This window comes from Chironomus tepperi, unplaced genomic scaffold (assembly GCF_022539635.2).
Source record: "Chironomus tepperi strain 1889 unplaced genomic scaffold, CSIRO-AGI_Ctep_v1 contig_257, whole genome shotgun sequence".
In the NCBI taxonomy this organism is placed as follows: domain Eukaryota; kingdom Metazoa; phylum Arthropoda; class Insecta; order Diptera; family Chironomidae; genus Chironomus; species Chironomus tepperi.
In genome coordinates, this window is record NW_027226379.1 from 1088914 (window position 1) to 1159805 (window position 70892).

A 70892-nucleotide genomic window follows, 5' to 3' on the forward strand; every position below is an offset into this window, starting at 1 on the left:
ACAGATTGCACTAAACTAATAAACTATTTGAATTTTTACGAAGGTCAATCAAACTCCGGACTTATTTAAAGACATATCACCATAATGAAGCATTTCAAACATTTCTTATCAGCTCTTTTAGAAATTACATAATTCTGCGGTCTTAATAGTATTTTTCGTGGTTAATCACATTTTATATAAAAGCAATTTCTTCGTGCATTTCCTCATTTATTCATTAATTGTTTTACATTCTGATTGATTCGAATTCAATTTGATTCAATAGTTCAATTTACTCCAGTAAAATCAGGAATTTATCAGAAATAATTGAAAGGAACCCAATTTAAAAAGACATAAATCTCATAAAAAATGGAACAAAATTCATCAAACCTTCAAAGCTACTGGAAAAAATACATAAATCTCAACACAGCAAGTTCAAATCTGCAAACTACACTAAATCACAACCAGCAAGATTCAAGTCACACTCATTACAGAACAGACGCATCAACTCAGACAAATGACAACGACATCGGATCCTGTGCTGGTGGACTAAATGAAGATGCTGCAACAAAACTTAAAGAGGAACTAGACAGAGCAAGAGACCAAAATTCCCAGAGTTTTAGTACAAAATCGAGATGTTTGGTTGCTTGAATGAAGGATAATAACTGGTTTTGTGATGTTCTGTCGGAAACTGAAGGCCTGTGTTTCTAAAATTGAGCAGTGGTGTGCAGCCTGTATACCGCGGTCCACTACTGTCTGAAATTTACAGTTTATTACGCTGTAATGCAAAAATTATTCAAGACCTGAGATATGTCGTGATTCAAAAAAGGTTGTTAAAAAGAATATAGGAAATGCAGGCTTGCAGTTTTCTGCTGAACCCTAGCCGAACCCCAATAGTTTGTGAATATTTAATGTGATTATGGCTAAACAGTATATTAGAATAAATAATTTAGTGCAAATAAAATTGTTAAATCACTTACATTTTATCACTAAAATCGACATACAGCTTGTCACGCAATATTGTTTCATGCAATTACAAATTCATCTACAGCTCAAATGTTCATAGTTCACATTAGTAAGCTAAATTACTACTTTCAACAAAGCCAAGTGTAAATCAACTCCAAACTCAGTGCCAGGAATGTAATATCATCTAAACCCTACAAGTCATGGCCCTAAAACCTTTCAAAATATTTTGCTCGGAGTCCTCCATCCACGGAATCCCTTACTTCAGCCTCGATGGAATTCATATAACTGAGAAAATTTTTTGGGCAATTGCAACGATAATTTCATGCATTTGTTGCTTAATATTGGTTGGAAAAATTGGTGTGATGGTTAAAGAGGACATAACTGTGACTTATACATCAGATACGTCAATTTTCGTCACTGAGGTAAGTTTCTAGAATTCTGAAAGGTTAGGTGCATTAGGTGGATAGAGGTTGTGTAGCACAGCAAACAGGAGAAATGGATAGCCTGAGCGAAATATTGTGGGAGTAAAAATTGGTCGACATATACCTGTCCGCTGTCTTCGGGGCAATTTGAGTTGGACCGTTAGTATGGAGACGTTGCGGTGCTGTTACGAGTATAGCATTCAGCTACAATTTGTGTGTGCTGTTCAAAAATTGGTGTGACTCAGCCCTGAATCCGACTAGACTTTCCCTGGGATCGAGCCCGGGTCATAAGAGTCAGTAGGCCAACTCTTACCACAACGCAACTGCTGCTTTTGCCTAAATTGACTCGAACCCCTTACCAAGACTCGTACTTAAGCTTCTGATGACAAATCCTAATTAATTTCCACAGATTCCATTCCCATCAGTGACTATATGCTTTGAACTTTTGAGCTATGGAAACTACACATACTCAAAGTATCATGTTATTAAGGAACAACTGGAAAATGGAGAAATAACAGTCGAGGATATATCAGAGCAAGAGTAAGTCCATTTTTAAATAAATCTCCCAATAAATCCTCAAATTCATATCAATCTACAGCCTCAAGACCCTTCAAGCTATCAGCATTATCATATCCGATGACTTTCTCCTTCAATACAATGCCACACGAATCCCAACAGATGACATAATCGACTACATTGATGAAGTTACATTACCAATCCGAAAATTAATTTTAACAAGCACATTCAGTGATGCTTTTGCGACTATTTTTGCTAAAGTCATTGGACCTAGTGGAATTTGCTATAATTTTAATATGATTGATTCACAAAAGATTTATAAAAATTTGGATAAAGCACCAAAGATATTCAGTTATTCGCACGATATCTTGTATTTGACTGAAGTTGGAAGATATGGAAGTACTCCAGTACTGCCAAATAGATTAAATCGAACAAATCCTTTAAATCTCACAAACAATGATTCCGATTTTAAAATAAGAATCGCACCAAGAGATAAAAGCATGAAGTATGAACTAACCGAGATCCTGAATTCGTATGATAACTATTTACATGCATCACCACATATTTACATCAATAGTCCATTCGAGATGTACAGCAAGGATGCAAACTCATATTTTACAAATCAGGCCAATAAAATTGCTTATTTTGTGGAACTAAAGCAGACAATGATTCATGAGACATTGACGGAATATACAGCTGATGTGTAAGTTTAAAGTATTACTGAGCAGCACGAGATATTCTCTAGAGCAGCCGTCACGTTGTAGTGTTGATACTAGTTGCGTGCTGCTCATAATTCGCAGCTTTAAATTGTCTTTCTTAGCCAAAGGTCAGACACTCCAAAAGTACAGTACTGTGCTTACCAGGGTAATTACTGTACCTGTTGAATTTATATGAAGTACTGGACTTTCTGTACTTGTATGGACTTACTGTTCTTGTATGAAAAGTACAGTAAGTACAGTACTGTACATTAGAGTATCTGACTTGTATCTGAGGATCTTGGTCTTAGCCTTAAATCGCCATTGTCATTTCTTGGGATAGAGTCTACCTTAATTAGATTTTACATCAACCTACCCCACCCCACCTCAATCCCCTTTTTCTCACCTGCTACATCCTTTTCTTATTTAATGATATTTCCAGCCGTGGATGCTACTTCAACGCAGATGGTATTGAACGTGCAGAAGATGAACGATACTTAAAGTACTTTAAAATCTATACTAAAGGAAACTGCAAGCAGGAATGCCTTATCAATAAAACTTTAGAAGTTTGTGGATGCGTTCAGTTCTTCATGATTAGTGAGTTGTTCTAGTTCAGTGTTGTCCAAACATTTTTATGCCACGACCAAGCCACACAATTTTGTGGTACTCCACGACCGACACCATACTCAGCATGTGCTTAGGCACAGTTTGGACAACACTGTTCTGGTCACTTTGTCATACAAGCATATGCTCAATAATCATCTTACGGTACCAATGAGCATGGTCACTAGGTACCGGAAGATGCTCACTGAGCATATGATTGTATATTAGGGTCATTCTAATTCTAAACTATATTATATCCATTTTTCAGATGAGGAATCGACAAAAATTTGTGGTCTTCATGACATGGCATGTTACAAAGAAGTTGAAACTAATTTAGATGGATCTGATGAATGTAAATGCTATCCTGGATGTGGTGAAATTGAGTACAATGTTCAGCGTGTTCAGGGTGGATACATGTGAGTTAGCTTTGTCAAACTGTATGCTGCGACACACTTGTGTGTTTTTGAAATTTCGGTCATAGCTTACCGTGCCGTGACACAAAACTTTTTGGACAGCACTGTTAAAGTCCATGGCCATTTTGTATCAAAAGGTCAGACACTATCAGCAAAATCGCAAAATTTTAGATAGCATCGATACACATGCTGTATTTTCTATGTCCTTGGTATCATTAGTCACGTGAACATTCATGGCTACACTTCTAATTATGATTATATCAAATTCCTTTACAGAAAACCAATTCCAGTTCCAATGGAAGATTCATACCTGGAAATGAGTAAAAATGACAAATTTGATTCATTTACAATTGTCAAGTTTCGCTCAATAAACTACTTTCCATACATGCTGAAGCGTCAATTTACTGAAATTGATTTTATTGCTTACACCGGCGGTGCATTTGGACTGTTCTTAGGCATATCCATTATGTCATTTTTTGAAATATTTTATTACTTTACAATTAGACTCATATTCTCATATATGAGGGATAGAAGGAAGGATAGGAAGGTCAGAGCTGAATTGTCAAAGGTTCTGGAAAAGGCAAAGTCCAATTTGAGCTATGTGAAGTTTTATTTCAACATTTCGACTGTTCATGGAATGGCACAGATTATAATGGAAAATCGGAATTTTGTTGAAAGGTATGGTGATGTATTTTGGGTACTGAAAGTGAGGTGTATCCAAGGGTCAGACAGCCCAATGTCTTATAAGTACACTAGGTACAGTACTGTACTTTTGGAGCGTCTGACCCTTGGGTGTTCTTAAGGCAGAGTTCAGTAGAAACTAGACAAGACTAGAGTCATACAAGCCTTGGACCTTAGCTGTCGCTATTTCTATGGCTTTTTTCAAGAGTGTCCGAGTGTCCTTTGCATTACAAGAGTGTCCGAGTGTCAAAGCATCGTCACTAGGACACTGCTTGATAGTCGCTGTTTACAACCAATCACAAAAACGCCAGTCAAGATGTCTAAACGGCACTGATGTGACTGTTTATGCCTGAATCAGTGCTTACAGCTCCACGACATTCGGGGGTCGCTACTCCAATAGATTGAATCATATTGTACTAATAACCCATTTCCTATTTCCCATTCAGATTGATTTGGACACTTTGCCTTGGATTTTCACTCCTCTACTGTGGATTAACATCCTACGAGATGTACGAAAAGTTTGAACAAGCCACAATTGCAATCACATATGATTCAGACGAAAGATCAGTTGAGAATGTAAGTCATCTTATGTTGTAGCATTTCTATGATCTAATCTATGGAATTTTAGATCCCATTTCCAGCTGTATTCATTACACCTGAAATCTTTATGCCAGAAATTATTGTCAGAATGGCATGGAATATGCAAGGAATGAGATTACCACCAGAGACTCAATTTATTCATTTGAAAAATTTTGGAATGTTGAATAGGTAAGTGACCTGATTGGGTTTTGGACAATCAATGGGATAGAGTGAGGTAAAGGCAGCACTAATCCTGCTCAATTTCTTACAGATACGTCATACCAGCACTAATGTGCAACTACAGATATGCATTAAATACAATATCACAAACTAAATCAACAGGAATTGAAGATCATGTTAAAATAATGAAAGACTATTCCCACGGTTCATGGTTTGACGAGCAGTCTGCTGTATGGAATGACAAATATAGACCAGAATTTGTGGAATTTTTAGGCATTAATGGCATTGGATTTGCATTCAATATGTTGCGGCCTGAAAAAATGTATCGTGAGAAGTAAGTTGTATCGGCACTAAGTGTGATCGATGGATATCCTAATACTGATCACTTCCTTATATTCAGCATCACGGATCACTTTGCTAAACCAAAAATAATCAGCTTCAATTCAAGTGAATCAGTTAAACATTTAGAATTAATCAAATATACAGCATATCCAATGAAAGCACATGGACGATCAAATCTAGAAGTAATACTAAAGAAGCATAAGTACATCCCATACAAAAGTGTCTGTCAAGTGCTCTTCTTCAACATCCATTCACCATTTGAATTTCCTGGAAATTATGAAGACGAAAGATCAACAAAATTTTATTATGGACAGGATCTTGATGTTTACATAACACCGGATGTGATCAAGTCTGATGACGATTTGAGGACATTTCCAGCGGACAAACGGAACTGCTTCTTTGAGGATGAAAAGAAGTTGGAAATGTTTGCAGTTTATACACGAAAGAACTGCGAAATGGAATGTCTTGCAAAGCATTATTTAGAACGTGAGGAACTCCAATGCGTTCCTTACTACATTCTACGTAATGCATCGACGCCACTCTGCAAGGTTGAAAAGGTCAACAGTGTTAAGCTTTTAATAAAGTATTTTGAACAAAATATTACAAGAGAATATCAAAATTCAAGCACAAAAGTAAAGGAATGCGGATGTCTAGACTTATGCAATGATGTTCAGTACAATGTAGAGACAATCGAAAGACGAACGGAAGGTATAGTCAAGGACTATGACAACTCCACCATGACAATCAGATTCATGTACAAATATGACAAATACTTGCCGCTAGTCCGTCGCATTTCCTTCACATTTGATGAGTTTTTGTGTCAAGCAGGTGGACTACTTGGACTTTATGCTGGAATATCAGCGCTGTCTGTTGTTGAGCTGCTGTATTTTATGACAATCAGACCTATTTTTAATTTGTATAGGCTGATTGTTGGAAGATTTTGGAAGCACTAAGGTTTGAATATTGATTTTTTGATCGGCACATACTGAAATGATGCTGTCATGGCGACGAGGTGGCAGGAAACTTATACCCAGAGTTATCAGGAATCAATGTGGAGTACGGACTCCAGTGGAGGCGCCTCTGAAAAAAACGTTGCGTCCGACTCCACAAAGCCCTTCCAACTCTGCTTAAAACCAATTTGCCAAGTTGGTGCCACTTGGTTCTAAATATCCTGCCGTCTTGTCGCCATGACAAACAAGGCTTTAGCTGATCGAGTTTAATGTTAATGGTCGACTGGCTTGCTCAGATTCGAGATCTTAACAACTAAGTATCGTACAGAGAGCTTGATCCTTTATTTACTTCAGTACATATGAAGCATTGACTGATATTCTCAACAATTTGCTGATTCTAATGACGATTGGTTTGATAGCTTAAAACCATGGCAAAATGGTTTAATTAATGATTTTTTAATTTTCAATACAAAAACACGTGTTTTTTTGCAATTGTAAGCCCCTTGAAATATTTGAATTCTTTTTAACCGTTAATTTTTAAAAATAATTTGACCGTTATTTTTTCATAAAATTTTGAACTCAATATCTGGTATTTTCTAAGGTTTGTGGTATTGTGCAGCAAAATATATCAATAAAACATTATCAAAACAATAGCTTGGTTAATTTATTTTCATGTATTGTCTCAAATTAATCAATCTTCATCTGCGGCACCAAACCACATCATAATTAAGTCAAAGATTCCTTTGAATTGCTCGTAAAATACCTTCCCTACATTAATTATACCTAGAATTCCGTCTTCACTTTTAAATTTATTAAGTTCCCTTCCAATATCCTGTGCTGATTCACCTTTCAACTTGTTGTATTCCTGCTCGTAAAAGTCTTTGTCCCTTTGAAGCTTTTGAAGTCGTTCATTTGTTCTGATTTCTTGCTGGGCAGCCTGATTACGAAGATCTTGAGCTTCTCGAATTCTTGCCTTTAATTGTTCAACTTCCCTTCTGGCTGCCTGATTGTCACTTTTAATTGAAGCTAAAGCTCTTTGAGCTTCTTCTAGTTCTGCAGCTGCTTCTCTTGCCTGTTTCTTTGCTTCTTCATCCTGTTCTTGAGCGTCTTCAATCAGCTTTTCTTGTTGTAGCCTGACTGACTTTTGTGCTTGAAGCTTACGAAGTTGGGACAGTGTCACAGCCTTCCATTGCTTAAAATTTTCATCGATCTTTTTCGTCAGTTCCTTTTTATGATTAAATCCATCCGATATTGATCCAAACTTTTTCTCGGAATTAAAATATTTCAGTGCCTTGTCTTTAGCTGTGGCATGAAGCTTGTTGATGTCAAGTTCACTTGTAATTTCACCATCAAAGGAACTGACTGACTCAACGTACAAATCAACACTTTTTGCCATTAAAATTGAGAACTGTTTATCCATTGTTGACTCATAGATTGACAGTGCTTTAGGCATGCTGTCGTTCTTAAAGTTTTCGACATAAGTATTGATAAAGACAAGAAGTTCGTCTGGCTTGATTGCCTTTCCATTGATCAACTTTGGCTTTAATTCCTTAAACAAGTGATTAAACAGTTCCGTCATCATTGTCACGTAATCTTCATCAATGGATATCCATCGTCCATCATAACGTTTATCGACAGCAACTGTCTTACCTGGATATGGCATCAAGAAGCAATTGATGTTTTTAAATGATGACTTTATGTATCTACGAACTGATTGAAGCTCTTTTGACTGATAATCTTGAATTTCCAAGAAACGATTAAGATAAGCATTTCCGCCTCTAAGTCCATACTTGAACTCGTCGACTCCATTCCAATCACGGATAAGAACTAACAGATCTTGGAATGGCGTCTTATCAGAATCCATGACACTTGATCCAAATCGAGCATATTCAGTTGCAAATTGAAGATATTGAAGCTGATCTTCCTGAAGGATATTGAAAATATTCAGGATCTGAATGGATGAGATCAATGTACTGAGTGAGAAGATTTTGGAATTTTCAGCAGTTGTTGTGTCTGTGTCGAATAATCCTTGAGTATCCATGATGTAAATTGCATACTTTTCATTACGTGGACCATCATGAAGGAACACATCACCCCATAAGATCAATCCTTTTGTGACTCTTGCTACACCTGATTTCCATTCAAATCCAGTTAGCGGTTCCTCAGGCTCACCCATCCAGTCATCTCCTTCATTGATTAGTTCAGTGTTGGTAAGGCTAGGATACTGGATATAAGAGATTATTAAGTTAAAATAGAAAAGGATTCATGCCTTAACTACTCACATGAGCATAGAGATACCTCAGCAAATAGTTCAGTAAGAACGACTTTCCCTTCCTGAATGCACCAACAATTGAGAACACAACAACTTGACGGTCCTTAAGTTTTGGATTAAGGAACAAATTTTTAACGACATCCGCATTTAGTGTGATTGTTGAGTCATTTCCAGTTGATAGTTGTAGAAGTTGGACTGGTGCTTGTTTTTGGGCTGTGGATTAGATTTATATGATTATGTATTAGTCAAGACAGTAAGGAATTGGAAATGGGCAAGCGATAGAGCCAGCTTCAGGTGCTGACTGAGGGAGACCATGGATCACACTTGATCTGTATGGCCAGTGAAGTAGGTAAGTAAGTATATATTAGCCAGGGAGGTGGAACTTGTTCGTAATTGTGAATGAATATAGGTATACTTACTTACTTACTTACTTCACTGGTCGTACAGTTCAGTTGTGATCCATGATCTCCAACAGGAGTCAACTGAAATTGGTTGGAATGTAGGTATACAAGGAATATAGTGGGTGTTCATCCTTGATATTAGCTCCTGTCTATTTTAATTCTCATAATACTTTTTCAAAAAACCCAGGAACTGATAAGATTGCAACAAATAATTCAACTTACCGATAGAGTTCCCAGAAAAGCTGATTACAAAAATTAATAAAAATATATTCAATGAAATTCTCATCTTACTTTACTCTTTGAATATATCAAGCAGAATGAATTTGATGCTCTATATGGCATAGATTATAAAGAACTTTATTCGATGAGAGACTTAGAATTAATTTTTAATCTGTGACTTTATAGCTAATCTGAAATATTTTTTGCGTTGATTTCGAGCTGTTCTTTTAGGTCAAGAAGCTCTTTAACACTTTGATGCAGATCTGTTCAAACTGTGTTTCTCGGCCCCTAATAGTCATAAATACACACTTTGGTACCTAAAAGCCATCATTTTGCCTTTTAGCCGGCACACTGGTCATTTTGGATATACCATGAACTTCATGCCGTATGCGTGACTTACCATCAAGGTGTGACATCCTACAAAACAGTTTATCCAACCCAAAATAAACAACATAAAGACACTCAGTTCATCTATATCAAGCTCTCTTTGTGTGACTCACATCATGGTGATTCCCAATTGTATGTGGATTTTGCTCTCTCAGCCAATTACTCTCACTTACTCTCATCTGTTCTTTATAAGTAAGACACAATTCAGTCTCAGACTTTATTTCAAAGAGAAGATCCATTGAGTATAGATCAAGTTATTGTCAAGATGAGAAGTGTTGTTGCTTTATTTATAGCGATTTGCACAATCGCATTATCAGGTCAAACATTAGGTAAGTTTAATTGAACCGTGGCTTTATGGATTGACATTTTGAACTTTGAGATGTGCTTTATGTACACGAATACATCCTGATGACTCGGCTATGACTAATTTCCGAGATTCAAATCGAGGTAGTCTTGGGATATTTCTCGAGAGTCCTTACTATGTATATTATCATTAAGGCAGTCAACCTGATAACATTCTAATTTTTTTTTCAGCACAACAGCGATCACCCGTACAGCTTTTACACTTATCAGCTGCAAATAACTCAAAAATCCAGTTTAATGAAAATACAGTACGTGATTTGTTCTTTAATCCAAAACTTAAGGACCGTCAAGTTGTTGTGTTCTCAATTGTTGGTGCTTTCAGGAAGGGAAAGTCATTCTTGTTGAACTATATGCTGAGGTATCTGTATGCTCATGTGAGTAGCTAGGACATGGAAGTGTTCTACTTCAATTTATTAATCTCTTATATCCAGTATCCTAGCCTTACCAACACTGAATTAATCAACGAAGGAGATGACTGGATGGGTGAGCCAGAGGAACCGCTAACTGGATTTGAATGGAAGTCAGGTGTAGCAAGAGTCACAAAAGGATTGATCTTATGGGGTGATGTGTTCCTTCATGATGGTCCACGAAATGAGAAGTATGCAATTTATATCATGGATACTCAAGGATTATTCGACACAGACACAACAACTGCTGAAAATTCCAAAATCTTCTCACTCAGTACATTGATCTCATCCATTCAGATCCTGAATATTTTCAATATCCTTCAGGAAGATCAGCTTCAATATCTTCAATTTGCAACTGAATATGCTCGATATGGATCGAGTGATTCCGACAAATCGCCATTCCAAGATCTGTTAATTTTAATCCGTGACTGGAATGGAGTTGATGAGTACAGATATGGACTTAGAGGTGGAAATGCTTATCTTAATACTTTCTTGGAAATTCATGATTATCAAGCAAAAGAGCTCCAATCAGTCCGACGGTACTTAAAGTCATCATTTGAGAAGATAAATTGCTTCTTGATGCCATATCCAGGCAAGACAGTTGCTGTCGACAAACGTTATGATGGACGATGGATATCCATTGATGATGATTTTGTGACGATGATGAACGAGCTGTTTAATCATTTGTTTAAGAAATTAAAGCCAAAGTTGATCAATGGAAAGACAATCAAGCCAGACGAGCTTCTTGTATTCATCAACAGCTATGTCGAAAGTTTCAAGAACGACAGCTTTCCATCAGCAGTCTCAATTTATGACTCAACATTAGATCAGCAATTCAGAATTTTAATGGCAAAAAGTGTTGATCTCTATGTGGAAGCAGTCAGTTCCCATGACTCTGAAATTGATAGCGAGGAAGACATCAATAAGCTTCACTTGGCAGCCAAAGATAAAGCATTAAAACATTTTAATTCTGAAAAGAAATTTGGAACTTACTCCGAAGGAATGAACTTCAAAAAGGAACTAGTCAAGACAATTGAAGAAAGTTACAAGCAATGGAAGGCAGTCGCAGTCGTTCAACTTCGAAAAATCAATGCACAAAAGGCAAAGACACAAGATCAAGTCCGACTGCTCCAAAGTGCAGAATTAATGGACAAAAATGCCAAACAGCGATTAGAGGAAGCAGCTGCAAAGATGAATGAAGCAAAAGCAGCACTAGATCAAGCAAAAACGGACACAGCGGAAGCAAGACGCGAGGCTGAGGAACTAAAGCGAAAATATGAGGATGCACAAAAGGAACGAGCAGAAGCTATTGAGAAAGAGAACCAAACTCGAGAATGGCTGAGGAAAATGTCACAGGACAAGGAATTTTATGAGCAGGAATACAATAAGCTTAAACAGCAAGCAGCATCGACTGTCGGTGGACAGCTGTCAAATACAAGCAGTGAAAATGGATTTGAGAGTAAGTTTAGTGAAGCTTAAAGCTTAATTGAATATTTTTTGACATTTTTCATCCTCAAATTTAGGAGTTTTGGGTCAAATTACTGGATTCTTCGCTAAAGCTGCTCCAATCATCGCGACAATCAGTAGCTGGTTTGGTTGATAAGAGAGAAATGAGGGAAATTCTAGTGAAAATTGATAATACTTTTGTGAGTCTGTGATTCTCGTGACCTTAAACGAATGTTTATAAATATGATCGGGTATCACTGGGAATTCCTAACTTTAAAACTTTTTTTTTGTGATTTTTTTTATTTCATTGTGCAAGACTTGATTTGTAAATAAACTTAATTAAATGTATTCTATAATGAGAAGTTTTAATAAATAATTAACTGCGTAATTAGGGATATTAATGCAATGGAGAGCAACGTGTGTGCCACGGTACGCTAGTGTCATGAATTGTATGACGTGGTCGGTTTTCGTTGTCGCTTGTCAACAAGGTATGCCGTGAAAAATTAAAGAATGTCGACTGCTACATAAATGCAACAACTCAATTTTGTTCATATCTTTCTAATCGATCCACATCCTATGTCCATGTAGCTAAACTCTAGCTCAAAGTAGATTTCAGCCAATTTTTTTATTTTTTTATACTTCTTGAACCCAGGTACCACTCAGTCATGTTATTTTAGTAAAATATTACAACTTTTTAGTCAAAAACACTCGGTGACCGAATGGTTTAGTTCTTCGGTTGCTAATTATTGCAATATCCGACCCTTCTCACATGGGTTCGAAACTCGGTAGAAGAAATTTTCAACGGGTTCATTTCTATTCATTTCAAACAGCACAAGTCAAGTAATCAATTCAAAATCCGACACCAGAAGAGCATACCCCGGTTGGCGTGACTCTGACATAGTGCCGGATTCGGTTTAAATGGTAGCCCCATGCCAAAGTTAAGCCACCATGATGTCGATGTTCGGATTTGTTCACGGATTTATGCTATTTGGCCATGAGTGATCGAAACAGTGAGGCTGTGGACTGAAGACTCCAGGCAGTGATGCCAACAATATATAGGAGCAATTATCCCACTATAAATCGAAAGTTAACTGAGAGGAGATGGCTGGCATACTCTCAATCCCTATCACAGCTCTGAATCTCAATCATCTGAATGTTCAAATACTTTATTTACAGCTTCTTAGCCTTATATCACAGCCTTATAATAAACATCAACAAAAATCAACTCAATTACAGTTAATCTCAAAAACTTTATTCTCTTCTCTCCGCGGTTTCTCTCTTGATCCTCAGCTGATTCATTGTTTTCTTCTCAAAATTAATATTCTCAGCCTTTCTCATGCCTCAAATTATTCTGGTTGCGATCATTTTTATTGAAGCTGTTCAAGAACATGGAAGTACGAAAAGTTTTAATAATTTTTTGTTCGACACTTCTTTTTGCGTCATGCAAAGGTCAGTAATTACAGTGAGTCATTTATTTACTTACAAGCAATAAGTTTGCGTGACTTTGCAGGTGCCGATGTATTTGGGGAGCAAGTTCAGCTATTGAATTTTGAGAATCAGAACAAGACAGTGACATTGGCTGAGGGAGCACTTGAAAGACTCTTTTTGGATCCACAGGTGTCTGATCGTGAAGTTGTTATTGTGTCTATAGCTGGAGCATTAAGGAAGGGCAAGTCATTTCTACTCAACTACATGCTGCGATATCTCTACGCAAATGTAATAACTTGACTTAAATTTAGAAAGCCACAATTCCCGCAAAACAAAAACAATCTTTATCATTTATTTGCAGTATAGGTCTATAGAGACGCCCGATAAGGTTATCAATGAAACTGAAGCAAATGACTGGCTTGGCGATCCTAATGAGCCGTTGAAAGGATTTGGATGGAAATCAAGCACACAACGTGAGACAACTGGAATTCTGTTCTGGTCTGACATATTCCTGCATGAAACTTCAAATGGTGATAAAATTGCAATTTATTTGGTGGATACACAAGGGCTGTTTGATCACTATAGCTCACCGACTGATAATATTAGGATCTTCTCATTGAGTGCATTGATGTCGTCGGTGCAGATTATGAATATGTTTAATAATTTACAGGAGAGTGATTTGGATTTTCTGCAGGTGAGTTGGTTGGGGTTGGATTATTACTGGGGCATTTTAAAGGTGGGCCTTAAACCAAGCTTGCTATCTGCTTGATAATTTGAGTTGATAGTGAAAATCTTTACTAATTTGACTCAGAAAAGCGGAATTTTGTTCAAAAAGAAGAAGCGATTTGACCTCAAATCAACTCCTTCTCATTGGATGTGCTCCTACTGGGGGGAAGGGGTCTATCATCAGTACCCTTCCCTTATTTAGACAGAGAGGCATTAGATAACAATTTAGCAACAATTTTCACATAGAAAACATCCCAAAATTGACAAAACATCTACAAATCTTAATAGTCAAGGTTCAAATCCCAAAAATCATTAAATTAAGATATTTTTACTTAATGGTTCCATTTTTTTTAGTTCGCAACAGAAGTAGCCCTATTCACAGCAGTCGATGACGAGACAATCAAGCCATTCCAGAAGCTCCTTTACGTCATTCGAGATTGGAGCACACCAGATGAGTACGATTATGGATACGAAGGTGGAAATCAGTTTATCAAGTCATTCTTAAAAATTCGAGACTTCCACACAGAAGATCTAAAAAAAGTTCGACAGTATATCCAAAAGTCTTTTGAAAGCATTGAAGGATTTTTGATGCCACATCCAGGAAAGATTGTTGCCAGAAATTCATCATATGATGGACGATGGGGATTGATTGATGAAGATTTTGTGGATGTTATGAAGGAATTGGTTCCACTTGTATTGGCACCTAAAAATTTAGTTGTAAAGACAGTTAATGGAGTGACTGTAAAGGCATACGAACTAGCTGTGCATATCAAGCAGTACATTGACCTGTTCAAGTCAGAGTCCTTGCCAGAAGCTAAAACAATCTACGACTCGACACTCGACAGTCAGTTCAATATTTTGATGAGCAAGTCTGTCGAAATTTACCTTGAATCCATCCAGCTGTTCCAAAACAACATCACAGCTGAGCATGAAATTGAGGCACTCCACAATCTGTCCATAGCCATCTCATTGAGGTATTTTGATGACGAGAAGAAGTTCGGAAATGATCAAGAAATTTTAAAGTTTAGACAGGAACTGATCGGTAAGCTTGAAAAGGCTTACAAAGAATGGAAACCAATCACATTGGAAATGCTGGACAATATAAAGGAGGAACAAGAAGAAGCAAATAAGCAAAGAATATTGGCACAAAAGTCAAAGTCATCTGGTGATGAATTAAAGAAAAAGGCAGACAAACTTGAAGCTGAACACAAATTGATTCTGAAGAAATTGGAAGCAGCACGTTATGACTCAGTTGAATCACGTCGGGAAGCTGAACAGATCAAGAGAAGATTAGCACAAACTGAAAGGGAACGAAATGAAGCACTCGAAAAGGCTAGACAAGAAAGGCAAAGGTACGATGAATTATTCCACAGAATTAATGCCTTGGAACAGCAATTGGCAATGGAACGAGCAAGTGCTCAACAAAGAGTTCAATATAGTGTCCAAAAAATCAGAAAAAGTGATGGAATTTTGCAATATTTTCAAGGAGTTGTGCTTAGTTTTAACAGCTTCATACAAAGAACAGCTAGTAACTTTAAACGCTTTTTTGGATTTGGTCAATGCTGAGATGCTAGGTATTTGTAGAATCTATAATGATGCATACTTAATGGCATCCACTTTAAATGCTTTGTGACGTAAACCTTTTCATTGACATGAATAAAATTTTATACTTTTTGATTCAAAATGCTGTCTTAATTTGATCAATTAGAGGTTAAAGCTTCATATTCCGTAATTGAAGGTTATGTAGTCTCGGAATCAATTCTAGATCCCAGAATTTAAAACTGTACTTGAGCTACAAGCGCATCTGAATGACACGATGCTGTAAATTTCAATATTTACAATATAAATGGACCAAAATCAGCAACTATGGTGTCATCCAGGTATTATCACGTCTCGCTGTCAATGTGGCAAGGTAGCAGTGTCCTAGCGATAACACTTGGTTGTCCAATTTAGTTAACAATCAAGCTATATAAATGCTTATTTCATTAAATGATCCCGAGCAGTACAATGTGGCTAACTGCCATTTTCACTGTAGCTCTGGGTCGAAGCCAGCTTTGTGTCCTACTGTTATTGGTACCATAGCAAGTACGCTATGCCATTCAGGAATCAAGCCTTACTTCAGAAAGCTTTTTAACAATACTAAATGTAGTTCTAGAGTCTAGACAATCAGTACAATTGTAAGCTTAACCACAAGTACGACAGTAAATTGTGCTTCCCTCTGCCATAACCGCATCTAGGTGATTTTTTGACTAAATTCTTTTTTCGTCATAACCGCTGTGCTTTCAAACTACTAAATATTATTATTCAAACTTCAAAAGTCATATATAAAGCATAGCTGCACTGCAAACTTTATCAGTAACTATTTGAACTTAGTAAAATTTAGACAAAATAATTGAAAATGTCTGGTGAGCCACTGAATATTGTGCGATTTGTAAACTCAAAAGTTGAGTACGACAAAGGTGCTTTGGAAGGACTTTTGCTGCATCCTGATGTGAAGGATCGAAAGATTATTTTCATTTCCATTGTCGGTGCTTTCAGACGTGGAAAAAGTTTCTTTCTTGGCTATTGCCTTAGATATTTATATGCTCATGTAAGTTTACCTCCATTTAGTTCCAAATTTGTCCATTAATTCAACTTCACTTCCAGTACAAATCAATCAAGAATCCACACAACTTGATCAACAATGACAATTGGATTGGAGCTGCTGACACTCCACTGCAAGGATTCACATGGCGATCAGGAACACAAAGAGACACAACTGGAATTATTTTCTGGTCCGATGTCTTTCTTGTTGACCTTCCAAATGGACAAAAAGCTGCGATGATTATTGCTGATTCTCAAGGATTATTTGACACTGAGACATCGACTGCTGACAATTCCAAGATCTTCTCACTTGTCACTTTGATGACTTCAATGGAAATACTCAACTTGCAAGGAATCATTCAGGAAGATCACTTACAATATTTGCAGTTTGCTACTGAATATGCCAAATTCACAACAAATCAATCAGGACAAGATCAAAAGCCATTCCAAAGTTTCATGTTTCTCATCAGAGACTGGAATAATCCTGACGAATATCCATTTGGATTTGAAGGTGGACGGAAGTATCTCGATGAAGTTCTTGTTGTTAAGCCACAACATCCAGCTGAGTTGAAATCAGTTCGAGAATACATTAAAACATCATTTGATAAACTGGCTTGTTCCTTGTTGCCATATCCAGGAAAAACTGTTGCTCGAGATTCAAATTACGATGGTCGATGGGCTGGAATGGATGAAGATTTTTTGAGTGAATTAAAGCTGTTGATTCCAAAGCTTTTGTCAGTCGAGAATTTGACAACAAAGAAAATCAATGGAATTGACATGACTGGAATTTTAGCAAATGAGTACTTCCAACAATTTTTGAATATTTTCCAATCAAGCTCAGTTGTTCAACCGCAGTCAATTTATGAAACCACAATTGATAAATTTATGACGTCACTTGTCAATCGTTGCTTTGATGTTTACAAGAATTTCGTCAACAACTCAGTCAATGGAATTGCCAATGAGGATCAGATCAACAATGTCTTTAATACATCAAAAGGTGCTGCAATGTCAACATTTGATAATGAGAAGAAGATGGGAAGTCCGGCACATGCTGCAAAATATCGAGACATTCTCAACACAAGAATTGACAATGATTCTGTTGGATGGAAAGGAACTGCAATGGCAAAAATCCTTAAAATCCGAGAAGATCAAAGAAGAGCTGAGGAAGCTGCAAGAGAAGCTGAAAGGCTTCGAAGAGAACGAGAGGAACAGGAAAGATTAGCAAGAGAACGACAAGAACAACTCGCAAGAGAAGAAGCAGCACGAGTTGCCGAAGCTGCAAGACAAGCTGAGATCTTAAGACAACAACAGCTTGCAATTCAAGCTGAACAGGAACGACAAAGACTGGCTGAGGAACAACGACAAAGAGAGATTGCAGAACAACAGAGAATTGAAGCTGAAAGAGCTGCTGAGGCTGAAAGGAACCGACCTAAAAAAAGAAGGAAGAAGTGTTCAGTAATGTAAGTTGGAATGGATTGAATATGTTGACGAATAAAGGAACTAGATTTAATTTAGAGCATCAAACTGTGTCTTTTATTTAGGTCTTCAACAGCTTAATACCTTACCATACTTACATGCTGAACTAAGGCTCTATAACCCAATGATTACCTTTCTTAGTTCCTCCACGATTCCTAAATTTATGCATTTGTTGTCTCCGAATTTCTCGTTGTCTTTCTTCCTCAGCTAGTCGTTGCCTTTCCTGTTCTGCTTCAATCGCAAGTTGTTGCTGTCTCAAGAATTCGGCATGTTGTGCAGCAGCAGCTACTCGTGCTGCTTCTTCTCTTGCGAGTTGTTCTTGTCGTTCTCTTGCTAATCTTTCCTGTTCCTCTCGTTCTCTTCGTAGCCTTTCAGCTTCTCGTGCAGCTTCCTCAGCTCTTCTTTGATCTTCACGAATTTTAAGGATCTTTGCCATTGCAGTTCCTTTCCATCCAACAGAATCATTGTCAATTCTTGTGTTAAGAATGTCTCGATATTTTGCAGCATGTGCTGGACTTCCCATTTTCTTTTCATTATCAAATGTTGACATTGCAGCACCTTTTGATGTATTAAAGACATTGTTGATCTGATCCTCATTGGCAATTCCATTGACTGAGTTGTTGACGAAATTCTTGTAAACATCAAAGCAACGATTGACAAGTGACGTCATAAATTTATCAATTGTGGTTTCATAAATTGACTGCGGTTGAACAACTGAGCTTGATTGGAAAATATTCAAAAATTGTTGGAAATACTCATTTGCTAAAGTTCCAGTCATGTCGATTCCATTGATTTTCTTTGTTGTTAGATTCTCAACTGACAAAAGCTTTGGAATCAACAGCTTTAATTCACTCAAAAAGTCTTCATCCATTCCAGCCCATCGACCATCGTAATTTGAGTCTCGAGCTACAGTTTTTCCTGGATATGGCAACAAGGAACAAGTCAGTTTATCAAATGATGATTTAATGTATTCTCGAACAGATTTCAACTCTGCTGGGTGTTGTGGCTTAACAACAAGAACTTCATCGAGATATTTTCGTCCACCTTCAAATCCAAATGGATATTCGTCAGGATTATTCCAGTCTCTGATGAGAAACATGAAACTTTGGAATGGCTTTTGATCTTGTCCTGACTGATTTGTTGTGAATTTGGCATATTCCGTGGCAAACTGCAAATATTGTAAGTGATCTTCCTGAATAATTCCTTGCAAGTTAAGGATTTCCATTGAAGTCATCAAAGTGACAAGTGAGAAGATCTTGGAATTGTCAGCAGTCGATGTTTCAGTGTCAAATAATCCTTGAGAATCAGCAATAATCATCGCAGCTTTTTGTCCATTTGGAAGGTCAACAAGAAAGACATCGGACCAGAAAATGATTCCAGTTGTATCTCTTTGTGTTCCTGAACGCCATGTGAATCCTTGAAGTGGAGTGTCAGCAGCTCCAATCCAATTATCATTGTTGATTAAGTTGTGTGGATTCTTGATTGATTTGTACTGGAAGTAAAGTTGGATTCATGAACAAGTTTGGAACTTTAGGTAGGTAAACTTACATGAGCATATAAATATCTAAGGCAATAGCCAAGAAAGAAACTTTTTCCACGTCTGAAAGCACCGACAATGGATATGAAAATAATCTTTCGATCCTTCACATCAGGATGCAGCAAAAGTCCTTCCAAAGCACCTTTATCGTACTCAACTTTTGAGTTTAGAAACTGTATAATATTGAGTGGCTCACTAGGCATTTTCAGTCAGTAATTGATTGATAATGTAAATTGAATTATAATTGAGCTTTATATAGCTAGCATATTAATCACATCATGAATATGAAATTTAATTCCATTTTAGTTAACCAAAATTAAAAGTCAATTTGAGGTTCTGTAGTTAATGTGGTTTGATATACTTTATTTTATTATGACTACTTTTGACCTTCGAAGACAGCTTTAAACTTTATTGATTTAATTATAGTGTGCCACGCAAAGCTTGAAGTCGACTCGAATATTATATGGAGTCAAGTCGACTTGAGTCAACTGATTCATACAAAATCCGAGTCAACCTCGAACTCTGGTGCCGCGACACACAGTTTGAACAGCACTTTAGTTGAAAATAACGAAATTGCAGTCAATTATGAATTTACTATTATTTATTGCTGTGCAGCCCTTCCCAAAATTTATTGTAACTTATGAACCAAAACTAGAATTTCGAAGACCAAGACCAAGTCCAAGAAGTCATAATAAGCAGTGTACTTATCCTAATTCTATTATTTCTTATTCATCATGTTTCTTTGTTGTATTTCCATAAATTCCTTGTTGATTGCCAGCTTTTTTAGTTGTCCTTTTCGTCTGCTTCCTCTTTTTCTTTGGTTTCTTAGATTTCTTTTTCTTCTTTGTTGTCCTTGATGATTTCTTCGTGGTAAGTCCGTTTCCTTTGGTTGTCGATGTTCCATTTGTTGCAGATCCGAGAGTAGTTAGTGGATTCTTTGTAGTTGTTGTTGTGCTGAATATTGATGAATTTGTCATTGATTTTGTGGTTGATGTCATATTTGCAGACAATAAGCTTTTCGTAGTGGTTGTTGGAACTGTTGAAGTTACAGAAGATGCAGCTACGGTTGTTGGAAGACTAGCACCAATTCCTGGCTGTAATGGCATTACAAATCCTAACTTAACTGTAGTTAAAGGCGTAATTGTTGAATTTTGTAAAGCAATAGTTGGCAGACTAGTGTTAGTTCCTGGAATTTTCGTTGTGGACGGTGTAGTTGTTGTTGTGGTTAAGACTGTCGATGGAGAAACTGTTGTATTTGATGATATCGAAACAATTCCCATAGGAAATCCAATTCTTCCAAGTAAGGAACCCACATTTGAAGCCATAGAAGTTGTGGATGTAACACTTGCAGTAGATGTTGTTGGAACTGATGTTATATTTGGTGATATCGTGATGGATACCATGGGAAATCCAATTCGTCCAAGAAGTGAGCCTACATTTGAAGCTATAGTTGTTGAGGTTGATACACTTGTCGTTGATGCTGTTGTATTTGGTGTTCCAGTTATAATGGAAATCGGTGGAAGTGCAACTCTTCCAAGGAATGAACCAACATAAGGATTCAACGTTGATGCATTTGGTGCGATTGTCGTGTTGCTTATTACTGTATTTCCTATTGAAATCAGAGGCAAATCCCTCAAAAGAGGACTTAAATTAGAAGCCGAAGAAATTGTAGTATTGGATATTGAGTTGGTAACGTTGGACAGTCCTGCTGGTTTTGCTGTTGTTGTTGTTGTACTTTGTAAAATTTGTGTCGAATTGATTGAATTTAAGGCTGACGAAGGAAACCCTAAGGATGAAATGTTCATTTAAATCTCATAATCGGTCGAATATGCTGAGTTACCAGATGATACAATTGGAGCAACTAAACCTCCAAGCTTAGAAGTCAGTCCCTGGGTTGTTGTAGTCATCAGACTCAATGGTGTTGTTGTATCAATCATTGCTCCTGAAACTATTGGATCAACATTAGTCGAAGTTGTTGTTGTACATGATTTCATCACATTATTTATTAATCCTAACTGTAAAGCACCAGCAGGACTGAGTTTAGTTTCCTTAGGATTTGACTTATGTGACAAAGTCGTATTGTCAGGACTGCCAGTGGGTAGCATCCTACCTGTTATAATTGGTAAGCCTGCTATATTATTTCCATAACTTAATTTTGGATTTGTTGTGTTGCTGAGTCCAGATGTAGTCGTTTTAATTGTGGACGTAGTTGGTGGTGGAGGAACTCCTCTTGCTAATTGATTTACATTTCCTGGTGTATATTCAGTTGGTGTACTTGGTGGTCCAAGAAAAAATAAAATCGGATTAATGCCTGGACGAGGAACTCCTCTTAAATATGATGCTGGAATTAATGATGCTTCTGTTGTTGTTGTTGTCGTTGTCGTTGTCGTCTTCTTTTTCTTTTTGCACTTAACTGTCGAGGATTTAATTTTTGAGTCATGGATATGACAAAATTTAACTTCTAATTAAAATTTCTTACTTCTTTTACCGGCAGCATTTGTTGGACATTTTTCTGTGGAAGTAAATTGGAAGTTAGTAAAGTGTGAATTTAAAATTGTGCATTTAATCGCACTAAGGTTCTGTTGCTTAGTAATGCTTAGTAAAGTGTTTCAAGAGTGGACGGGTTATTATTTGACTAGTTATGAAATCCGGCTATCTTTCTGATGTGGCTAGAATCCGGCCTCTACGCTGACTCGTATCCGACTTCATTCCTGGCTAGTATCCGACCTCGATTCTGGCTCGTTTCCGACCTTAACTCTGGGTCGTATCCGACCATAACTCTGGCTCGTATACAATCTCAAATCTGACTCTTATCCGACCTCATCTCTGGCTCGTATCCGATCTCATCTTTGGGTCGTATCCGACCTCAACTCTGGCTCGTATCCGAATTCAACTCTGGCTCGTATATGACCTCGACTCTTACTTGTATCCGACCTTGATTCTGGCTCGTATCCGACCTCTATTCTGGCTCGTACCTGACTTCCACGCTGGCTTGCATCCGACCTCGATTCTGGCTCGTATCCGACTTTGATTCGATTTTGATTCTGGCTCGTATCCGACCTTGATTCTGGCTCGTATCCGACCTTGATTCTGGCTCGTATCCGACCTTGATTCTGGCTCGTATCCGACCTTGATTCTGGCTCGTATCCGATCTTGATTCTGGCTCGTATCCGGCCTCGATTCTGTCTGGTATACAGCCTCAACCATGGCTCATATCTGGGCTCGAATCTAATCACGACTCCGGGACATACCCGAATTTCACTTATCCCATCGACACGCAAGAGTCACTTTCACCTAAGTTATAACTTTACATACGACTAGTCAAATAGAAACCTGTCCACTCCGAATTAGAAGCCACTTAATCAATCTTAAGGAATCTGATGTCCATTACTTACTGATAAGTTTCTTTTTGGTCGTTGCAACAGTCGTAGTTTCTCCATAATAATCATAATTAGCTTGTCGCTTCACCAGCGTCCTTACATCATCCTCGTCGTAGTCAAATCCTTTAGAATAATCCAAAATATATACTACAAATAGTAGTAATGTGATGATTAACTTCATACTTTAACAAAAAGATACTATTTAAAAGTCAATGAATGTGGGAATGATTAATTTATAGTAAATTTACAAGCGGAAGTGCTACATTAATTTGGAAGTATTAAATAAAGTCATTATTCTTACATTAATTTTCAGTTTATTCAAAATTGTTGGAAAAACCAAAATTTTAAATCAGTTTAGGTTGAAAATAAGCTGTTTAAGTGCTAATCTAATAGTTAACTTTAAGTTCTCTTCAAGCTGAGTTAAAGCTAAGACTGGAACTACATTAAGATTAACAGTCAAATTTTTCAAAATTAAACTCCAAAATCTAACCTCAAAATTAAAAATTTTTACTTCCAAAAATCCATTTCATTCACCTGAACTTCCACCCAATTCCTACACACAACGATCCATTAGCTTCGTTCCTCCATCCCATCACACAGAGAAGCAAAACTAAAAGATTTTAATTTTTTGATAAATTTTTTGGAAAACTAAAATTGAAAACATTCATCGTTGGGGGTGTCTCTTTTAGTTTATGTATTTAGTCAACCTGTATCATGTCTTACTTTATGGTGACAGATTTTAAATTGCACTTTTCAAATAAACAAGTAAGATAAGTGTTGTGAGTTGGTGATTTAAGACGCATTTTTGAGAGTTTATAGCTGTGGTGGGCGATTTTTGGGCTGTGGCACAATAGTGTAGAACTAAATTTTTGTGAAATTGCACAAGATGCAACAAGATGTAGCCATGACATATTAAAAGGCTGCTTACCACTGGTTTATACGGTGATATTCTGTTGAAGTTTTTGATGTAGTCTAGCTGGGTAGAATTGGTAGAAGTAAATGGAGAGAAGTCGATAAGAGAGAAGATAACTTTAACATTTAGGATGAGACAACTCGCTTATTAATTACGATTAGTCGACCATATCTCTAAATTATAAGATTGACATTCCATAGCAATTTAGCTGTTTGGAACCTTACTACTTCTATGGAGAGTTCAACCAAGAACCGCAGGTTCTGTATTTCCTGCATGTTAGATGCATGCAGGCCAGCAGTTATTGACTGTACTTTACAGTTCGTCCAAGGGTAGAGACCTGCATTTTTTGTCTGTAGCACTGTATTTTTTGGGATTTGAACCCACGCTCTCTGAGTTATATGTCTGATACTCTTTCCTACTGAGCTACCGAGGATTGTTAGGGAGCGAGGCATGAAGCTCAGTTAATGAAAACTTGACGACTTGCTGGAGACACGATAGCGTTGCAATGACCTAGTGAACACGCTGAGCTGTTCGGTATGAGTCATTTTTGTTCAAAATGATACTTTAGGTACAAAAGATTTCTCAAAGGTTGAACCCACTAGTTTGAGCATTTTGGTTTAAATCTAGGTAACTGACCTTTCTTGCCATACTTCGGAACTACTCAATGATTTTATAAACATCAACAACACAGACAAACTGCTTATCCACATCCACACCTTCCTCAAATATCCCCAACAAAGACATTTTTCATACGCAATATATTCATAAGCCTACTAAAACTAATCTAAACTGATCTAAAGAGGAAATGGAAAACTGAAAATGAAAATGAGAAAATTTAGCATACAGCAATATCCAAAATAATGTCCATCCACCTCAAAAAAATATAAAACAATTTTCCATATCTAACCTCAGCACTAAATCAAAAATGAGCAATTTATCAATTTTCTAATTTTCCAATTAATCGAACATGTGTTTTAGATATTTAAATTCAATTGTTTTGGTGCTGCATCTAAATCGTTGTCTGGTCCGAAAAGTTATAAGGCACAAAGAGTAATTTATATATGTTGAAATTTTGTAACAAAAGAGAAAATTGAAATAATTTTTTTTGTTCCTTTTTTTTGTGATAAATGGATTCAGATTTTCTACAAACAAATACAGGCACTGCCGATATGAAAATGGGGAAATATATATATGCTGAATTTTCTCTATATTTGCATTATGCAATAATAAATATATTTGCATTCATATTATGTATAAATTTAAGCTTCTATCTTTCAATTCAATTTTGTGCATGATTTTCAAATTCAATTGAATTTTCTGTTCCTATACATGCCATACAACATCACAAAAGTAAGTAAATGGATATAAATTGCAAGTATATTACTGGATGGGAATGGTATGCAAAAATTATGGAAACAATACAATTAATAATCATAATGGATTTCTATATATCATTGGATGCATTTCAATTTTATTTTGAGGGAGAATAACTTAAGTTTGGAGAATTTATTTGTGTATTATGCAATCAGTTTTTGGTGGGAAGGAATGGATGGATTGAGAGATGATTGTTGGAAGGTGGAGATGGGAAATTTTGTAATAAGAAGACCTGAGAGAGTCTTTAAAGGAGGAATATTCAAACTTCTTCTTTCTTTGCTAGCCATACATATCAATTGCGGTCCATGACCTCCCTTCGACGTCTCCTAAAGTTGACTTTTCAAACTACACCTAGGAATTGATTTAATTTTTATATGAAGTTCATTCAACTTTAAATTCTGATAAATGAATTCAAGATATGCTTCGCAACACATTACATTAGCGGCACAATGCGATAAATCGTGTTTTTTGATGTAAAAATGGACAAAAACCATCCATTACATTGACGTTAGGATAAATTCACATCTTACTGTTAAAACGACGACGTATTACACCAATCTAGTGGACTGGATGGTTAACCAGCAAGCATAGACCCACGGTAGGTCAATATAATATGTTCAAAACCATAATCATTGAGTCACAATTGACACAAACTGAGTTGGCATAGCAAGAACTGTAAAAAAGTATACAAACTCAACAAGATTTTCCCTAGGATTGAACTCGGGTCGTTAGAAATTCATTGGCTGACACTCTATGATATAGATAGGTAAACGATCTGTGTGCCTCGAAAAATAAAAGGTCCACCACTGCTCTATCCACTATTACTGCTTTTTCTCGAACAGCACAGTGTGTTCACTAGAACACCACTACTTATTTAAATACTGTAACCATTCTCCTATGTGGATCTAAGATTGCAACAAAATGCTTTGCATCTCACTTTGTTGCTGGCTCTGTCACCCAGTTTGTTCATCACTATCTTTTGGAGCTCCATGGCGTCTTTTCTCTAGCGGATACTAACTTCCTCCACTTGTGTTTCCTTCTCAACAGAGTTCGAATTCGAGTTGAGTCGATTCGAGTCGACTTCAACCATATCGACTTTGAGCTCTGCTTGTCAGCATTGACATTCTCACTCTTATATTCAAATAAACTGCTTTTAGGTACTCAAGTGGTCTTTCAGTACCATTAAAGCCTGCTCTTTGTCTTTTAGAATCACTGACAATAACTACGTTGTCATGCTAACTGCAAGACAAGAAGTCTACCTAACGACAACGTGATGATAAACTCAATATCAACAATTTACTTTTAATAATTTATTAATCAACTCAAATGACATTATGTCACCATGCTAGAATTACTTTGCATCAAATTACCAAAGAATGCTTCAATTCTAAATGACTTCTTGGAAGTCTTCCTTTTAAAATTTCAAAATCTACCGACTTTTTAATCAAAAATTTCAATATAACCTTAAATAACCTTAACTTAACAGCCATAGGCTCAATCCTAAACAAAGTTCATCTTCAGAAAATACAAAAATTTCCAAGAAGGAACTAACCACAAAAAGAAAATCTATTCTATTCTTATCCACGTCACCATGCATAGATTTTCATCATTACTTTCCGTGTTTGGCATTGAATCAAATAATAATATCGTTAGATCGTAAAACTTACTACTTACAGAACAAAAAAATGCATTGCACTGACAGTGAAAATGATAATAAAAATCTACTAAAAATAAAGTAACAACTTACTTACTTGACATACACATACCCTCATTTTTCATGCTTCATTTTTGCTGGTTTAATAAAAACGAAAATGTCATAAAATTCCAATAAAAACCAAACAAATTATTGACGAGGAGATGTCAAGGAACAGTAAAGAAATGTCTTTCATTATTCAATATTAATAAAAACGCATTCCTACCCCCATCCATCAAACCCCCCCTCAATATCAAGCATTTTTTTTTTATGTCGCGTGTCATGGTTTGATAAAAATCATTTTTTTGACATAAAAATTTCTCACTCATTTTGGGGGTTCTGGGTCTATATTGGGGGAATGTTCGGGAGTTACGGAACAGTAGAAGTTGACTTTAAACCCCCAGTCCCCTCCCTTTTTTCCCTTGTCCGTCTTTTTTATCCGTCCTTCTTGTCCGTCCTTATTGTCCGTCCTTCTTGTCCGTCCTTCTTGTCCGTTCTTCTTGTCCGTCTTTCTTGTTCGTCCTTCTTGTCCGTCCTTCTTGTCCGTCTTTCTTGTTCGTCCTTCTTGTCCGTCCTTCTTGTCCGTCCTTCTTGTCCGCGCTTCTTGTCCGCGCTTCTTGTCCGTCCTTATTGTCCGTCCTTCTTGTCCGTCCTTTTTGTCCGTTCTTCTTGTCCGTCATTCTTGTCCGACCTTCTTGTCCGACCTTCTTGTCCGACCTTCTTGTCTGACCTTCTTGTCCGTTATTCTTGTCCGTCATTCTTGTCCGACCTTCTTGTCTGACCTTCTTGTCCGTTATTCTTGTCCGTCCTTCTTGTCCGTCCTTCTTGTCCGACCTTCTTGTCCGTCATTCTTGTCCGACCTTCATGTCCGTCCTTATTGTCCGTCAATCTTGTCCGACCTTCTTGTCTGACCTTCTTGTCCGTCCTTCTTGTCCGTCCTTCTTGTCCGTCATTCTTGTTCTTTTTGCTATTCTTGCCTCGATATCCCAGATTCCATCCTGCTCAGATTCCACCATTACCGTTACCAAACTTTCGAATACACCCACATCTCTCTCACTCATTCACTTACACATTTTTATTCCTTTTTTGCGGTAGTCACGAGTTTTTTTCTGTAGATTTTTATGATCTCGTGATGGATCTTCATACAAGAAATTTCATTAGACACGACAAATGGATGGCAATAAGTATAGTTGGGATAAATAGTACCTATAAATTCTTATGCTTATGCTGTATTAAAATGAAGAATGGAAGAACAAAAGATACTTCTGATTTTTGACTTGACTTGATGAATGCGACCTTTTTTAAAAATGAAAATGACGATTTTTTTGGAAGTTGTAAAAATTTTTTATGTCACTTAAATTATATTTTGATGCTAGTTTTTAAGTGAAAGTCTGTGGGGTACTTCCTTGGGGTTATGTGATTTATTTATATTTTTTGGGATTTATTAGAAATTTTGTTGCTTGAAGATCTTAAGGATGTTATTAAGAATATAATGGAAATTTAGTTTGGAATTGAAGTTGTGATTGAAAGAACGAAGGAATAGATTAATTAATAAGTATGCTATCCATTGCTAAAGCAACCATCTAGTATATTATGTCTGCTTTTCGGACAAAGCCTCAAGTTCGAATGTTAACACTCAAAATAGCTCATATGAAGCTCTATAGCGCCAAACTTAAAAACAGTAGGAAACTTACTAGAACATTGGTCTTACTTGTACCCCAGGTTGTTACAAAAGACCTTCCATCTGACTCTATTGTCGGCCGAATCACAATGATTGTACAAAATCTCAATTTAAGACATTTAACTGGCATTCTTTCATTACTGTCCTACTCCATGTTGCTCTTGGAGAATTATAACGCCTTTCTTTTGTGGATTCCAGCCAAATGCAGTAAAGCAAGCCTGTTTCTCTGCCGCAGCTACATAACTAATAGCTCTTTTCAGGATTTACACAGTTTATGCAATTATAAAATGAAGGAAAGACATTGGAAAGTAGTTTCCGATATAATAAGCTTCAAACATCATCGAAGAGAGGTCAAGATTCTATTAAACCAGCAAAGTAAGTAACTATCCAAATTTTACATCATTACAGACACCGAACCTCATTCTGAAAGAAAAACTCAAATCCAACTTAAAGATAAATGATCCACTTAACCACCGCTCTATAAAATCCATACTTAATCCATCAAAAACCGCTTCACTTTAAACCCCACAACTGATGAATGATAAAAACACAAAAAAATCAATTATTTAAAATAGTAAAAAAAAAATCCAGCAAGTAAAACTTTATCCTATAAAAAAATTAACTAAATCAGACGGATATCCAACAAAAAAATCTTTACGACATCCAATATTCCTCATTACGGACAAGAAATTTGCCATAAAAAAAAATATATATTTTCATCGCATAATAAAAAGTCATAAAAAATGGCAATGTCGAGGATGTAGATAGAAAGTCATCAATTCAATGACCAATTTATCACTCGATTGCATTTATGGCTTATTAGATCTCTCTAAAAATTGACTCCCAACCCGGGTAGATTATCTTAAAATATAAATTGCATTCAATTCATCAGTGTAATACTGTTTATGCTACTTAATAGAGTGTATCAACATATCAAATGAAATTGTTTCATGACACCAATTTGCCTAATCGAATGGTTCACAATTTATGGCATATTCTGGGCCCTTTATACTCATATCAGTTTCAATAATCTCTTCGACATGTCGTATTACATCCATATAGTGCGAAAAGATTTGTAGAAAGATGAAAGTTCTTATGATATGCTTGGACAACCCCTTCAATTTATGCCATAACATATCTACATAAAAAAATCATGTTAACCCCTTTTTTGTGCTACTTTCACTTGTTATGCTGTGCAAAAAAAAAAATATTTTTAACCTCATGGGGATGGAAATAAAATAAAACATATTGACTGCGTATCGTAGCGATAAAAAGATATTTTTTTGAAAGCATGAGGAAATTGCGGCATGTATTTTGTCAATTTTATTTTATTTTTTTATATTCTCTATTTTTATCTACCCTTTGGTCACATTTATTGTATGAATAAGGGTGAATATATGATTTATTTTGAGAATTCCATGAATTTACTTCCAATATTCCAAGATTTATTCACTAAATTCCAGAATTCCATGATTTTACTTCCAATGTTCCAAGATTTATTCACTAAATTCCAGAATTCCATGACTTTACTTCCAATATTCCAAGATTTATTCACTATATTCCTGAATTCCATGATTTTACTTCCAATATTCCAAGATTTACTCACCAAAATCCAGAATTCCATGATTTTACTTCCAATAATCCAAGATTTCTTTCTAAAATTCCAAGATTTGGTGAATTTGGTGAATAAAAATTCCAAAATTCTACAATATTAATTCCAGCATTCCAAGACTTATTCCTTTATATTCCTATGTATTCCCACAAAATGCCAATCTCCCTAGCCATCCCAATCCCAATTTCTCAACAAAAATATGACAAAAAACAACAAAATACCAAATTTTTATTCACAAAAATAAATACAAAAAATAAACAAATTTAATGGTCTTATAGCTGAAAAATCTTTCACAGCTAGAGGCGATAAACTCACATGATTTATGAATGCCTATGCAGCACTTGTATGTTTATTGCTCGATTGGTCTCATTACTTTTGAAACGTCAGAAGAGTCGTTATTAAGGCAGAAAAGCAAGACAGAAAACATAAAAGGAAAAAGCCTTATTTTCATTGGCTTTATTACTTGACAATGCATCATAAACATTTTCATTCTTTCTTTATTTTTTTCAAATTAATTCCATAGTTATAATTGATATGCTGATGATGATGATGAGAATGGATGTGTGTGTATGTGTGTATATAACCTACAATTTTCTACCTTTACATCCGTTCATTACATCTTCATGACATCAAACGAAAAAAATGTCAGTGAGATTCGTTGTCAAGTGCACTGACAAATAAACTCGAAAGAAGCAAGTTAGGATGATATTGGAACTGAGTTTTAGTTGGTTACTTCCTTGGATTGGGCGCATGTGAGGCAATGACAGCTAGGAGAGAGCATCTTAAGCCGACTCAATCCATCGAGAGCTTTTTGGGAGTTCAGGATGTTCAGGACTTTAGCGGCCATTTCTACACATCTAATCCAGGATTTTATAGACATTCTCGAGATGGAACTGAGCCATTGAGGTAAAAGAGACGATTTTGCAAAAAAAAATAAAAAAATCTGTATGACTCTGATGAAAATAGTTAGAATTCCATGGGAATCGAACCCATGACCTCAAGATTCATTGTCGATCATCCAACCAATTCAACCATTAATGCAATTAAATTCTATTATAATTTATTGCAAAATATCAATATAAATGACAAAAAATCCAAAAAATTCAGCCAATCATCCATAAAAATCCGCTAAAAAATTGCAATACTTACATAAGAATATTCACAAGAGTTCTGTCATCTCTTAAAGTGAAAACTTTCTTTTTTTTTAACTTCAACGAATAAAAATCATTAGCTTTGAAATCTTTGAAGAACTATAAAAATACACAATTTCCCATCCAGCTCCTCCGACCCCATTTTCTACTACTTTACACAATTTCCTTTTGTTTTTCTCAATTGTGCATCCATTTATGTTGACATTTTGCTATCTTTTTATTTTTTTATTCATTGTATTTATTTATAGACAAGTTTGAGTGGAAATGAAGGATTTTTGGACTCATTTGTAGCTGCAGGTTGTTATCAAGTGTTAGTTTTGATATTAAATTGAAGTTGAAGAAAAGAGCGGAAGGCAAAGTTTGTAAAATTAACATTGAGTGGTCAGAAAAAGGGTAAATAAATAGATGGAAAGGATGGATAAATAGCTGCAAGTGTGAATAGTTGGGGATGTTATTAGTTTGGTTCCTTGAAATATTTTTAGGTTTATTTTTTAAAATTTATCAAAATTTTCAATTCTTAAGTTTGTAAATATTTTCAATTTCTAAGTTTGCAAAAATTTTCAATTTTTAAATCTGTCAAAATTTTCAAATTTTAATCTTGTCAAAATTTTCAATTTTTAAATTTGTCAAAATTTTCAATTTTTAAATTTGTCGAAATTTTCAAATTTTAATCTTGTCAAAATTTTCAATTTTTAAATTTGTCAAAATTTTCAATTCTTAAAATTTTCAAATTTTTAAGTTTCATAAAATTTTCAAATTTTTAAGTTTCTTAGAATTTTCAATTTTTAAATCTGTCAAAATTTTCAATTTTTAAATTTGTCAAAATTTTCAATTTTTAGGTTTGTCAAAATTTTCAATTTTTAAGTTTGATAAAATTTTCAATTTTTTAATTTTCCAAAATTTTAAGTTTTTAAGTTTGTCAAAATTTTTAGTTTTTAAGTTTGTCAAAGTTTTGAATTTTTAATTTTGTCAAAATATTAAATTTTTAAGTTTGTCAAAATTTTAAATTTTTAAATATGTCAAAATTTCCAATTTTAAATTTTTAAGTTTGTCAAAATTTTAAATTTTTCAAAATTTTAATTTTAAATTTTCAACTAACTTTCAAATTCAAAAGATCCAAACTGTCCAAAATCCTCATCCCAACTCCATCAAAACAGCATCATCAGCATCAGCAGCAACAAAAAAATAATTCAAAAGAGAATAACAAAAGCAAAAAAAGAAGTTAAAACTTCTCATAGGAAGGAGATGAATAAATATTTGCATTATTGTCAGTAAAACTTTCACAGATATATCCTGTTGAGATGTGAATTGTAATAGGAAGATTCATTGTCGATTTTGAGCATCAAGTGAATGAATCAAAAAAGGATGTTTGAATACCATTATTCAATATTTATTTGTTCTTTATTTTATATTACAAACAATGATCGTAGGAAGCTGTGGAAGTGATTCTTTTGGGTATGGAATGGGTATGAGGGAGTCAAGTGATTTATTTGTGGATTTTTGGCTATTTTTTGTGTAAATTTATTAAAGGAACTTACCAAATACACCCACAAGATCCAGGGGGGTAACATACTTCAAAATTCTCAAAAAATCAAAAACAGTTCAAATTTATCCAATTAAATGCCAAAATGCAAATTTTATTCAAATAAAGTATGAATGTGATGCCAATAAAATCATAGACTCTTAAGTAGCTGCAATCCTTAAACAGATTCCAACAACAATGCAATACCCTGACCACCACCAATACATGCTGATCCAACCGACTTCTTCAATCCCTTCCTCTTCATCTCATGTACAAGATGTGCAGTAATTCTTGATCCCGATGCACCAAGTGGATGTCCCAAAGCAACAGCACCGCCATTAACATTTAATTTATTCAAGTCAAGTCCAAGTGCCTCAGCACATGCCAATGTTTGTGCTGCAAATGCTTCATTGATTTCAATTAAATCCAAGTCACTGATGCTCCAGCCGGATAGCTTAAGAACATTTTGAATTGCTGGAACTGGACCAATACCCATAATCTGTTGTGGAATAGATAAAAAAATAAGAGATAAGATTTATGCTGCACATATGCATAAAATGTTTATAAATCTTACAGATGGATCGACGCCAACAGTTGAGTATGCAACGAGACGTGCCAATGGTGTTAAATTGTATTCCTTTAAAGCCTCTTCCGATGCAAGAATGACAGCACTAGCACCGTCACTAATACCACTGGCAGTTCCAGCTGTTACGAGACCGTCTTTTTTGAAAATACTTGGAAGTTTTGCGAGACCTTCAAGAGTCGTTTGTGGACGTGGATGTTCATCAACTTGGAATTGTACTTCCTTGCCCTTAACTTTGGTTGTAAATGGTGTAATTTCGGCTTTAAAGGCACCTTCGGCATTGGACTTGCCCCATCTTTGTTGGGAATTGAATGAAAATTCATCAACTCTGGCTCTTGTGATGTTGAACTTCTCGCCCAATTTCTCAGCTGTCAATGCCATTGGAAGTTTGCAGTATGTGTCAGTTAATCCAGCCCATAATGAATCCTCCAATGCATAATTTGTGCCTAATGTAGTTCCAAATCTCATATTTCTAGCGACATATGGTGCCAAACTCATACTTTCGACTCCTCCTGTCAATACAACCTTAGCGCCACCAACGAGGATGTCCTGTGCACCATTAACAATACTTTGGAATCCAGATCCACACAAACGATTAACAGCAAGTGCTGGCTTCTCTTGTGGAATTCCACAATTGAGTGAAACATGTCTAGCCATGTAAATTCCATCAGTCTGTGTGTGTGGCATGATGTTTCCAATAACAACTGTATCAACCTTATCAGGCGAGACATTAGCCTCTTTAAGTGCAGCCTGAGCAGCAACAGTTTGCATTGCTGTCGGTGTTGTATTCTTAAATGTTCCACCGAATGTGCCAAATGCCGTACGTTTGGCACCGACAATGAAAACTCCTGTAAGGTAAGTATGAAAAAGTACTGTAAGCATCAAGGTTGCCAAGTTTGCAAATGAACGGATTTTGATCACAACTGTAATCAGGGTCCAAAGTCCATGAGATTATGGAATTTGAATCTATTTTGTTATTTCTATTTATTATGAACGGAATTGAGCAGTTCTTGAGGATTTTGTGGATGGAACTTACCTTTTGTGATTCCAGACATGATTAAAGTTTACAAATTTTGGATTTAAAAATTATAAATTTAATAATGTTTATGTTTTAAGCCGAAATTAACTGTACGACTGATGAACTTGTTTTGAAATGACTGTGATGTCTCTCCCGTGTACTCACACATGCACAGAATAGTCTGTACTAAAAACATATGAGATAAGGTTTTACTCTCACAAATTGAGAGAAATTTCACTTAATTCTCTCAAAAAATATTAAATGTTACCTAAGCTGGATAAAGGTTGTGTTTTGGATTGATTTTATTGATCCACATGCGGATTTTTGGACCTGATAATGTATTTTGAGGTAGATGACACACATATTTTGTTCCTCATAACAATTTTTAAGTATTTGTAGCAATTAAGCTGTACATCATTAATTAAAATTATCTTAGAAACCTTAAGTATAGCTTTATGGACTATTCTACTTCCTTATCTGAATGATTGTGTTATCTGAAAAATAAAATTCAGTGTGACATTGCATTTATTAAGCTGCTGGATATCTTGATGTTTATTTATACATTTTTGTGGACTAAGTAAACTGTCACTTAAGGTGAAATTGTAATGTACTGCGGGTAGACTAACTTTAATTTTTTAAGCAGCAAAACTTATTAATTACTAAGTATATCAGTATAAAACATGCTACCTGACTTTGATGCAGGCTCTGATGCTGACCCTTTTACCTAGTTTTTACTAGAGTTACCTACTTTGTATCTTTTTTGAAGTCAAATCTGTATTTGTATGAATGAAACAAAATCCAAATCGAATTTGAGATTATGTAGAGGTCTGGACGTTGAATAGGCAATCTCTCATTACTGTCTCATGTCTAGTAACTTAAGAGCTTCTCTGTCTTAATAACGACATATTCTCTGATATTTTAAAATAAGAAAATTCTCCAGTCAATTGAACACCATAAGTCTTCTGTCACGTGTGATCCCTAAAAAATGGTCTTTTGGGCGGGTCTTACATAATGTAATAAGTGAATGGCTCCAAAGACATCGATTCGATTCATATCAGAAGTTTTTCATTCAATTGCACTGATATCTGAACTAAATCATAGAGTTAAATTTACAATTCAGAAATATCTAATTATTCATCATCATTTCCAGCAACTAACAAGTTAGGGTACAAATAGCTAGACTATCTGCAATCACTAGACCATCAGTTTTAAGTATGATCAAAACTACTCCTTTGATGACATAATTGCCTGAAGCCTACAATGTAAGGGTTGTGAGCCACGTTTCCGTTGCATATGATTCGAGAAATAGGACAAGTAAAAACGGTTTCTCCTGCCGAGTCTCGAACCCATGACCGCTTGGTTGTTATCAGAATAATTATATACTTAAATACGAAATCATTCCGCCATCGAGCCACATTGACACACAATAGTAAATCAGACATTATATAGAGGAAAACCGAAGAATTCCTGGATTGAATGTGTTGAAAAGGACGATAGAGATCCTTAATATCCGGAACTGGCAGAGAAGTTTTCGAATTAAAGAGTTGTCTTTGGACATCTCGTGCGCCTAGCCAAAGAAGTAAGTTATTAAGTATATTCATAGATTGCCTGAGCTACATCATCCCAGTACCGAAGCAATTATCCCCAAAAGAAATGAGACATTTCAATTCCAAAATTACTTGTGACACAAAATCGTCATCATGATGATGAGTCGTAATAATCATCATAAGCAGCATGAGTAGACTGGAAGCATGATACGATCCACCTCCACATGCCAAAATGCCAACATTATAGAAAATGAATAAAAAAAAGCCATTTCTCTTTTCTGTTGCCATTGCCTTAAAATTGAAAATGATATTGAATGACATGTTATGGAGAAATGAAATGACATTTGCACAATCATTTATTTTATTTTATATCCATTTTCTTACATATTGTGGAATCTATTCTGACTTGTAATCCTCACTCGTCATGTGTGTGTAGTATAAGAATTTTACGTGCACATATATACATTCAATCACATATGTAAGGAAGTAGGGAAAATGTGATGAGGACAGTTACTTTTTTTGGAAACAAAGTTTGGGGATTATTCCTTTTTATAGATAAATAATAAAAATATATCGTAAATCATTTTGATGGAGGATGAAATTTATTTCATTTGATAGCTGAGTGGCTGAATGTATACGAAGAGTACCAATCATATGATAAATGATGATTATTCTTTCAGTCTTATAGTCGGATTGCTCTCACTTCTTGTGTCTAAAAATGAATATTTTATGGAATTTACGGTTGTCGGCAGTCCTTATGATGAGTTTGTGGGGAACTCAACAGAACTTAACGAAGATCCGAGCATTTTATCGAAGATCTTAATAGTTTATCGAAGAACCGAACATTTTTAACAAAGATCCGAACATTTTGATGAGGATCCGAACATTTTAACGAAGATCCGAACATTTTAACGAAGAACCGAACATTTTAACGAAGAACCGAACATTTTGACGAAGAACCGAACATTTTAATAAAGAATCGAACAATTTTGACGAAGATCCGAACATTTTGACGAAGATCCGAACATTTTGACGAAGAACCGAACATTTTAATAAAGAATCGAACATTTTGACGAATATCCGAATATTTTGACGAAGATCCGAACAATTTTGACAAAGAACCGAACATTTTGAAGAAGATACAAACATTTTGACGAAGATCCGAACATTTGGATCGAAGATCCGAACATTTTAAACGAAGATCCGAACATTTTGACGAAGATCCGCACAATTTAATGAAGATCCAGAGCATTTTCAACGAATATCACAACAAATTGACAGAAATCTACCCAAAATCATCATAACAACTCACACCAAACACTTCTGGAATGAGAAAAGCAGCAAAAAAATCCAAAAGGAGCAAAACTTTTTGCCCTCCAGAACGATCCCATCATTCGAAATGAATGCCAAAAAACTACTTTGTTGCTATAAAGAAATACTCTCTGACTGTATTCATTTCGAAATGTCAACGAAATCTGATAACAATAATGGATAATCATATTTCTGTCTCTTCTTGTGCTTAAAATTGCCATACACTTTTTTATCAGACGAGATGATGCGGCAGTACTTATAGCTGTGACTGTACTCAAGTCGAGAGAAAGCATAAATTTGTGCAAAATGTGCAAGGAAGAAGGTGCTAGACGAGAAATTAAATTGATGTAAATTTTCACAACAAAACAGATAAATGTTGTGGTATTAATTTCAATTGTGCATGCATCTTTTTTTGTTTTTTTCGTAAAATGATTTGAGTAAATCACTCTGTAAATGGTGAGATGATAAACTAGAGTCGGAAATGTAGAAATAGCTTTTAATGGGGAGAGACAATTTCTGGTAGAGTGAAAAGTCAATTAAGAAATGGAATAAATGGAGAAATTTTAAGGTAGTTAAGTGAATTTTAAGGGATTTTTTGGGGATGTGAATCAGACTTTTTTGGGTTTTAGGCTGATTAGTCAATATTCTGTGAGACAAGATAAGTTACATTTAGGGATAAGTTCAGTCAAAATTGCATCAATCTCAGTAAAATTTCATAAGTTCAGTCAAGAATTGGACAATTTAAGTAATTTTTGTGAACATTTTAATCAAAATAGGAAAGTTCAGTCATATTGTGGATACCAAGTGGATACATTCAGTTTAATTTGTGAAAATATCAGTCAACTTAGTGATTGCTTCAGTAAAATTAGGAATGAGTTTAGATAAATCTGACAGAAATTTAGCCATGTCTAAATCGAGGATAAGTTCAATATAATTTGTGATAAATGTAGCAAAGTTGCGGATAAGTTTAGTTAAAATTTGAAATAAATTCGATGAAAAATAGGGATAAGATCAGTCAAATTTGGAAAAGGCTAAGTTAAATAAAGGACGAGATCAGTCAAAATCGGGATGATTAATGTCAAACTATGACTAAGTTCAATCAACCATGGAATAAATTCAGCCAAATTCATTAAAATTATCAACTCTTTCCTTTGCGAAGAAGGTTGGGGACATAAATTCCAAAAACCTGCAAATTATCAACTTTCTTAATATTTTATTTGTGTCTAACCGGAGGCAAATTTCTTGAAAATATAGAAATAATAAGTAACATGACAGTGAATTTCAGTCTACAATGCAGATATCTATAAACAATTGTGCATTTAAAAAATTGTTTTTCGTCTTCTGAATATGCTGAATTCTTTCCTTACCTCATCTGATCTACGTAATTCGTAAAATGAAATGAAATTGTTGGAATAGGAGGCTAGGGATGGGAATTTTTGTGAGGATAGCTGGGACAACAGGCAAAGTGATTGCTTTTAGGTAGCTTAATGGTATTTGTGGACTATGGGAGCATGCTCTATGCCTGCTATGGTATAGTAAAACTTGGGATGAAGTTGAGTTTCGCTGAGAAGAGTGTGCATGGACTGCTGAACATGACAGAATGAAGAATTGCTGAGTTGCCGTCAAAATTACTCAATTAGGGCAAAAAAATCCTCAAAATCTTCTAAAACACCTCAAAAATCCACAAAGTCACCACCCCTCGACCTCCCAATTTCAACTTGCATCTGCATAGTCGTTACTTCCTTTTATAAATTGCAAAAGATATTCATATAATTTTAAAACAATAGCAGAACTAACAGCAACACAAAAAATGATTTTTTACTCTTCTTGATGCCTCATCTCATAGAAAATGGGGAAAAATGGGCACAACAGATACATCTGACAAAGAAAATAGAGAAAAAATTGTGCAAAAGACTGAAGACCCTCATGGAAAAAGTACATAGGTAATTTTTAATTATTTCGGTTTTGCACACAGGTATTTTATATCAGTAATATCAACATCATCATCATGTATTCATTTATTTTATACAGAAAATGTGCCACACAGATTAAAATTAATTTTTCTCGAGGATAAGAAACGGAAGTTATAATATGAATTTTGTGTATAGGATGGAGATGAGTGGAATGTTGAGGCAATGGCTTTTTATGTTTCAAAAAAGAGGAGGAAAGGAATTAACAGATTCTTCCGAAAAATGCCATAAAGTTGCTGGAAGGAAAATGCTAATACTTCTCTATACGCTGCTTCTGTATACTCGGTTCTGTGGATGTAATATTTCCACTCGAAACAAAACAAAAATATTTTTGCCTTTGACTGCTCATTCTATGCTGGCTGTTGTTGTTCTTCGGTGCTGTAAATTACAAAAAAGAAGAATTGAAATAAGAATGGAAGTTAGGTGATGTCTTTTGTGTTTTGTGGTATGGAGAGGTGCATTTTTTGTGGTCTTTTGTGTGCTGTGGAATTTTTTTTTTTTTTTTTGGAGTATTTTGACATTTACGAGGTTATGTAGTTTATTAAGATATGAATGTTGGAAGAGGAGCAGCAAATTGAGTAGAAAGGAAACAAATTAGATGTTTATTTTGTGCTTTTAACTGACTTTTAAGATTCAAAATTAAACGAAATTGTCAGATTCAACATTTAACGAACTTGTAAGATTCAAAACTTAACGAACTTGTCAGATTAAAAACTTAACGAGCCTGTAAAATTCAAAATTTAACGAAATGCATTGATTCAAAACTTAACGAACTTGTAAGATTCAAAATTTAACGGATTTTTAAAATTCAAAATTAAACGACCTGATCAGATTCAGAATTATCAAATTCTTAAAATTTTGAACTTAGTAGACTTCAAGTAGACTTGTTAAGTTTCAAAATTTAACGAATTTAAAAGATTCAAAATTTAACGGACTCATAATATTCAAAATTGACAAACTGACACAACCAAATCCATCTCAATTCCACCAAACTCTTAAAAATCAAGCTCACAAAAAAAAATATAAAAAGTGATTTTATTCGTATTTATACGAGCGATAGCTCGCCATGGAAAAAAGGTAAAAATAAGCAAAAAAATGTAGAATCTTTAGCAGCACATCCACACACACTCATTCTCTATATGATGAAAGAATTTTCCACAAGATTTATCTAACATGAAAAAAAAAAAAAAAAATTATTTTCATTTGGTGCGCTTTCACGAGAGTGAGAATGAGGCAGGCAGCAGCAGCAGCAAAAACAAGGGGGGAAGTAAAAATCGGGGCACAAAAATTTCTCTTTTTACGGTTTCTAAAAAAATAAAAAAATATAAAATAAATATGGATGCGGTAGCATTTGAATGTACCCATATCACAATAATAACAACAGCAGCAAAAGGAAGCTCTGACTCTTTCAAAGCCAGAAATGAAAATAAAATAAAAAGGAGTGAAAAAAAAAATCATCCGTTTGGAGATAAAAAGCAGCAAAAAGAATTTATCATTGCTGGAAAAATCAAAAGGAAAAAAAAAAAAAATTGGGTGAAAGATTAAGTAAGAGGTTGAAGGGGTTAAAGCGCATTAAACGAAGTTTTGGACATTTTTTATGTCCAACATTCTCTAACAGCCAAAGAGCGTGCTTTCATGGTACAGAAAGACCACTACCTAAAGTATCTGTAAGTATCTGTCAGTACCTATAAGCTGTCTCTTTGCATTTTGGGGTATATGAATCTGTTTCTGTGATAATAACCAAAGTGTCCAAAAGTGTGTTTAGAGAAATGTCAATTTGGTTGACAGAAAGTTAAGGATCCGATTCCTATGGAAATTCATAATATTTTTAAGACGGATTTGCTAATTTTATTTTGGTAAATTGGAAAATGATTTTTGGATCCAAAAATATTTTTTTTTTTTGCGGCCTCAATGAAATGACTTCTGTTACCCTAACTACCTGTATTTTGTGACATAACTCATTGTCAATTAACCTAGATCTTGAGTATAACCAGTATTTTTTGATTTTTGTTTAAAAAACTCTTGAAAAAATTGAAGAATTTTGTTCGATTTGACTTCAACTCTGCCTTTTCCTCATTTTCCTCCTTTCCCTCCTTTTCAATGGAGTTGTTATACTGTACCTGTCTCTGAGACTTATCCAGAGTGGGCTATTTGCAGTCAAACCTCCTTGTTTAGACCCCTCTAACCTTATCTTAGCCTCTACTTCCCCTTTTCTGATTAAATAGATAAAGAGTTACAGAATATGTGTAATTTTTATAAGCCTCGAAAGCTCAGTGGCTGGTTCAGGAAGTCGTATGCCGTGGGTTCGAGTCCCACTTGGGACTCGAATCTATTATTCGAAATTATAATTTTTCTTCCAGTTTAACAGCAGTGCGGTTTGGATCGTGGCACTTCATCAGGGTGTATCGTGGCACAAAAAAGCTTGGACAACACTGCTCTATCGTCAGAAAAATTTTGGACCTTAAAGACATATTTGCAATACCCAGGAATATACCTTACATCAGAACCGAACAGATCAACCTCATATCCCACACCCAAAATGCCATCAACATCCCAACAATTCCCCTCAAAAATTCAGCAACAAAAGAAAACCCAGAAAATAACTCATAAGATTACAGAAGCCTATATTCTAACTCCTATATAGTTTACACTTAAAGTAAGTACAAAAAAAGGAACGAGAAAAAAAAAATTGGCAAGTAAGTACTTGTACATTTGACGAAAGTAAAGTTATGCATAGATAATAAAAGAAATAAGATAAAAATGACATAAATAAAAAGAAAAAAGTCGTCCATTGTCAACCTTCCCTATCACATCCTTCCTCTCCATCCCCACCCCCAAAAATAAGCAGCACAATCCATCTTTTTTTGGTACAATTTACATTTTTTATTGACACATTCAAGACGGAGAAATGGAAACAAAAGAAAGTGAAACTATGATTTAAATGCCAATTCCAGTGACTTCATTCCTTGCCTTTTTTGTTGTTCTTATCACAAAATTTCTTTAGTGCTGCAATGAGATATGAATTACAATGCAAAAATATACATTTTTTTTCAGATGGTATGTAAAGGTAATAATGTGAGATGGAGATGATTGAAGTAAGTAGGCTGACAAAAGACCTCAAAATATGCTCCATTCATCATATCAAATGTGACTCTTTGCTGTTCAGTTCTTTTTTTTTGTTGCCTCGATAAAGAAAGAAGGTTTTTCATTGACTGAAGAAGGATGATGTTGATGTTGGTCACATTAATATAATAACAGACACAATCTGTGTCACTTTTAGCGGGTATTTTAGATAAAGATGCGAGGAGCTGGTGATTTGGGGGATTTTGAAGTGGGCAATGGAACTAATGATGATTTAGATCAGTGTGCAATGCCACAAACCGTATACCATATGTGATTTCGGTTATGGCTTAACACCAAGGTGTCGTGGCAACTGAAAGGCTGGACAGCACTGATTAAGAGTCGTTGAAATTGAACCTAGCATAAATTAAAATTACAAAAGCTGCCAATAGGCACTCGACTTAGAAAAGCTATAAAATAGTGTCATCAGGCCGACGTGAACCTTAATGGAGTAGGATTTGGGCAAAACCGGACGCAATATTTCACCTTTTCCATGTCGTTATGTGGCTTTTGGACTAGCTACGCAGATTTGAGTCATTGATAGATCTGGAATTAATTTGGAAATTTTAAGGAACTAAAATTGATGCCTTTTAGGTATCTAGAAGAAAGATCCTGGCAGAGAGGCTAGGTTTATGTACCTTAGTGATATTTCTGTGCGCCCATAAAATCAAAAGACCATAACAGCATGTCATTTGCCTGTTAGGATCATCATCGTTACCTGCCTTCGCTATTAACTACGCTTCTGTGACTTCATCCTATTATGACTCTTATACTTGCCATTTTTATCAACATTCTCTTACTGTTCATTCATTTCTTATTCTTCTCATCATCAAAGCTCACTTTTTTTTTGGCTAAGTATTGACACTTAATTAAGATAAGACCAAAAAAAAAAAATTCATGGAAATTTCCTTTTGTCTATTATTTTCTAGTAAATATTCATATTTATCTTAAAGGCATGAAATAATCTCAATAATTTTCTTTTTCTTCTAAACAATGTCTGACTTTCTTATCTGTCGTCAATGAAAGAGTAATAATAATAATAATAATTAAGCACAATTTTACGTTATTGTGAGTGAAGAGAATTGAATGACATAAAATCCGGGCGTGAGTCAATGATATGGAATATCATGTCTTGGTGCCTCCTCACCAATACTTCCTTACCGTACAGATTAATTGTGATTCATGGCCTTCTTTAGGTTGCGTTTGAAGCTGACTCAATCGCTTGCTACCGATTTCCAATTACCGATGCCAATTACATTGTTCTCTATCGACAGCGTTATTCCATAAGTTGCTAGACCTGGACAGTCAAGAGATATCAATATCCTAAATTGGCAGAAGTTATAGAAAGATTAAGCTGTCTATAGACGTTCTTTAAACGTGGCAATGGGCCTTCATGCGCCCCAGCCAAGGAAGTAAGTTAATAAGAACAATCAATGAGCGGACTCACATGGGACCGTGAACGTATCTTGGGATTCGGAAGAGCAGTGTTGTTATATACGTAGTATGACAAAGTGGTACAGGATAAATTACCCGGATAGTGCAAGTTGGTTAGTCGATCTAAAATTTAAAACCAGAGATCACACTCGATATGTACGGCCAGTGAAGTAAGTAAGTAACCGATTTTTATAATTCTGATCAAACACTGGCTATGTCCCTGGAAGTGATTCAATCCGAAGAACCCCAGGTTAAGGCTATTTCCTTTATTATGTGATCTGAAAAAGGAAACTAGCTCCAATTTCCATCCCCAAAAATCGATCCACCACAACAAACAAAATCACACTTACATAATTAACATCCTTACATAATCCTCTCACATATCGCAGAATCCAGAAAGAACCAAATAAAATAAGAAGCAGCAACAACAACAAAAAAAACTTTCATGTTCATGTTTGTAACACAAATTAGATTTCTCCTATCTGTTCTGTTCTGTGCATTTTTTATTACATTCAAAATTATAATTCACATAAGACATGATGGCAATATGGATGTGTATTCATTCCTGTAGATATATTCCTCTTATTATTCCTTTCGTTTTTTTCTTCTTGCTGTTGTTTATGAAAGTTTTTTTTTTGGAATTACATGCTGCTGGTTTATTCTCTTCTGACTTATATGAGTGTATTGTAATCGTAATAACAACAAGAATAACAACAAAAAAGTATAAAGATGGATATAAATTCGCTATAAAAAAACGGGGAAGAGAATATGAATGGAATGGAAACGGAATGGTGGAAAGTAATGACTAGAGTCAACTGAAGGAAGACTTTTTTTGGAAGTATCGTAGTTTGGGAGTTGGTTGTACGGAATATTGAGGCGCATTCTTGGTAGAATTAGGAATTTTAAGTTTTACTGGAAATGCTTGGGAAATGCAGCATGATTTTAAGAATTTTCTAACTTTTTTAGGTATTTTCTGGGTCTTAGATAGTCTAGAGACGCTGTTGACAGAGACAACATCGCAATTGATCGCGAGTAGCGCAATTTTGTCTAGTTAAGACAACGCTATGTCGCTACGTTGATACCAAGAATTGGTAATACCCTAAAGGACCTTAAAGATACGGTTTCAGCTGAATTTTGCCCATTTTGAGGCAAAAAAAATCGAAATTTGCAGCTATGTGCCGCTTCTGGATGCTGTAAGTTGACAGAAGTTAGACAGCATCACGCGCAATCTTCAGGGAGTCTTGAACTACAATTGATCTATTTAGCTAGCGAAGTATTCAATCTGCGAAGTAAATCTACAGATCAACTTCAACAAAAATCTATTTTTTTGGCTCCAAGCAAATTAGTTCTGAACGACATGCTCTAAAAATGGATATAAAACATCCGTTAAGGCTTAGTAAGCCCACCTATCCATCTTTCCGTCCTCTAAATCCCGTTTGGAATACTATACTTGTTAAAAACTGGGCCTAAGGTCGAATAGAAAAAAGCATGGTCGACCAAACGAGGTAGTCGAAGGTAAGGTGTCAAGCTGTTTTACCCCAAATACCCTGAAAATTCACAAAAAGACCCAATCCAACCATCACATAGCTCAGCCACCAAGTCAAACCATCACCATCCACCCCGCACACCATCCCTTCTCTACAAACTTCTTCAATGAAAACTTAAAAACCAACCAGAACAGCAAAAAAAAATCATCTTAACCATACACACAATACCCAACAATATTGAACACCATGAACAACAGAGAGAATCATGCTCTTACAATACAATCTCTGCTGAATTTATATTATTTCTTATGAATATTCTTACACATAATCTACATGGTGTTGATGGCAATGAAAAAAGTCTCGGGAAAAGTTATAAGGATAATAATTTGTTGGAATGAGGATGGAGATTAAGAAAAAGGGGTTGGATGGAATTCTGGGGATGGACATTGTTAAGATGCAGAGTCTGAAAATTGTAAACTTTGTGATAAGGTCAGCAATAGAGTCAAATGGGAGGCATTTTGTTATTAGTCAATTGGGCTCCACATTGAAGCAAGGTTCCAGTAAGTAAGTGAGTCTGAAAAATGGCAGAAATCTGCCAAAAAGTTAGCAAAATAAGGCCGAAAAACTGGCTAATAGCACGAAGTACTTCCTTACTATCTTGGCGGTGACGCACAAGAACACATAAACACATATAGAGTTTGTCGATAAAGCTGGATCTGTCATTAGACAACTACTGCCACATTTTAGTTTCCAGCACTTTTCCATCGTTGCTCACAAAGTAATCCGATGGGATCTTGGATACCATAAACCACAACCAGAATGTTAGCAAGTGTTAATCAGCAATAAAGTTAGTTTCAGAAGCTGTCTTAAGTAGCCATGGAGATCACAATTGATACACTTGACCAATTAGGATTATTAGTCGCTGAATCACACTAAAGCATTGCTGGGCAAACGTGTGCTTTCGAACTCCTCAGTCGTGACTAAGCATCATGGTTGTGCAAGGTGTACCATGAACACCGCTCCTAAGAACGTTACATAATAAGTGAACGAAGATTCGGGAATTATTGGTGTTGGTATTGAGAACCTCTTACTAAGCCACATCCAACACGTTACGAAACCCACAATTATTAAGTATATCCTCAGTAGTAATGTTACCACCCCTTTTCCAACAGTATTATCAACATATTTTAATGAATGTTTTGTTTTGTTTTCGGTTTTTAGTGTTATGTGTTATGTATTAAAACGATATGGTTGATGAAGAGTGAGAAATTTCCATCCAAACCAAGTCATGGAAGTTAAACGCGATAGGATGCGTTATGGGAGTTAAAGTCAAAGTATAAAGAAATGAAAAAATATTGAAAGGAGCTATAGATAGGGATGTAAAAATTCATAATTTATATTACAAAATCCATAATATTTTATAACTCACGACATTGTTAAGTAAGGATGTGTTTGTGTATGTAGCATAAAAAGACGTGATAATGTTAATGAAAGGGTTGATAAAAAAGTAAAACTTTTTCTTATGAAGTCAGCATTATGAGGTATTTTATAGTAAAAAAATCAAGGAATTAAAGTCTCAAGAGGGCAGTTTTGGGAAGCACCTTCCCTTATTCTCCCATCCTGCAGTCGTTAATATTGTCATAATATTGTCAATGGATGGATAATAAGCAGCAAAAGAATTTCAATTCCCAAATCGTGTGAAATGAAATGGATGTGGATGATAATGAGAGGAACAGAGTCGACAAAATAGGAAAAAGGGCTGATTGGATTAATGAGCAAATATTTGAAAAAATAAAAAGAGATTTTATACAATAACGTCACGTAGATTCGAGTTTTTATTACTGTTGATGATGAAAAATTAAAAGAATTTTTCATACTCAAAATGGCAATTTTTTATGGGCTTGTTGAAGATGTTGAGAGACTTTGGTGGAAGTGGATGATGAAATTTTTGGAATTTTATGAATGATTGAATTTTTTGGAGTTATTTAAACTGATCAGATGATTATTAGGAACCGCATTATTGTTGATGATTTGAAATTAATTTGAATTATAAGGCACAATAATGGGGAAGATGTTCAATTTCCGTCAGAAATTTGAAAAAAAAAAAAAACACATTAAAAAAAACATTTTGCTCAATTCTCGTAAAGAACGAAATTTTTCGAAATATTTGGGAATTGAACCCGCAATTTACGATTTTTTAAAATCCTTTTATCAATGCTGTTATTGTGATGTATGGAGATTTTTGTTTGGTCAAGTATACCACAAAAACCTTCCTTTTCAAAGACCTTTTTCTTTTTGGATTACAAAAAATATGACATTTTTTACGAAAAATCCTAGCCAATTGAAGAAGGAGAAAGAGTTGACCGGGTCAACCTGACCCCAACCCCTCCCTGAATACGCTCCTTATAACTGAGGTGTGCCGTGGCACAAAACAAGTTACTCACTACTGATCTATACCCTTGGTTACATCAAAGATTGTATTCCAGGAATCAGGGATTGAAACAAGTTTGAAGCTTGACACATACTCAATTCTTAACTCTTGCTTAGTCTTGGACAAGGATATCTGTTGAGTTTACAACACTCTATGCTTATTTATTTGCTCTCTAGCTTATTTGATTAATGTAAAGTCCTGGTGTATATTCTAGTCTAGTGGTGAGAAACCTGTGTGTTGTGAAAAATCTCAGGTGTGTGTTTAAGGGCTAAGGTGTGCCGTGGTACAAAAAAGATTGTCCACTATTGTTCTAATCCTTTCAAATCCATCTACATACTGCAATCGGACTCCATTAGTAGATTTCTTTAAGCAGGACTAGGATTCAGTCAAGCTTGTCCTTGCTACTTGCTATTTACTTTAATGCAAGTGTCAGAGTAACATCAATAGACTGCGTACTCCTTGTACCGTAACCTAACAACAAGATATCTACAGCATATGGACGCCATACTTTGTTCACAACCCCAATTCAAACAGAACAATAACTGCAATTTAAAATTATTATTATTAATCAACATAAAACCTTAAAAAACAAATCATCCTTACCTCTTCAATGAAAATTCTCAAGCATGCTCCACAAAAAATATCATTAACAAATTTTTATCATCCAATTAAATATTTTAGCATCTCCAAAAAATTCCTTCCTAATCTAATAACATTATCAGATAACGATAATCATAGCTATATACTTAAATTAAATATCCTTTTGTTCTATAATCAAGTCGATCACAAATACCTTTACCCATTTTAATGACTATCTATTCATTAGACAATAGTTTATATCCATTTATAGCTAGTTCCACTCTTATCGACGTCATTCAATCTTATATATTACGTCGGGTACACAAAAACGGTATTAAAACCAAATAATTAGTAAAAAGGGGAGTCATCCTCATGCTTCCATCTATTCCTAGTCTTTATGCTGTATAAAAAAAAATTATCTTTCAATATTTTATGGAAAAAGGTTTTTATGGATATGGAAATGGAAAATGTGAAGAAATTTTCAATTAAAATTTAATCATATGTGAATTTTATGGATGTACGTATAAAATGTTTTATACTTAAAAGTCAAGAAGTTTTACAATTTTATGATATAGAAAAAGATGATGATATTTGAAATGGAAGGAGGTGCTATAAAGTGAGTGTTGATCTAAGAGTGCGAAAATGTGGTTCCTGAATGTGTATATTTTGGGTTATTGATTTAGGAAATTGTCTTGAAGAAATTTTCAAACACTTCTCCAACTCTAGTTTACTTCCGTTTTGTAAGTGTAAGTTATGATATGGGGTACTTTTAGAAATAGATGAGGAAATAGAGAAATAGATGAGGAAAGGATGGAATATAAGGCTAGTATTGTGAATTTTGAAGACTTTATTCAATGTTCCATTCATATTTCTCGGAGCTATAGTTGTTAGGTATATCCTGGACACTATAAGCTTCGATTAAGTCAATAACCAAACATTTAAGGCACTAGTTGCAAGTGCTAGCTTTCCTTTATTTCGCTGGATGTTCACTGGCTGAACAGATCAATTGTGATCCATAGCTTCTCTCAGAAGGCGTCTAAAGGTAGCTCTATCGCTGGCTTCCGTCTGCCAATTACCAACACCAAGTGCAATACTGTCATCAGACTTCCAAGAGTTCTTTGTGGCCGTCCAAGTTTTGTTTTATCATTTACAAACTTTAATTTAAATATTTTATTTAATGGAGCTTCTGCAGGTCTTCTTATAACTTTTCAGGTAACTTATCAGGCTAATCGAAGCTAGTTCACTTTAGTGTCACAGTGTAAGTCTTAGAATAGAATATAATGTTGGGTTTGCTTATAGCAACGGCACTGCGATCGATGATCTGTTGTACCATCCCAAATTCTCTACAAAATGCATATGCCCTTGATAAATCCAACAATTTCTTAAATCGAGTCTCAAATTAAAGTTTGTTCTTTTTCACTCAAATTATGTCATTCAAATATCTACAAAACTGCTAATAATTCTTGCAGCCAAACTTAAATGTTCACCTTTCATCCCAAGATTCTTACTATAAAATTTATTGGAATGACGTGAAGCCATAAAATATCATTTATCTTAAGAAATCATCACTTCATTGTTCACAAGATTTCATCCATTAAATGATGTAAACTTAGATGCCAAACTCTTAAATATTCTTAAAACTGTGAAAGATTATATTGCTGATTTGATGAATTAATGCAGTGGTTTGCAGAGCTTGAAGTTGACTCGATTTTTATATTTAGTTGAGTTGTTTTCAGTTGGAATTCTGATTCGACCTCGAGTTCTGGTCGTTGACAACACTAGTGTACCGCCAAAAATGTCTGGAAATGCCATTCACCGTTTGCGATTTCGGTCAAGGCTTACTACTAAGGTGTGTCGCAAAGAAATAAAAAATATGAATTAATGGGAGCTAATCAAATTTAATTTATAGCATTTGATGAATTTTATTCATATCGAATATAACAATATAGAAAAGATCATAAGCGAATGGCCTGCAAAAGTTTTATAAAAATTTCTATTGTTCTGTTGTAGCCAAAAATAAATAAAAAGCCAAGTTCAAATTTTCGATTTTTTATCATTAATAGGCAGTTCAGGCATAAGATTTAGTAAGTCCAAAATCGTTAAATAAATTAATACTAACCATATTTTATGAAGAAGTGGGTACAAATCCCAACATAAATCGAGTCAATCATTAAAATTCACATAGCGAAAGACAAAAGGAACGAGAGCAGCTATAAGCTCCAATTGATCAAAATATTGATAGATCGGACCTGAAATTTGACCTCTTAACCCTGTACCGTCGTGAATCTGTCCCTAATATGTCATTCCAAATTTATGCTCACATATAGAATATGCCGCAATTTTCCTCCATTTGTGATACATCTAGTCATATTTATTCTCATATTCACACCAAAACGGAACGATGTACTAGAAAAAAATCATAAACTTGACGAATGATCTCCATTATCCATACGTGGAGAAAACCGCATAAATTTACATCTTGTATGAAAATGGAATCTCAACATTTCTTTGCTATTTTGTTTTACTTTATTCCTTTATACATTCATACTTTTATAGCTATTATGTAGATTTTATGGGAACATGGAGTAGGTTGTGGAAAAAATGGGAAAAAGTCGTGATATGATTTTCCATTAATAAGTTTTCATTTCTGCATGGATAGGAATTGAAACGATTTTATGGATGTAGTTTACAGTAGCTGGAAAATGGAACTAAATGCTGCATATTTTGATGAATTATTTATTGATTTTCTGCTCAAATCTTACATTTTAGGTACATGATGGTCAAAATACAGTCATCAACCCTAATACCTCCTTCCATTTCCACCCTCAACACCAACAGGCTTTCCAAACCTAATTTTCCTCTCAGCAGTGTCTTTGAGTTCCTCAAAAGATTCCTGCAATCCATCAGACATATAGTAGGGCCTTGAAATTCCATTATTTTCCTCAATATCCACACAATAGCATACAAAGATTGTATCAATCGCCATCTCAAAGACACATATGAAGCAGTTGGCTATTAGGTAGGCAAAAATCACTGCCAGGATCATAGGCATGATTATGTTGACTTCAGATTTTGACTGGAAAAAATAAAGGATTTAATTTTATGGATTTTAGGTATTAAGAGCTGGTGGGTCGAGTTGGTAAAAGTCAAGTTTGGTCGCTTAGCGGCTCATCAGTAGCTATTTGCGCAGTTTGTCTGTAGAGCTCAATGGCGAAGAGAAGCATTCTGTAGAAGGAGCCAACTGCGGAAGCTGATAGAAATTTTGGACACATGAATCCATTCATCCCTGACCTAATTATTGTCACTAACCAAGGGTGTGCGACTACTCAAAAATTGATCACTCAGCTTCCCACCCTTATCACCCAACTCTTAACCACTTACCATCAAAGCATATCCACAAAGTCCAGCAATCAACACCACAAACAATCTTCCCATAAATAGCACCAAATCTCCAAAATGATTCAGTGCAACAACATTCCCTAGATTCCTAAAAATCAATTTAAATGCTTTCTTTCCAGACTCAAAAAATGGAGTTCCATCCTTGGCCATGATGATGTAGGCATTTCGCATCAGATATTGTAAAAACTGGTCCAGTTTATTGATTAGACAGCTGCAAAGGCATCCTAAACACTGAGCTGGAAAGCTTGTTGAGTTTCTGGTTTGTGCCTGGAATAAAAAGGAAATTATTTAAGCTGTGGCTTAATGGATTTGCTAGATTGTTGAAGTATAGCGATTGAGAATCCTTAGTGGGCATATTAGAACAGTGGTAGGCAACCTTTCATTTTTTGCGGATCACCTTGTTCGCATGCCTTAACCACACTAGTGTGCCGCAGCACACAGGTTGTCCATCACTGTATTATAAGCATTAATTACCTTAATTCCATCAACAATAAACTTCAAAACCTTCACCAGCATAATCAATATAGATCCTAAGCAGACACTTCCTAAATGAAATCTTGTAAGATGCACAAATGTCTTTTTCATCGGTGAAACCAGCTTAGACTTGTCTCTAGTAAAATACCTGGAATTAAGGTTCAATCCTCAGATTAATATCCAAATCATGCATCATCACAAGACCTACCATTTAACGACAGTTCCACCAATCACGAAATTTTGACATCCAAATGTAAACTGTGTAAACCAAATGAACAGAAGTGGATTGAAGATCCTGGACACATACACAACAAATAATGGCTTATATGCAGCCTGAAATTCTCCATCAGATGATGCTGAGGATGTAAGCTTTCCAGTTGTTTCAGTGACAACCACAAAATACATGAACAGTAGGAATGCAAGCACAAGTGCAATAAATGTCAAAATTGGCTCAAAAAGTAGCATTGGAACGTCAATTAATGCTTTTGATGCTTCCTTAAATATTTGTGCAATCAATCGGATTTTCTTACGATTAAGAATCAGCATAAATACGAAGACAATCACAAATATTGACAAGAACATAGTCAGTATCAATAATCCTAACTTGTCTTCCTCCTTTGCAGTTATGTGCGCATACAAACTAAATCCAGCAGCACCAACAAATATTCCGATAAATAAGACATAAATTATCCATATGACATACTCAATAAAGTATCGGAACAAGATCAGCACAATGTACGAAAAGACAAAGGCAATTCCACAAACTTCAACCAAATTCGGCCATGTCACGACCAACTGTTGTGTCATTTTTTGAAAAACTGAAAAGTTTTTAGACACTTCTGTTAAGCTGTCATTTTTCATCCAACAACGATTGAATATCTCAACGTAGCCTTCTTTGCAGTCTTCGACACATGAGTAACGCATGACTGTTATATTGTCCTTCCTTTTGACATCGACTTCGAGTTTTGGGAAGTTTCTTTTGTCGTGTGACTGAAAAATAAGAATTTATTGTAAGAAGGAAGTCATATGCATTTAGAAGTGGATCTTGCAGTGGCTTAACATGTGAAAACCCTTAACAGACTTTTAGGAACTAAAAGCTGTCTCTTGGCCTGATAAGTTACTATCTCAGTCTTGATGTTAACAACATGGTATTGACAAACGTATTCCCGAGCGATACTTACCCCACAAGTGTGAAAGAAGTTGTTCTCATTAATTTCAGCACAAACATTTCCACAGTCATCAAATCCTTTTATTAGTCGATTCAAATTTGATTGTGATACACAATAGCCGAAGACAATCATCTATAAGCAAATAAATATTATTAATATAGTCAACAAGGAATACAGTGATAAGGTCAGTTTCGGTCGACATCTGAGGGAGATAATGTAGCAAGGAAGGTAACCCACCATTCCTCCCATCCCAAACCGTTACGTAGTAAGTTAACGGCCCTCTAGTTGGTAATCGATCCAAAATCCTGCTGTTGACGTGACTCTGGCACCAAGCTGGCATAGCTACTTGCTTCCTTGGCTATGACATTGTCGCTATCTAAGCTGGAGAACTGTCTTTATTCAGGAACCTTCTGCAAGTTTCGAATATTAAGTCCTTTAGTTCCATTTTACATCATCCAATGAGAATTCTTTAGTCTTCTCGAGTAAAATGAAATTTAAACGGAAACCGATCACAAAAGCTTGAGTCTGGTATGCCGGATTTTTGATCGATTTATCGTTTTTCAACACTCGGAAATCGTTCGTGCACATAATAACTAAGTTATCTCATGTGTCTAGATATTAACCTTGATGACTTAGATGGCAACAAGGAATGATGAATGAAATTTTATAATTATTGCTGATTTAATTAGCACTTACCATGATTAGTACAAATCCGATGCAGAAATAGAATGATGAAACGTTTGTTGGTTTTCGATCAATATTCTCAGCTTGTGCAGCCCACTGGATATGGTTTAAGAAATCGGTAAAATTTAAAATTGTTAAGTTGATATCCTTGAAAGCACTAGACGTGGATACAGTCAGAAATTTGGAACTTGGCTGGCTTACACCTTACCCAAGATCAGATTCCACTAAATCTGGCTTCAAGCCAGAATCACACCGGTCAGGAGCCGGATTTTTTACAATTTCTGGGTCATGTGCTTTCCAAGTAAACTATGTTCCAATATGAAATGTTAGAATGCTGAACTTAAAGCTACTTACCATTTCAAGGATCGGAAAAAAGCAAATTACAGAACAATTTGTATCAACTTGAACTTTACACTACCAAACTCTATACTGCACATAATTTATCAACGCACAAAGTGGACATTGCATGCAATTTCATTAGAAATTAAAAGTTATTTTATCGATTGAAATATGAACTTTCAATTGTTGAATAATTAATGTAATGGAACTACAATTGAGCTTCAGCTTAGTCTATTTTATTTCAGTTTATGTGCTGTATATTTATAATGTACAAATCTAAACACATTAAATCTGATTGTATTTAAGTTGATTAGATCAGGGATTTTTTTATGTGACTTTCTTCGAATATTGTGAGGTTCAGCAATAGCTGGACACTCAGATAAATTTGAAAAATAATCAGAATTTTCCAAAGATAATCCAAAATCACCAATTAAGCTTAAATTTAGTTTTTGCAATCTTAAATTTAGGGATCGTTCATAAATGACTTAAAGACACACTTTGGAGATCGAGATGGCAACGATACAGATTTAGACAGTTACTAACCCGAGCGACACAAATGAAGATGGCTCCGCCACGGAGCTTTTAAGGCTCGGCTAAATCTCTTTTACTAAAACCAAATGAAAGCATCAAGGAAGCCACAAGAAAGTCGCCTCCACTTGAAGGCCAAATGTGTTGCTCGGGCAAAGAACTCTGAACCCTTACAAATGACGTTCATTACAAAATGTATAGTCGCCGTCTCATCGTTTGGTCTTAACCTCATAATAGACATTCAGCATTCATGAACGGGATCTTACATTGAACTTGTACTTACTACTACTATTATTAATCTTGTACTTAACCTGTATTAATGTTCAAACTACCTGAATTATGATTAATGTCCTTAAAACCCTCGACATTGATCCAGAGTTGACAAAACTCACTTTTGGATATCTTTTAGACTTTTGGAGACAAAATCAGAGGTGTCTGCACCTTAAACTCCACCCCCTTCCCTGAATACGCCTCTGACCCGTAATCTCCATAGTCATGTCAACTCTTCATCAATCCTTAAATCTAACTCAAGTGGCCAAAAATTCATTATAACTCGTTGATGTCTAGTTCTAACTTAGTTCTAACTTAGTCCCACCTAACAAACCGATGAGCTTGACTCATCAGAATGAGAATGTAAAGACATGAGCGTGGGCGGAGGAACATAACATGAAGAGTAAGTGCCTGTTGCAAAATGTCCAGTCAAGTCATAATCGCTAGGAAATGGCATCACTATAAAATTATTATTTATGAAATCATCTGGGAATAGAAAAAATAAATCAGTAATTTATGTTAATGACAGTACACACAATGGGGATTAAGGAATGGACACTATAGTGTATCTAAGGTTAGGATTTTTAATTCCAGGATTAGGAACCCTCTCCCCTTCCTCCATGGATATGTTCCTGGAGCTTTATTCATGCAATTTCTGGGTCTGAGTCAAAAATGCAGTCATAAGCTCCTGGAAGTCAGTGCCTGGAATTAGAGGAAGGGGAGAGGCACCCTGGACACACCTCTGGATATAACAACAAGTTATAAGCTACTACAACCACAAAACAAACTATCAACTTCTACCAATAGTGTCCACACCTTAAATTTGACAATATATCTATAAAGTCAAATCTTACCTTGAACTTTAGATTGAATATCGTTGTCATACTGAATGTCATAATATTTTATTAAATCACAGAAAATGTTTGTTAACGGTTTTGACATAATACACCATCGAGACGTTTCAAAGTTTAAAAAGAAGCAAAATATTGTTGATTCTATCATTGCATTGTAGGCGCTGATGAAGCAGTATGATGTGGATGTTGTCATTAATATTGATAGGAGTAGACTGTGTTGGATATTGACGTCATTGAGGTCCTGAATGATGGATAGAATTAATTAGAAAGTGTTAATAGACAATTACTATGGTAAGGGGTCAAGGGATCATTTGTAAATGATGTCTAGTGAATGATGATAGCATGGCAATTACTATTAGTGATTGGCAGACGGAAGCAAGCAGTAGAGTCAACTTTAGGTGATGTCAAAAAGAGGTAATTGACCAGCAAAGTAAGTAAGTACGTAAATCTAATAAAAAAGACATTTTAGGACAAAGAAGGAGTTCGGATATGCCAAGGAGTCATGTCCAATATAAAGACATGTGTCACTGTGTCCGTAATTTGTCTCATAGTCTCTTAAACACAACATAAACAGCACTGAAGTGAATAGTCTAACTTAAGTCAGATATGACGTCAGCTGGAGGTCAGCATGGATATCAATTAAACTGTACGTCCAGTGAAGCAAGGAAGCAAGTGTTTAGACATCAGTATAACACTAGAATCAGCCTCAAAGCTGTCATCACATCAGCTTCAACCCAATCCTACTCATTTCTGTGCTTTTTAGATGATTCTAAGCATCAACCAAGTATCTTACCATAAACAAAACAGCAATTCCAATCGAGCAAGCAATAATCACCAATTGAATGAACAGCAGTGTATAAGTACCAAATTTGGATAGTTTGAAAATTTTGTCAAACTTTTTAACGACTCTCAATGCTGTTTTAGATGATTTTGTGTATTTAGTTGCATCATTTACGGTAATGATGTGGGCTAATGTATCTGATAGAAATAGATGATCAAATTTTTGTTTATGACTTCCGCAAAACTTGTCTATAATCTGGAAATATATATATGATGGTGAAATTCAGTCAATAATTTTCAAATGTTAAAGAATGTCAAGTTAATGTGAATTATTGTATGAGCGCGGTGTTGATGGATGGGATGGGTTTTTAGACAAGTTGTTGTATATCTAGTTATAAGGACTTTAAGTCACAAATGATCGATGATCGATGAAGAAAAGCACTACGCGGTGAATTGCAATTTTCACCATCAAAATGAGCCAAATTCACCCGTCATGTTGTCAACAGGGCAACATTACGGTTTACCCCCAACCTAGCAACAAGCGCCCTGGCGAATATACAGCAACAAGCACTCTGGCTGCTCGGATAGAGACGTATATACTCCATGATCCACAGAACTAGACTTAAAATTAACGCAAATAAAACAATTTCCGCTCTAGAAATAGCAAAACCAATGCTAATGATTACTCAAACCAAAAGCTTGAAGGATGGGTACCTCGATCACAAGACCGGTAAATAATAAATAAGTCCCAAAGAACGGAATTACTACGTCGCTTAACTACTTTGGCTCTCTTTTATGCATTTACAATTCCAATGGCATTTACAACCCGAGCGACAAAAATAGCGAAGGCTCTGTTAAAGCTCATTTATTAATACCGAATGAATGCTGTCTATTGTTGGTACCAATACCTTAACAAAGCTTTCTTCATTTGTGTCGCTTGGGATAGTATCTCTTGCGTGTAATATATTTTAAAGTGCTAAAATGCATGAAGCAAGTGGAATTAAGCGGTATAACAAAGTTATTAGCATCAGCAGAAATAAGAAACTAATCCGAACAGCACATCATGTTCGCAAGGTCACCGCTGCGTTGCTGTTCAAACGGTAAAACGTGATGTGGCCCTGACATCACCGTGACGGCGCATTTCGACTCATTTTTTCGGCGGTTTGGAGCATTGCGTCACTTGATTATTAAGAATCATCAACAAATTTTCCATTAAGACCCAAACAATTATGACATAACAAATTGTTTATATTGTAAAAAGATAATAAATTATGCAGTAACCTTTGAAATTTTCAAAACGCGATCTTATAATTTCTAAGAATTTCGTCGATATACTTACCATAATAACAGGCTTAAACATTGTAATAAATCGTCCACAACAGATGCTACCCAAGTGGAAATGAATTAGATGAAAAAATATTGACCAAATATAGTATTTTGAATTTATTTTGTCTTGTTTCACGACTTGCTTGCTGACAATGCCTGCTATGATGAAATTTTGACATCCGTAGATAAAATTTATGAACCAGATGTAAAGTATCAAGCTTAATATTTGTGGGTGAGTCATTTTGTGATTCTCGGTGACTATAACTAAGTTTTTGATGAAATATGAAGCCATGACAGCGACTAGACATGTAAGTATAGGTTGAATGATGATTGTAGACATTCTGGCTGATTCTTTTGATATTTCCTCAAATAAATATCCAACTAATCTGATTTCTCGTCTGTAGATTATCAAAAATGTAGCACCAACTAGCAAACTTATTGTCAAAATCATTCTGATCATGTAAAGTTCTATCGTTGTCACTGCCCACTCCTTCTGTATCAACAAATGCGGTTCCTTCCAAACAACAATCGTAAGTACACATAAGATAAACATTGTTCCAATACAGGCACTCCAAATGATACATTTGATGAAATATCGAGACAGAAGTAAAAGAAGAAATGACAAAAGAATTGCATATAAGCAAGTCCGTTCAATGTGATTTATTGTTTTTGATGTAGCAGCTTTTGTAGTTGTTACATTGCAGTTTCTAGAAGGAAATTCGGAGTTTTGAGTTGATAGACTTTGGATGATCAAAAGAAGCTGAAAATAAGGAAAGGAAAAAAAATTAAAAAAAATTCTGGAAATTAGCTCAGAGTGAGAATGTAACTCATGTCTCTGGGGAACTTGCCAAGCCCGAGTGACATAAATTAAGAAGGTTTTGAAACAGAGCCTTCTTTACTAAACCTCTTTTATTAACACCAAATGGAAGTCTCCTCCGTTTGGCGGTCATATGGCTTCCAAAATAGGCAGAATCCATCTGGTATTCATAAAAGAAGTTCAGCGGAGCCTTAAGAGCTCCGTGTCGGAGCTTTCTTCATTTGTGTCGCTCGGGCAGCAATCTATCTTTTAAGTCGATTTTAAGTATTTTTTAAGAACAGTTTACTCAAGGGTCAGACACTTCAAAAGTACAGTACTGTACTTACTGTACTTGTTGCACTTGTATTGAAAGTGCAGTAATTACAGTGCTGTAATTACTGGTATGAAGAGTACAGTAAGTACAGTAAGTACAGTACTGTACCACTGAAGTGTCTGACCTTTGAATTTACTTATATTTTTATAAGCATTAGAACTAGATTCCTACGAATAATAAAAATTTAGTTAAAATGTTAGACGGAATAGTTCATCATAACCGTTTGAATGTCACTGTCCGGAACGAACATAACCGTACGGTAGAATAAGTCTTTAACAACCAGCTTTATAACTAGTTATAACGTAATTTCATTTCCTTTTGTATCTAGGCATGTTAACATAAGAATTTCAAAAAATGCCTCAAAAAGCATCATAAATTGTTAATTCTTGTCATCAAGGTGTGCCGTGAAAAATAAAAGGTTACCCACCAATTGTTACGCATTCATAAGATTACTTGACAGGCAAAGATCATAGTATGCTCAAAAAATTGGTAACTTTTGAGTCAAATTGATTGAGTTTATTCATGAACACGCTCATTTAGGTGCGTACACTCTCCTTTAGGGATGCGACTAGTCTTAAAGAATTGCAAACAATCAAAGATGAGTCCTTGCTATCCTTTTAGTCTTACCTAGTCCATATGACTCCATAAGACTCCAAAAGCTGGCTTACCAGCGATAGTTCGAAGAGGATATCAGTGTATTCTTATCATAGACGATGGGAAAGAAATTGTACTAATTACGGTACAGGTTCTAATACGTTCCCTATTGATATGGAATTTTGCATAGCAAAATAAAAGTATAGAGGTTATTGCAACTTCTCTTATAAAGCACAGTGACATATTTTTCAAACCAAAATATTGTTTATTGTATTGTCTGGTCCAAGTTGTATCAACGAATGCTTTATTGGCATTTTCAGAGCATTTTTGCGAATAAAATTTCTTGGAAATTCCCAAAAATATTTTTTTGGTACACGAGTTTGAATAAATTTAAAATAAATTCTAAAGTTTAAAATTTGATCATTTAGTTCTACCTAATCAGCATACTCATCTAAATGTGCATGTTAATGTGTATACTCAATCAATATAATTGAGCATGCTCAATATTGTGAGCATAATAATAAAAAAGCTTCTTGTCTGTTAAGTTCCGAAAAGATTTGATACTTACCAACATAATAACTAAGCCAATAGTAATGCACAGTGATATTGTATCCGTGCATTTCCGTTTATTTTGCTGATGATCTGTTGGAAACTTTAATAATATATTTTAATCATCTTGATTTTACTAAGATACAAAGTCCTCATACATTTGTTGGATGTTCCATTTTTGAAAATTTCACTTCACTTCTTGTCTAACCTTCACATTAAAGCCAATATATTTAAAATAAAAAATATTTCACGATCTGACTTGCTTGAAATTTGAAACTAAAATGACGCCGAGAATGCTTTAGAGGAATTATATTAGAATTTCACGGTAAGAATATACCAGTTTTTGTTCTTTTTTTTACGAATCCAACAACTGCATTTATATTCCGAAAATTTCTAAACACATCAATGCATGACTAGATTGTCCCCAACGTTTTACGTCATTTTTTAATTGTAAAATTTTATTAAATTATTTTAATTTAATTAGGGAATTCCTTGTGGATGATTTCGAATAAACAAGATTTTTGGAAATCCATTCTGGTTTGAAATTATCAAAAGTCATTTACTCGATATGTCACACACTTAAATGTTGTCTACTCAGTAGTTAAGCTAGCAGTCGAAAAGAACAAATCGTTTAATTGATCCAAAATTCTTTTGGTGCCTCTGGCTCGGTACCGGATCCGGATGCTAGAGTTAAGCCGGTCTAGCAACCTGAATCCGGCATTAATTCAGAGTCACGACCGCCAGGTGCTAAATTTTGGATCAATTAATTAACTAGTCGTATTCGGGACACTATACATCTGTCTAGCATACTGAATCTGGGACCAAGTCAAAGTCACGTCGCCCTAGTGATGGTTTTTCAATTGATTATCCAGCTTGTGCTTCTCAGGACAGTATTAATGGAATCAAGCCAAATTCGATTGTCAGCTCTTAGAAGTTATTATCAGATGAACGTTGCTTCTAATCATGCTTGCAAAGAACGAAGTCAACTCAAATTTTGTATGAAGTCAAGTCGACTCAAGTTGATTTTTCCATACCAAATCCGAGTCGATTTCGAATTCTGGTCCTCAATTCCAGGGTGTTGATTTCAACGTTACAATATCGCTAATTGCAGTCATAAATGTTATGTGTAATGAAAACTTTGCTCAGTGTCTGAATTCATAAGATTCAAACCAAGCAACAACATTAAGCTGCTTGAGAATATGTGAGCAATTTCTGAGTTTCGCACCAATGATCACTGAATGAGTGTCTAAATATTAAGATCCAAATTACGAGATGACTAAGCCACCAAACCACATCTGCTCACATTTGCCATAGCTGCATTGAGTACTATTTAATCATAAAAAATTGACAATAAATATTCAGACTCTATCAGCTACTTTCCAAACACAAAAAAATCAACATTTCAGTCTGCATAAAAACGAACCAAAAATTGTCATGTTATTGTAAAAATTTACAATATCAACATACATAACATTGCATGTGTCTATCACATTGTTACCTACCTCAAAAAATTGGGAGCCAAAATCGATACTCATTCCATAAAAAAGGCGTTGAACATGACATGTCAACATTTTCCTCTCTTCTCACACATTTAATGGCCCTTTCATGTCCTAAAAACTCACTCCAATATTGGATACACTTGCTTTCTGGATTATTATGAATGCAAACATTGAACGGATTGAGTCAGTAAGGAGGGTGAGGATTGAATAAAAACCAGAAAGGTTGAATGTATTGACCATAATCTATTCAGAATGGTCAATTACACTTGCTCCTCATGTATCAAAATAGATTTAAGTCTTTTTTTCGGAAATTGATTCCTCAATCGACCCCCATCATCATAGTCAACGACAAGGGCAACATGATGTTCCATACTGCAGTAACAGCATGGGAAGTTTATTTTAGAGATTTTGAAGAGTTTTGTTCTGTTTGTGTCAGAATAAAGCGATTATAGGAGGATGTATTGAATGGGGCGAATGTTTGCTTGAACTATTGAGGATTAATAGGCTGATATAATCAAATTGTTGACTTTTGATATTGTTTAACATTGAGTTTGATGAGTTTGGGGATTGAGGGATGATTTCTGATTAATTTCATAATTTTGACTTGTTGGTCACTTAGAATGTCAATCAAATAATTGATGGGAACTTCATTTTGGACACTGAATAACTTAAGCCTATACTGTTTATCAGATAAAGGAACCAGCAAAGCAAACAAGCACAAGGCAATCTATGTACTATGGCACACTGATGCATAGTCAACATGCTTAAGAAGATTAACTATATGCCGTACCCGGTTTTGATCGAGGCTTACCATCAAGGAGTGCCACGACAAACCATTGATTTAAACTATTATTCTGCTCTGAAGGCTTCTAGTCATTATATAGATCTTGGTCGTTGATGTGGACCAACTTTAAAATTCTAAAAAAAATGACTTTCTTGACTGCAAATCATTTAAATATCCAAAAAAAAAATACTTGTTTCAAGTTATAAGGTAAATTCTAATCGTTTTTGGGAATCGAACCCATAAGGTTACTGAATTATAATTTTATTTTTGCTTATTCATATCATTTCTTTGTAGGCTTTTTGCAGCAATGCCATCAAATGTATGATTAAAATCTGATAGTGATTGACTTAGCAAGCCGTCTCCATATGGAGGCCAAATGGTGTTCATATGGGTTTAAAACGGATGTATCTTCCAATTGGTATTAATAAAAGAGGTTTAGAGCCTTAAAAGTTCTTTGTCGGAGCGTTGTTCATTTGTGACGCTCGGGACAATCATCTTAGCATCCAAATCCTTCATAAAGTTTTGTCATGAAGTTACTTAATTGTCAATAGTCTTGTAATCAATTGTTAAATCATCATAAGCCATGGAATGCAATAAAATCATCCTTGTACTTAGATATTCCTCGTATAGCACAACGAAGCAGCTAGAATGTCGGTACGTTCCGTTGTTAAGCACAAGATGTGATGATTACCTAAGCTCCGAGTCGAGCATTTGTCACATAAGGTCAATGCTTGTCCATACCGTTCATTGGTCCGATTTCACCGAGACATTCAATCAGACACATTTCAATTCCCTTCAAGTTTGAACCACCATAATCTAATCAACCGTTCCAAATTTCCTCTTAAATTCTCCTTCATAATTAATCATTACTTGAGCTTAACTCTCCAAAAACAAGTTCTACATCAGGACAACATAACACAATCCATAGCCATAATTGTACATCTCTTTAATCACAATAGCTACATACCCATATGATTGTACAGCTGTCAAATAACATACAAAGACAAAGAACTAAAAAAAAAAGAAAAAGGCATTCGACATATCAAACTGGAATTAACTGAAGTTATGCGGATTTTGTATCTTTTCCATTTCGTAGATAGAAATTCATCCATATGTGAATATTTGTATGTCTATATGCTGTAGATGTGCGGTAAATGTTAGGTGAATGAAAAATCCTTTGATTAATTAATTTTCGTATGTTTTTTTTTTGTCGGGGGAGGTTGAGGGATATGAGGAACCTTAAAAAATGACACATTCGTTATTTAGTTTTTGGCTATCTTCTTCTCATCCTCATTCATCGAGCCCCTAACAGTACACACTCATCTGTTTCTCACATATCATCTAAAACTAAATAAAATTACGGTTCGTTCGGTTTTTCGTGTTGGGAAAAATCATTAAGCATAAGCATAGAGAAAATAGAAGACAATTTGTGTGGGAAATTTTATTCCTCTGAGTGGGTGGGAAAAATCATCATCTAATATATATTTTAGAAAATAGAAAGTTCATGTCCAATTTTTGGTGTTCATTTACTTTTTGCCAAAAAAAATGTTTTGTTTGGTGTATCTAAAGAGCGGTACTCATTGTTTTGGATGATTCTAGTAGATTGTTATGGATTTTGAAACAATTTTTGATTTTATTCCTTGATTAAGGCGACCTTACTTACTTACTTACTTCGTAGCCGTACAGATCAACTGTGATCCATGACCTTCCTCAGATGTCGCCTAAAGGTGGTTTTATCGCTGACTACTGCTTCCCAATCACCAATTCCAAGTGTGTTGCTGTCTCTATAGACAGCTTCTTTCCAGTGTTATCCGATGTACCACGAGCGAAGATCGATTAGGGCGACAATTTTCTGTATCTTTGCCGAGACGCTGTTATAATTTTCACTCTTGTGGCTGTGTTATCTGCTCATCCTATCATTGATTTGTACTTTTCTGATGACGTTTGCATTTGTCCTGATACTTACTTACTTTGCTGACTTTACATATCAATTGTAATCCATAGTCTCCCTCAGATGTCGTCTAAACTGTCTTTGTCACCAACGTTCTTCCTTGGATTCTCTGACCGTTTGCGTGACCTTTCCTATCTGCAAATATAGTTACCGATTTCTTTGCTTATTCAAGCTTGCTTGTTGTCGAATTCTTAATAGTATCAAAAATTATCAAAGCTTATTTTCTATTTCTTTCAGTATGTAAAAATTCTATGGAAATAATCATTAACTGGACATCAACTTGCCATCAACTAGCTATACCGAATTTTTGACTAGTTGGACTATGATCATCTAGGTCATTGCCAAAATCTTCAGATACATTGTGGAAAATAAGTTAAAACATCGCATTTACACTAAACTTAAGTTTTGGTGTGTCTATGAGCTAGTAGCCGGCTAGGATTTTGTATGGAAGAATAGACTCGAGTCATTTCACCTCCATATAATATTTTAGCCGAATTTAAGCTCTACATAGCAGAGTTGATATTTAATAAATTTGACTAAAAACGCATTTTAATACATTTTTGTTTAAATTTATTGAACACAAAATAGAAATTTGCAATAGAAGTGCATTGAAGCACAAGTTCGAGTCTTAATTATAGTAAAGTCCTAAAATCTTTCAGTTCATATAGATCTCTTTTTTTGCATTTTTCAACAATCCCCACTAATACGTTGAATCCTTTTTTCCTGAAAATCTTTCAATCCATAGCATTTGATAAGCAACACCTCCCATCCATATAAGCAATAGCAAAACAATTATTCGTAATAATGACTAGTAGTTTAGATATATTTAGCTATGGGTCAGCACTACAATTTCTACATATTTTCTATTTTATCCATTCATTCAATAGTAGTGAGGGGTAAAAAATAGATTAAAGTGTTCAGGATGTAGACACACAAAATGTGGAATTAGAAAAAAAAATACTTCCTAATACACCAAGATCATCATCATGTGTATTTAATTTTTTTGCCAAACTCAAAAGCATGATTATGTTTCTCACTCTTTTTTGGATCACAATGCCCACATGTTTCAGAGAATCCTCAAAAAATACAGAATGGATAAAGACATTTTGCATTGGAAATTTTAATATAAAATGTGTATTTTTCACTTCTAATTTATTTTTAAGGGGTAAAAAACTATTTTTTTTAGAAAAATAAAACTTTGAAAAATTTGCAAATAGACTTCTGGGTGAAAAATTTTCATTCCTTTTTGTGCTGTGATGTGGACACAAACAAATGAAATTTTCATTTATTTTGAATAAACAATACAAGTTGGGGAGTTTTGTTGTGGATTGAATGGGGGTTTGGACGTATTTATGTAAAGGAAAATTGAATCATATCCATGTTCTGACGAAGTGAACCTTAGCCTATCCTCCGTGTTCAAACCCCTCAAACCTCTTTTGAGGATTTCTATCCAATACATATACTATTAATTCGAGGTAGCTTGGTTGCGGGTCGATTTCGTACTTCGGTACCTAGTTATTGTGATGCCGACAAGGAGATCGTGGTTCAAGATTAAGCAGAAGAAACTTTTTCATTTATCATTTTTCGAATCATATGCAGTCGAAACGCGACTCACACCCTTTTCGTAGGCTAAAGACAAAAAGCGTCGTCAATAGAGGGGTTCTGATTCAACTACAAAGTGTAGGTCTACTGAGTGGAGTGGTCGGACGCACCCTCACTCGTTAAACAATCATTAGCCGCAAAATGTTCTATTGGAGCTCTGGATCTACTTTATAAGCAATTTTAGTCATTTAGTTAGCTAATAAAATTGATTTACGAAAGAAATCATACAAACATCAAAGGTTCAAATCCTTAAAATTTACAAATTTTGACAAAGAGTCAGAGTTTTCTTTTTTTTCAAATTTTCAATATAAGTGAATTGAAATTTAGTTTCAGTTTTCCATTGTCATGCATCTTGTGACTGCATATTCTTACTTATTTCTTACTTCCGCACATGGGCCCATTGCCGCGTTTAAAGAACATCTATAGACAGGTCTATCTTTCGATAACTTCTGCCAATTAGGGATATTGAGAACTCTAGCGTCCTTATTCACACAACCAATCCAGGATGTGACTGCATTTAGATGGTTTATTTATTTTGATGCCTCCTAATAAAATCATGGCAATCGAGACGATGCTATAGTTTCGATTAAATACCAATATTGTAGACATTAAGAACTGGGTTTAAGTTAGGAGACTTATTGAAGCTTCAATTAATTTAGTCTTGATGTCGAATTTTATAGATGACATACGCTGTCGATAGAGCTGTTGATCATGAAAGGTCGCTGTTGATAGGGATAGGGATAGTGCACATGGCATCGGTAATTGATAAGTGGTTGCCAGCGATAATGCCAGCTTCAGACGCAAACTAAAGACAGCCATGGATCACAATTGATCTGTGTGGTCAGCTAGGTAAGTAAGTTAATTTACAGCTCTACAGACAAATCACCAACAATTTAACCCATTTCCTCAAAAATCCCATCATCTCTAAAAATCTAAATTGAATAAAGCATATGAGAAATTTTTCAATTTTTTTCTATGCATAGAGGTGACGATGCCAGAAGTTATTTAAACTTCTCCTCTATTTTTTTGAAGAAAAACTATTCATTTTTCATGGCATTTTAAATAAATTTCGTAAGTCATTTTATTTCCAGATTCTATTTTTGTTTGATTATGAATTATTTTACCATAAAATATACATTTTTTTATGTTCATGTCCTGTGACAGAAATGAGGAAAAATTTCTCAGACTTTATAGCAAAAAAAAGAAGGCAAAACTAATCCAATGAAAGAATCCCCATTAAGTAAATATTGAGAAATATATAGACACAGATAGAACCAAAAATCCTTTTGCATTAGACACATTTAATTAATGTCGATTCTCGAGAAAAAAAAGAGACATAAAATGAAAATCTTTTTAAATATTTTATTAAAGGATTTTCGGTTTTTACTTAGAAAACATCAACAAACATCTCCCATCTACCATGGCACTTCAATATCCTTAAGTTTTATGTAATCATCGTTCAAAGTTGTTTCTATAGATAAGCAAATAAGTAAGTAAGTATAAAATATATAAAATCAAATGGTCAAAGAAGATGGAAATGGTCAAGGGATGGGAACTTGTTGGGGGAATTTTGGTACTTTTTGATGCTTATGCTCTGGTTCGATTTTAGTTCCTTTTTCAATTTTATGGAGAAATAGACAGAATTAGGAAGTAGAATCAAGTTTTTGATTCATTTAACTCATTAATTTTCTTTTAAAAACATTACGGAACTAAGGAACTTACCCTAATAATTCATGGCCTAGACAATGCTAAAAATCCAGTTCCAGGTCGGCGTGACTCCAACTTGAGGCCATATTAAGTGAAATTCGTCCTTAAATGACAGTCTTTGGATCGATTTTTCCTCTTTTCTACGACGAACGTGTTTTTGGTATGCAATAATCAGCTAAACCTCTTCGCACTGCTTTACAGCTTTAAATCATCTCTTCTTTGTCCAATTAAGATCAAACCTTCAAATTTCACCTCAAAAGTTACCATCCCTATCTCAAAAAATGTCCAGTAATTGATATCTTGTGTGTTTCCTTTGGTAAATAATCTCCACAGCTTCTTGTTCTTTTCATTTTCTTTACTCTGGTTTTTAGCACTTTATGGACATGGAGATAGTAGAGGAAGTAGGCCAGAAGCAAGAAAAGGATTAAATGGACATGTGTGTACACAGAGCTTTGTAGGAAGTAATATAAAGACATAAATTTTATATAAAATGAAGTAATGAGAGAATCTGATTCAAATGGAATAAGCTGGAAGATGGAAGAGATTGGAGGATTTTTTGAGTTTTTGAGGTCAGTTATTGAAGTTAAATTTTTAGGAATGGAACTTATGATTTTTACATGTTTTAAACTCATATTTTTTTGGGTCATTGAAAATTTAAAATTTTAAAAACCGTTAAAATATCAAATTTTAAAAATCGTCACTTCGCAACTTTGGACTTGAATTTTACTTCAATTATAAGATTGTTTTCCATGATTTTAATGAAAAAGTTCCTTTGAAAAGTGAGCAAACAAAATTTTATTCATAAAATTTGAATCTATCAAATAATTAACCTAAAAATTTCAATTTAAAATTTTCTCAAATGGCGGACTTTCTCATCACGTGGAAATTTTAGTCAAAATACAAGAAAATTTACATAATCTTGATTTACGGCTCACCTTCATCTTTCATTATTTTACCAGAAATAAAACTCATAAAATAAGCAAACAGGATTTGGTCAATACCAAATGAGTTTCCTTTCCACATCTCCATTTCCAACATCTCTCTCCATGTGTGTGAAATTGAGTAATTAAATATTAATTATATATTTTCGAAAATAAATATTTTTCCAGTTTTTGACCCTTTTGAAAAATATAATTTTCAAACTTTATGGCTACTTTACATGTGTGTGCACAAAGATACTTGTCGTAGATTAATATTTACCTTTTTATTCCGTAAAGCAACAGGATTTGTAATATATTTTACTGGTAAAGAAGTCATCAGATGCTTATGCCATTTGCACTTTTAACCAGTAAAAAAAAATATTCAATTTGTGAGTAAATTTTTTTTTTTACATCTTTTTGTATACAAATACAGACGATTCATGTACAAAAAAAATGTCGAAAAAAGAAGTAAAAAGTCACAGAAAATTCTTCTTGCAAGGTCCTTTGATCTTCCCTTTAGAATTAGGAAAATAATAAAATAAAACGTGACAAGTAAGAACGTGTTTTTTGTTTGGTAATTAAGACGCATTTTCTTAATTTTAATCAAGTCAACTTGATTGAGATTAGTAAAGGTCAAGTAGATTGATTTTATGTTAATTTTGGTCAAGTAGATTGTGATGAGATTAGTTCTAGTCAAGTAGATTGAGTTAAGTTCAGCTCAAGGCAAGTAGATTGAAATAAGATCAGTTTAAGTCAAGTAGATTGACATAAGATCAGTTTGAGTCAAGTAGATTGGAATAAGAATCAGTTTAAGTCAAGAAGATTGGAATAAGAATCAGTTTAAGTCAAGTAGATTGGAATAAGATCAGTTTAAGTCAAGTAGATTGGAATAAGATCAATTTTAAGTCAAATAGATTGGAATAAGATCAGTTTAAGTCAAGTAGATTGGAATAAGATCAGTTCAAGTCAAGTAGATTGGAATAAGATCAGTTTAAGTCAAGTAAATTGGAATAAGAATCAGTTTAAGTCAAGTAGATTGAAATAAGATCAGTTTGAGTCAAGTAGATTGGAATAATATCAGTTTAAGTCAAGTAGATTGGAATAAGATCAGTTTAAGTCAAGTAGATTGGAATCAGATTAGTTTAAGTCAAGTGGATTGGAATTAGTTCAGTTTAAGTCAAGTAGATTGGGATAAGATTAGTTCTAGTCAAGTAGATTGGAATAAGGTCACTTCAAGTCAAGTTGATTGGGATAAGATCAGTTTAAGTCAAGTAGGTTCACTTGCATTCAAGTATATTAGAATAAAATTAGACTAAGTCAAACTAATGCAAAGAGTCAAGTCAGCTAAAATGTCCAAATAATTAATTTCCATCCTCAAAAAAACCAACTATGAGCTCCGGAGTTGGGGAAAGGTTACAATTGCTGAAAATTTTTATTACAAAAATTTTGTTTTTTAATTGTGTGTAAGAGATAGATTTCCTCGATGTATGTGCATATAAATATTTTGAGAAGGCAAAAGAAAATGTTATTTTAGCTAAAGGCGAGGATACATGTACGATCTCGAGTATCTAGAAAATTTTCACATATTTTAGCTTATAAAATATGCCAAAGCAGCATAAAAGGGGTTTTTATGTACCACACATTTACAGTCACTCACGAGAAATATCCCTTTTACCTTTTTTTCTGTAAAAAAAATGAATGAAATTCCTTTTGTGTGTTGATCAAAAGTCAGAAAAGTGGAAGCTCAAAAGCATTTTTCAATTGGGTTGTGCTGCATTCATTTATGTTACATATATCTAATTCCATTCGTTCGTTATGTTGATGATTAGAGTGAATTTCAATGCGTGACTGCGCGGTGACTCTAATCGTCAGTTTAAGAATAAAAATTCAGATTTTCGAATTTTTTAAAATTGCAAATTTAGACAACATAATGAGCAACAGTTACTAAATTTGACGACA

The 70892-nt window shown here is 34.9% G+C and overlaps 9 protein-coding genes across 10 annotated transcripts; 3 read left to right on the plus strand and 6 right to left on the minus strand.

Annotated features, from left to right (window-relative positions):
* Positions 1-6969: 6969 nt before the first annotated feature.
* LOC139091614 (atlastin-like) lies at positions 6970-9320 on the minus strand. The gene is made up of 3 exons (XM_070641757.1): positions 9219-9320; positions 8606-8808; positions 6970-8547 (listed from the first exon to the last, which is right to left on the minus strand). The coding sequence occupies exons 1-3, from the start codon at positions 9280-9282 to the stop codon at positions 7015-7017; spliced, it is 1800 nt and encodes a 599-aa protein (XP_070497858.1). The 5' UTR covers positions 9283-9320; the 3' UTR covers positions 6970-7014.
* Positions 9321-9807: 487 nt separating this feature from the next.
* LOC139091666 (atlastin-like) lies at positions 9808-12166 on the plus strand. Its single transcript, XM_070641812.1, has 4 exons — positions 9808-9931; positions 10137-10339; positions 10397-11831; positions 11896-12166. The coding sequence occupies exons 1-4, from the start codon at positions 9868-9870 to the stop codon at positions 11970-11972; spliced, it is 1779 nt and encodes a 592-aa protein (XP_070497913.1). The 5' UTR covers positions 9808-9867; the 3' UTR covers positions 11973-12166.
* Positions 12167-13162: 996 nt separating this feature from the next.
* On the plus strand, positions 13163-15656 carry LOC139091581 (atlastin-like). Its single transcript, XM_070641724.1, has 4 exons — positions 13163-13267; positions 13329-13534; positions 13608-13940; positions 14327-15656. Exons 1-4 carry the CDS (start codon positions 13207-13209, stop codon positions 15536-15538), a joined length of 1812 nt encoding a protein of 603 aa, XP_070497825.1. The 5' UTR covers positions 13163-13206; the 3' UTR covers positions 15539-15656.
* Positions 15657-16370: 714 nt separating this feature from the next.
* On the plus strand, positions 16371-18079 carry LOC139091651 (atlastin-2-like). The gene is made up of 2 exons (XM_070641798.1): positions 16371-16562; positions 16619-18079. Exons 1-2 carry the CDS (start codon positions 16371-16373, stop codon positions 18017-18019), a joined length of 1593 nt encoding a protein of 530 aa, XP_070497899.1. The 3' UTR covers positions 18020-18079.
* A 58-nt stretch (positions 18080-18137) lies between these two features.
* Positions 18138-19349, minus strand: LOC139091652 (atlastin-2-like). Its single transcript, XM_070641799.1, has one exon. The coding sequence runs from the start codon at positions 19347-19349 to the stop codon at positions 18138-18140; it is 1212 nt and encodes a 403-aa protein (XP_070497900.1).
* Positions 19350-19924: 575 nt separating this feature from the next.
* Positions 19925-23129, minus strand: LOC139091653 (uncharacterized). Its single transcript, XM_070641800.1, has 5 exons — positions 22964-23129; positions 22048-22080; positions 21679-21981; positions 21409-21516; positions 19925-21354 (listed from the first exon to the last, which is right to left on the minus strand). Exons 1-5 carry the CDS (start codon positions 23127-23129, stop codon positions 20294-20296), a joined length of 1671 nt encoding a protein of 556 aa, XP_070497901.1. The 3' UTR covers positions 19925-20293.
* Positions 23130-32979: 9850 nt separating this feature from the next.
* Positions 32980-34671, minus strand: yip2 (yippee interacting protein 2). Its single transcript, XM_070641806.1, has 3 exons — positions 34514-34671; positions 33469-34325; positions 32980-33393 (listed from the first exon to the last, which is right to left on the minus strand). Exons 1-3 carry the CDS (start codon positions 34530-34532, stop codon positions 33073-33075), a joined length of 1197 nt encoding a protein of 398 aa, XP_070497907.1. The 5' UTR covers positions 34533-34671; the 3' UTR covers positions 32980-33072.
* Positions 34672-51243: 16572 nt separating this feature from the next.
* Positions 51244-53377, minus strand: LOC139091675 (choline transporter-like protein 1). Its single transcript, XM_070641819.1, has 3 exons — positions 52456-53377; positions 52248-52395; positions 51244-52040 (listed from the first exon to the last, which is right to left on the minus strand). Exons 1-3 carry the CDS (start codon positions 53169-53171, stop codon positions 51744-51746), a joined length of 1161 nt encoding a protein of 386 aa, XP_070497920.1. The 5' UTR covers positions 53172-53377; the 3' UTR covers positions 51244-51743.
* A 1282-nt stretch (positions 53378-54659) lies between these two features.
* Positions 54660-60750, minus strand: LOC139091657 (choline transporter-like protein 1). 2 transcript variants are annotated; one of them, XM_070641803.1, is made up of 6 exons: positions 60629-60750; positions 60490-60573; positions 58211-58957; positions 56885-57127; positions 56092-56332; positions 54660-55723 (listed from the first exon to the last, which is right to left on the minus strand). In XM_070641803.1, exons 1-6 carry the CDS (start codon positions 60644-60646, stop codon positions 55563-55565), a joined length of 1494 nt encoding a protein of 497 aa, XP_070497904.1. In that variant the 5' UTR covers positions 60647-60750; the 3' UTR covers positions 54660-55562. The 2 variants fall into 2 exon arrangements, with proteins under 2 accessions (XP_070497904.1, XP_070497905.1); XM_070641804.1 differs by having other exon boundaries at positions 60490-60563; positions 60629-60714.
* Between the last annotated feature and the right edge of the window lie 10142 nt (positions 60751-70892).

Coding starts and splice junctions, on each gene's coding strand:
- LOC139091675 (XM_070641819.1), bottom strand. CDS start 53,171: ATGCGTTACTCATGTGTCGAAGACTGCAAAGAAGGCTACGTTGAGATA. Junction 52,396..52,455: donor GGTGGAACTGTCGTTAAATG/GTAGGTCTTGTG, acceptor CCTTAATTCCAG/GTATTTTACTAGAGACAAGT. Junction 52,041..52,247: donor TTATTGTTGATGGAATTAAG/GTAATTAATGCT, acceptor TTTTTATTCCAG/GCACAAACCAGAAACTCAAC.
- LOC139091657 (XM_070641803.1), bottom strand. Junction 58,958..60,489: donor TTGGCTTAGTTATTATGTTG/GTAAGTATCAAA, acceptor CCTTATTTTCAG/CTTCTTTTGATCATCCAAAG. Junction 57,128..58,210: donor TGTTTAAGCCTGTTATTATG/GTAAGTATATCG, acceptor ATATATTTCCAG/ATTATAGACAAGTTTTGCGG.
- yip2 (XM_070641806.1), bottom strand. Junction 33,394..33,468: donor CTGTTGGCGTCGATCCATCT/GTAAGATTTATA, acceptor ATTCCACAACAG/ATTATGGGTATTGGTCCAGT.
- LOC139091651 (XM_070641798.1), top strand. CDS start 16,371: ATGTCTGGTGAGCCACTGAATATTGTGCGATTTGTAAACTCAAAAGTT. Junction 16,563..16,618: donor TTAGATATTTATATGCTCAT/GTAAGTTTACCT, acceptor CTTCACTTCCAG/TACAAATCAATCAAGAATCC.
- LOC139091666 (XM_070641812.1), top strand. CDS start 9,868: ATGAGAAGTGTTGTTGCTTTATTTATAGCGATTTGCACAATCGCATTA. Junction 9,932..10,136: donor ATTATCAGGTCAAACATTAG/GTAAGTTTAATT, acceptor TTTTTTTTTCAG/CACAACAGCGATCACCCGTA. Junction 11,832..11,895: donor CAGTGAAAATGGATTTGAGA/GTAAGTTTAGTG, acceptor CCTCAAATTTAG/GAGTTTTGGGTCAAATTACT.
- LOC139091614 (XM_070641757.1), bottom strand. CDS start 9,282: ATGAGAATTTCATTGAATATATTTTTATTAATTTTTGTAATCAGCTTT. Junction 8,809..9,218: donor CTTTTCTGGGAACTCTATCG/GTAAGTTGAATT, acceptor TCTAATCCACAG/CCCAAAAACAAGCACCAGTC. Junction 8,548..8,605: donor TGAGGTATCTCTATGCTCAT/GTGAGTAGTTAA, acceptor TCTTATATCCAG/TATCCTAGCCTTACCAACAC.
- LOC139091652 (XM_070641799.1), bottom strand. CDS start 19,349: ATGATTATTGCTGATTCTCAAGGATTATTTGACACTGAAACATCGACT.
- LOC139091581 (XM_070641724.1), top strand. CDS start 13,207: ATGGAAGTACGAAAAGTTTTAATAATTTTTTGTTCGACACTTCTTTTT. Junction 13,268..13,328: donor TCTTTTTGCGTCATGCAAAG/GTCAGTAATTAC, acceptor GTGACTTTGCAG/GTGCCGATGTATTTGGGGAG. Junction 13,535..13,607: donor TGCGATATCTCTACGCAAAT/GTAATAACTTGA, acceptor ATTTATTTGCAG/TATAGGTCTATAGAGACGCC.
- LOC139091653 (XM_070641800.1), bottom strand. CDS start 23,129: ATGAAGTTAATCATCACATTACTACTATTTGTAGTATATATTTTGGAT. Junction 22,081..22,963: donor GACCAAAAAGAAACTTATCA/GTAAGTAATGGA, acceptor TTACTTCCACAG/AAAAATGTCCAACAAATGCT. Junction 21,355..21,408: donor TGCTCCAATTGTATCATCTG/GTAACTCAGCAT, acceptor TTTCATCCTTAG/GGTTTCCTTCGTCAGCCTTA.